The 72,089-nt window shown below is 34.8% G+C and overlaps 1 protein-coding gene and 1 long non-coding RNA gene across 6 annotated transcripts; both read left to right on the plus strand.

Annotated features, from left to right (window-relative positions):
- The first annotated feature begins 5,833 nt into the window (after positions 1–5,833).
- Positions 5,834–20,110, plus strand: fbxo15 (F-box protein 15). Of its 4 annotated transcripts, none has more exons than XM_087309374.1 (10): positions 5,834–6,200; positions 6,294–6,383; positions 6,496–6,600; positions 7,427–7,663; positions 14,792–14,992; positions 15,078–15,201; positions 16,500–16,579; positions 17,158–17,303; positions 19,233–19,357; positions 19,443–20,110. In XM_087309374.1, exons 1-10 carry the CDS (start codon positions 6,124–6,126, stop codon positions 19,710–19,712), a joined length of 1,455 nt encoding a protein of 484 aa, XP_087165500.1. In that variant the 5' UTR covers positions 5,834–6,123; the 3' UTR covers positions 19,713–20,110. The 4 variants fall into 4 exon arrangements, 2 of the variants coding, with proteins under 2 accessions (XP_087165500.1, XP_087165501.1); XM_087309375.1 differs by having other exon boundaries at positions 6,297–6,383; XR_015524857.1 differs by lacking the exon at positions 16,500–16,579.
- Positions 20,111–34,474: 14,364 nt separating this feature from the next.
- Positions 34,475–42,220, plus strand: LOC147838005 (uncharacterized). Of its 2 annotated transcripts, none has more exons than XR_015524859.1 (6): positions 34,475–34,511; positions 34,786–34,867; positions 34,981–35,081; positions 35,425–35,494; positions 35,987–36,088; positions 40,323–42,220. It is a non-coding gene; the product is annotated as an uncharacterized LOC147838005 (long non-coding RNA). The 2 variants fall into 2 exon arrangements; XR_015524860.1 differs by having other exon boundaries at positions 34,820–34,867.
- Positions 42,221–72,089: the final 29,869 nt, after the last annotated feature.

Consider the following 72,089-nt stretch of genomic DNA (forward strand, 5'->3'; position numbering starts at 1 on the left):
CATGCATATAGTTAAAGATTCTTTATGGAAGCACAGCATATGTGCCAAATAACAATCTTACAATAAGAGTGTATAGGTCAACCTTTTGTAGTAAAAGTTGGTTTGTATAGCTTAAAAATACAGGCAGAAATGAATTATTAGAAAGAAAAAAAAACTAAATGAAGTATAAAGGGTTAATTGTTGTCTTTAATTCAAAAGTGGTTTCAAAATTAAATCTGTGCCACTGTACTTTATCAGTCATTTTAATTTCATTAATGCTGAAGAAAATGTATAATTTAAAATCCTAAAAGCAAGTAAATAATAGAAATGGTATTGAAAAGTAAAACTTACAATAAAGAAGATGGTAAAATATGGCTTTATGCAAAAAAAAAAAAAAAAAAAGAATTTTGAATATGAAATTAGGTAAGTAAAAAAAGAGTAGTAAAGTTGTGGCGTAGCCAAGTATTTAATCCATCCAAGTGCACACCCACACACACACCCACCTACACACATACAGTGAACACACATCTGGAGCAGTGGGCAACCATTGAAGCAGTGCACAGGGAGCAGTTAGTGGATCTGTGCCTTGCTCAAGGGAAGTTGGAAGTGATCCGATCACAAGTTTCCGATTACAAATCCAACATAGGCCATTGGCACCCCATTTTCATAATTTAAATAAAATCATAAATATTTCAGACAGAACTAATATGGCAATTTAGGATCCATTTATTAACAAATGAAAATGTCTGGTTCGCAATGATGGTTTTTAATTAATGGCTTCATTTCTGGCACATATACTATTTATGATTTAACCCCCCTGTAACCATAGGCAAATACAGAAGATAAGGATTAAATTGGGTTGTATTATAAGACTTGGTGATAGACCCAATGACTTTGCTGTGGAGCATGTCTGTCCTTCTGCAATGAGTTTTGTAATGTTAAAACTTGAGGGCTTGGTAATTTGGAATGAGAGGAGATGACAGCCAGAAGCACAGGTATATTTTAACTTATAAAATACTTGAACTATGCAAGCAGTTTGAGTATACTTACCTATGCCTACGTGGCCTGACTAAACTATCGCTGCACTCTATATAAATTAAATTGGGCTGAAGAAATATGCAGGTCCCCTCTCTAACCATCAACAAACTGAGCACAATCCTGCAAAAACGAATTGCATATGCATATACATTACATGAAGAGTAGTTGGTATTGTTTCTACCTGAAACAAGTATGCTATATTCATCTTATTGGTATATAAATCAAGATTATTAGAGATAACATTTAAAAGACAATTTTAGAAACTTAATTTAGGCACGTATGTTCAGCTCAGATATACGTTTTTTTTTTTTTTTTTTGTCTATGATAAAATTTTTAGCATGTACTGTTAAATGGTTCACTTTAGTTTATGATACACAGTGAGGTCCATCTTATTTCACCAAGGTCTACTTACTTTAACATGTTTGCCCTTGCCTCTGCTAGACAGAAAGCAGTGCAATGCCTATACACATTATTTATTAGACATAACACAGAAGAAAGATTCAAATCGAAACTGTTAGTTCCCATCAAAGATACAGTCATATAATTAATTCATACTTTAGTTCATATATCACTTGGTCATTGAGGTTGTATATCTCTTGCTTCTGCCTGGGTTTTTTTTAACACAAAACAAAGCCTCTGGTTACTGAAACAGTAACATCAGAAAGTTTATGAGGTTTATTTTCAAACTAGTCATTATTTCATCCCCACTTGTAAGGTGAGCTTGACGTAAAAAAAAATAATAATAAAAAATGAAGGTTCCAATGATGATCAAATTGGTGTATTTTGTCATTTTTTGCAAAATAAGTTCAAAACATAAAAGTTCAGCTGGTATACTCCTTCTTACTACTATTTAATTGACTTAGATTTTCTACCACACTATCTGCAGTTTTTATGCAGATCATTTTAGAGAATTTTAACTGAGCTTTTTGAACTACTGCTAAGACAGACAAATAATAATGTTATAGAAAACTCTAAAATTTATGGGGGGGCGGGGGCTGGGGTCTGGATTATTACAATGCAAATAAACATAATATGGACAAATTTAAAAATTGAGTTAAATTTGGACCTATACTTTAATTAACAAAAAAATTAACCCAGCAACTGGTTTTGTCCAAAGTTTACCCACAATTGAGTTTATAACAGCATTTCCATGGTGTATGAAATGCAATACAACATGAACAAAAATGTTGTGATAAACTTCAGAGATTTGTTCAAACGTTCACATTGCTATTATCAGATGTTTTAGTTATGTCACTGCTGTAATTTTGAATTTTAGATATATGTGTATATATGTATGTGTGTGTGTGTGTGTGTGTGTGTGTGTGTGTGTGTGTGTGTGTAACATGAAGCACATTTAAATGTCGTTCACAGCGCATCAATAAGTAAGAACATTAAACCTCTCGCAATGCAAACATCTTTTTATCCCTAAATGAAGAACATAGAAATAACTTTGTTGTGAGTATTAGAGCCTTTAGTGTGAACCTCTGTTCTAGCTTTATAATGACAAATAATTATTTCTGTGCTTTTTATCTTATAAATTCATTTTGAAGAAGCTCTGGAATTTCTGTAAGAAAGCATAAAGTGTGATGCCGGGTTTGACAGGTCTTTTCAGTATGTGTTATGTCCACTGAACCCATCCTTAACCTCCCTAATTAATAGTTTTCCTCACTCTTCAAAGTTGCTAATTGGAAATATTATGTAAGCTATTCATGGCTGATGCCTTCTAAAGAGTGAAATGATGATACTGCATTAATTCATAATAGAATGAGTCAATGCCTTCATAATAGGCTTCATTCTTTGGGATACTTGGAAGACTTCTCTGCCACTTTAAAACAATCAATGCCCTCTCAAAACCCTTTTTAGGGCTGGATTGCTGTTAAAATACTTTAAATGCACTTCACCTGCAAGAGCTGAGCAGTTCATGTTGGTAAATGTATCTTATTAAATCATACAGTACACTTTCCTATTTTATAGTATGTTGGTAAACACTAGCACATCAAAATTCATAATATTCAAAAAACAGTATAAGATGTGTATCTAGATGATATACTGCTTCGGACATGATTCTGAAGTGCACATACAATTTACTATCATAGTACTACTATCCTGTTTACTATCACAGTTTATCAGGGTAGAATGTACTATATGGATGGAGATGACTAGAAAGTCATAGGTTATATCTAATTTTCAACACAATCTCATAGCTATTCACAACTTTTTGATTTAGTGGCTAATATTTGTAATCAGAGTAAATTACTTAAAAAAAATAATCAGGCTACTGTCACTTAATTATGCTTACACTTTATTTACACAGTGATAGTAAGATTCATTTTTCACAATTCACTGACTGTCCTGACTTTTTTTCTTTTTAAAACATATATTTTTTTCATAATTATTCTGCAGCTCAAACTGTATATGTTTATGATTTGTAATGTTTTCAATGTTCCTGTCGTTTGATGTTTTTCATTGATATTGTCATATGCACATATTTTTTATAAAAATTTGATCATATTGTGGTCATATTGCTGTGGATTATGGTACTATTGGTTTTGGTAATGTAATAAACATTACTTCAATACGTTATGTGACAAAATAACGGTTACAAAAGTAATCTAAATGTAATCTGACAGTAGTCAGATTATATTACCATCAATGTGTAATCTAAGAAATTTGAAACCACTATAAAATTGGACATAGTGAATGGTAAATATTTTTTGGCATCAACTAATAATGAACAATGCTTGCAGCATTTATTAATCATATTTCAGTCATAATCATTATGAATCCAACAATGTATTAAACTTTAATAAATTCTTTAATGGATGCATTGTTTAGTCATGTTAGAAAATACATTAGCTAATACTACCTGTCCCAGATTGTAAAAATGTTATCTTTTATATGATTGACTTTAAATGTTTTTCATGTATCTTGTAATTAGTAACTATTGCAATTATTCAGAGATTCACCCCTTGATTTCAAATTGCATACATATTGTGTTTCATTTGTGAAGTTAGTTTAAATTCTCTAGCTGTTGATGACTGTCTTGTTTCCTTTGTTTTACAATTTTTGTATGTTTCCATTTTTTGTACTTTGTACCATGTAATTTGTAAGAAAAAAAGGAATAAACAAAAAAGTACGGAAATCCAATTAACTCTAAGAAATATTTGCATACTCACACTTTCTTTATGTACTTTTTTTAACAAGTACGGTGGGTGTGGAGTGATGTGATCTGTGGAGGTTGACATGCAGTATCTGAGAGCTGCTGCTGACCTAAGGCCTGCAGAAGGATGGTGAGTAAAAAGCAAGAAAACATCAAATGTCAATCTGGATGGGCACTGGAACTGTGTGTCACGGGGCTTGAAGCTGTTCATGCCCGCAGAGAAGAGCTCTCCTCAACCACGCCAAACCATGTATTATTGTGAATCTTATGACTATTAAATCTGACAGGCAGCAGACCACCATCACTCGTCAGATCGCCAAGATCACCACACACCATTCCTTGTTTTTTGTAAGGAACAACTGTTGTTTTGTATGTTTTATTGTTAAGTCTTCAAACTTTTTTTTTGCAAGGACCTTTATTGTGATATGTCCATATTTGTGATAAATACAATATATATATATATATATATATATATATATATATATATATATATATATATATATATATATATATATATATATATATATATATATATATATATATATATATATATATATATATACGTATACAAATTTATTGTTTTTATACAAAATATTTGATTTATTTATTTGCATTTCATTTGCTGTAAAAAAAAAAAGTTCTCCCCCCCCCCCCCCAAAATAACTAAATAATTGTATTGCATAAGTAGTAAGTAGTTGTAACAAAAAGCATATGTAATGTTTTTTTTTTTTTTTTTTTTTTTTTTTTGTGTGTGTGTGTGTTGTTTCATAGCCCATTTTGTAGATTCTGTTTATTAGATCAGTGATACCCAACTATTTTATCACCCCGGACTGGTCAACCCTTGAAAATGGGTTGGGGGTCTGGTTTTATGTAGATTGCTAGGCGTTTTCTTAGAGGATATTACATTGCTGTGACTCTAATACAAGTTTTATTTATGGAGAAAATTAAAAAGCACTTTATATTTTTGGTGCTCTGTGTTTGACTGAAGTAGTCTACCAAACTGTGTATTCCATCAGTGCAGAGGAGGGCTTTGGGTGCTTGAGCACCTGCCCTTTTTTCTCTTGAAGCGAAAGTGCCCCCTCAAAATTAAAGTGCCTCTACCCCCAAGCTGGTACCGGTCCGCGGCCTGGGAGTTGGGAACCACTGCTTCAGATTAGGCCAAGAGTTGCAAAAGTTTGGTTGACTAACCTATATTGATCATGACGATAATGAATAAAGAAAGTTATTTAGCAAAAAAAAAAAAATCATTTTAGTAAGTTGTTGTGTAGATAAAAGAGCCGATGCCAATAACCACTTAACATATACTTTTTTGAATATCTGGATGTATGCGTGAATGTTTTTGCTTGATTATTACTCGTCAAGTTTTGTGGCACATCTTGTTCATTTGTTCATTCATCTTGTAATATATATTTTATTATTTTTTTAATGCCAACATAGCTTATATTTCACAACTATTAATATTTAAGAAAATTACGTTTTGTAATTGTTTTGCTTAATTAAAGTTATTATGTTTTACTGATTTAAATTATCGCAACTAAAAGAAAAAAACCTGTTCAAATTGCACCAAGCTACTACACTCGCATATAGATTTCAGGGTGTTTGTGTAACTTCTTTTCTGCTCCGGGTCTGCTGAGGGCAGTATTTCTCCAAATAGTTACTCACAACACCTGACGGTAGAAGAAAGTTGTAGCAACAGCGCTTTTGTTGTGTTTTCATTGGAATGGCATGCTATTATATAACTATATGCTGTACTGGACATTGCGCTGCTTAGTGTTACAGACTGTACTCATTAAAACAGAGCAGACGCGGTAAGATGTGTCGCGCGATTAAAGTGCCTGGCACCTCGGACACTCGCGCTCTTCACTGGTTACCTTGACAGCGAGAGCCAGACCGAACACATAACAAATTAAGAGGCACTTAAACACGTTTCACAAGAGATACAAATTATGTCCTCGCTATCCGTGAAGACCCGCAGGGAAGATGTTGGGAAGCCCTTAGTTATTAAACCAAAAGCCATGTCCAGGTTGTGTGTTTGCACATATGCTTCTGTAACGTTACAACAAAGCTAGCGAAAATGGTTTGAATGATGTCATGATCTTTTGATTTTTTTATTCAGCAGACACAGGCCTACGGCTTCACAACACTTTCCAGTCTACAAAAAGACATCTAAATGTACAGGAAAACATAATAGAAACTCCCTGGACAGGTGAATCTCCTGCTTGAATCATATTCATTTTGTTTTATTTATTATATATACATATTACTATCTGTCTATTTGTCTGTCTGTCTAATGTTTTATGTTATTTGACTTCAAATAGGATGCCACCAGAGATCATTCTCAAGATTCTGTTATACTTGGATGCTGGTTCTCTTTTCTGCATTAGTTTTGTCAACAAGCTCTTCCATGATCTATCCAACAGCAAGTGAGTTTACATTACATTTGGTAGATGCATTTTTTTTCACAGAGACTAACGAATGAGAACCATAGCAGTAATCAAACCAACAGAAAAACAAAATCTAAGTGAACATTTAGGCTACATTTACTCATTTGTCAGACGCTTTTATCCAAAGTGACTTACAAGTGAGGATAAAAGAAGCAATTCAAATCATCAGAGAGAAGCAGTATAAAGAAGCTATCATAAGTCTGCTAAATATATTTTAAAGCTTGTAAATAATTTCTTGTTAATCTAATGCTGAGTACAAATTGTCTATAGTTTTATAGCTAGACCATGTGATTGCTTTTTCAGGGAAACAAATAGAGTAGAAAATACTAGAGGGATATTTTGTCTCATTTATAAAGATCAAAGAAAATGATATATTATGGAAAAAAAAAGTTTTTTTAATTAAAATATATATTATGCAAAAAAAGATAAAATAAAGATAATGTTAGAGGACCAGAGGAAGTTTTAGAAAAGAGATTAGAACGTCTAGATTTGATGGTAAAATAAGTGTTAAAAAGAGAAAAAGTTTTTTTTATTTTTTTAATTGACACTATTTGGTAATGCATGAAGACTCAAGACAACAGAGATAAATTATCATAATCAACAAAATAGCAATAATATGTAAGTGGTAAAACTAGTTGATCTAGTCCATGAGATAAAAAAAACAACATTTATAGAATAGAACACAACATAATATACAAATAAACAGACAATGTTGATGTAAAAGCTGCATCTTCATGCTTTCTGTGTATTTCAAAGTTCATAGATCTTTCAAAACCACATTTAACTTGTCCTAATATCCCTGCAGTGCTCTGTGGTATCAGTTTTATACCCGTGAACTCATCAAAAAGAAGCAAGGCTGCCAAAAAGTCCAGGCGACACATGGTCGACATAGTGTTGAAGTTGTACAGGAGAAGCCAAAGGGATACTGGAGAAATGCTTTCTTCAAAGAAATCACAGGATTGAATACGAACAAGTGGAGCAAAAAACTTCAGCGCATCAACCCCTATTCAGGACTACCGTGTCATACAGAGGAAGTTCTAAGGTTTGAGATTTTTTTTTTTGGTTTTGTTTATTTGATGATTATTTACAAATGTTCATTTTAAATGATAGGACTTTAAAGAAACAATGATTTTAAGATGTATATTACATTATGGTGATCAATTTTATTTAATTTTAAGAAAACATAATGAAACTGAGACCTTTTTCTGAACCTTTTGTCATTGGCTCAATTTGTAGACTCAATGGCTATCACAGACTTTCTTTTTTTGCTTTGACAGAATTCACTTTATTAATTTTTTTCCACTATTTTTATTAAGTAGTTCTAAGATTGTCAAACAGTTGCAGAGAGATTCTCTGGAGTCAGAATATCAAAAATTAGTTGATGTTTTGACTCACAGTAGTGATGGGATGTGAAAAAGCTATAAGTGGGTGTTTACATATAATTTTTTTTTAGCAAAAGTGACCCACTCCATAATGTTTTGTATATTTAAAAAAAAAAAAAATGTCACACTCAAATTATGTAACTGACTTTGGGAGTGCTACAGCAAGACAGACAAACCACACACACAAAAACAAATAAACGTATTAATAAGAACATTAACATATCTTAAAAACATTGCTGCCATCAGTCAATGAAATTTGAACCTCTCTCTACAAAGTTGACGGGGTCAATTGGAACGAATATCTCAGTAGTTTTTTTTTTTTTTTATAATTTGAAAAAGCCATGCTCAGTCATTACAAACCTTGGTGCTTTTAAGTACACTTTAATATCAACTCAAACTTACAGCATTTATTATTTACCTTGAACCAAATTTCTGACATACTGAAATCTCTGTTATCATGGTCTGCTCATATCAAGAGCACAGTGCTGTGCAATTACAATGTAGTCTTTGCGATTAGATAATTACTCTAAACCATAAAATTCATATTGCATTCTCATGGATCCTTAGAACAATATAGCAGTTGTGTAACATTACAAATATTCAGATATTAGGGAAAATGTAATATATTTATATCTGAATATCGACACTCGTTGCTTGTTAGTCAGGGTTAAACTGCATAAGTGTTTGTATATTTCCATTTATTGATTCATTAGGATTAACCCCTTGGTGTTTTTAAGGGGTCCCACAATATATCACAATCGCATAGAATACACAAAATAAAACACAAATTATATAACTTCCATAAACCATCAACCAAACAAAACATTAACAGATTAGGAAGTAATATATACATAGTGCAAAAATGTACAGATCTGTGAGTCAAATCACCACGTAAACAACATCATCCTCAGGAAAAAACAAGTACAGTTCAAAGTCAAATATGACAGCAAAGTTTGCTTAAACACCTTAAATGATGCAATTGATCAAATGTTTGCAAGTATATTATTTTCCAATCTATTGGACCCTTAAACATAAGCTTATTTACCTATATATATATATATATATATATATATATATATATATATATATATATATATATATATATATATATATCTTTAAATAGGAACAAAAAATAAATCTGAACAGAATGTCTAACTTAATAATTTAAGGGGTAAAAATACAAAAATATTGTTGTAAATAATAAATATACTTAATAAATACATTTAAATATAAATTGTAGCCAGTGAATGTCATCACAAATATATTTCAGCTCCACATGTAAACACATCAACCTGCTTTCTGTCAGCCTATTTACATGTAACGTGTTCTCACTTTTAATACATTTCACATTTTATAATTTATAGGCCATGAATGGCAGATGATTTAGGTGACACATAGAAAAACCCTTAAAACAAATAGCCACTTATTAGTTGGTGTGGTATTAGAAGGAGTAATTTCCACAGTGTAATGTAATAATCTTAAGTAATACATCTTGAGTATTTTTAGAAGGGCTACTTTTTACTCATACTTTGAGTAGTATTTAGAACAAGAGGAATATCCAGCGTTATGGACGTGACGTTTGCAGAAAAACTCGAAATATAAATTTATATAGAAAAGTATATGTTAACATTATATTGAAACTTCTGTGCATATTTTCTAGAACAACTGACCACAGGTTCAGAAAAATATTAATCTTTAAACATGTTTTGTACTTTAAATGAGGAAAATAAACATACGCTATGGATGTGACCAAAACAGAAATTCTGTGAATTAAACTGCACAACCCAAGAGAAATATTAATAAACAAAAAGATGAGAGATTGCTAGAAGATGAGATAAGAGATATTTTTGCATTTATAAGGAAAAACTGTTGTTATAGATGTGATATCTCTTCGTTATGGATGTGACAGATGTGAAATTGCCACTGATAGGACTTTGGTAAATCAAATATAATAGTTTGCAAACATTGATAGATATGTTTTTAAGTATTTCTTAAGTACTGTAAAATACTTGATTACAGAAACTTAGAAATTAGTTCCATATTTTGGTGAAAACGTTGGTGATTTTTTTTTTTTCATGGCATGGTTGACATTTGCATGGAATTGCTCACAAATTATTTTGGTCTACTTGCACTGCATTCATTGTCAAGTAATGATACCTTTATTTAAGAATGCTTTTTTAGTTCTCTTTACATCACTGAACATTATTGACATTGTTTCATGTACTCGTCAGTCATGAAACCACCTTTCATTCTTATCTGGCACTTGGTTAACTGTAAATAAATGCTGGGTTTTACATAATTTATTTGTGTTGGGACAACATGAAGAAATTAAGTTAACTTTATTAGTTTTTAAAAAATAAAGTGAAATAAAAATAAAGCAACTATGTTGTCGCAAAATTTTGTTTGCTGATTTAAATAAGTAGTTTTGAATTTTTTTGATTGTATTATTTTGGGAATATGTGTCTTCATATAAACATGAGCAAACTACCATCTTTTTTTTCTCTCTCCTTTACTACACTCGTACATTCAGTAATGCACAAGAAGACTTTGTAGTCAAAATAACATCTTTGTTGTGACCCATTTGATCTGTTGAAGATGGCATATTCTCTGTCAAATATATGCCAGGGTGTGTTTTTCCCTCCTGCAGTGTCTAGGCTTATTAAAGGTGAGTGTGAGAGTCAGCGTCTTAGATTTGCTCTGTGCTCCTGGGCGATGAGATACGGAAACATGCTTGATGATCTGCAGGCCGCGGCGTGCTGTTGTCTTAACCTCTGATTAGAGCTGCCGGGCCACTCAATTTTTCGACTCAAAGAGCGTGTGGCATACAGGGCGAATGAAAATAATTGTGGTCCCCTCAGAAGGCTGGGTGAATTGTAGAAATAAATTGCTTGGCCCCTACCTCTTGCCCAGACAAATCCCCATAGGTTCCCCAGTTACAAAGACACCTGAGGATGAGATTTACTTCGGTAATAATCATCTCCACTGACTTTCAGACACAAACAACAGCTATTAATCTCTATGGGAGTCTGCTTGTAGCTCGGCTTACAGCTTTAATTGATATCATATGGTGCCACTGCCTGCACAAGATGCATCAAATTAGGTATTTCCCCATACTAATGCCCAGCTTCTTTCTGAATTAATTTGAACATAACCTTTATAGCTTGAGTCTTAGCAAAGCATGCACTTCACTGCTCTTAATCAGAGCAGTGGGGTTAATAACAGTAGCTGCACAGATAATAAATTATGAATTAATAAATTATTGTTCACTCTGTATTTTAGTACTGTTTAGGTATGAAACGGAGGGAAAAAAGGAAACCCTTTATTCTTCAACCTTTGTTAAATGCATTTGGTTTGTTTTCTAGTTAAACTGAACATACTAAATACAAGTTAAACTCACTCACTCACTCACTCACTCTTTTTCATTGGTCACACTGGTCTAACTATGTAAGGATGTTTTTATCTATTTATTATCTTGCATATTAAAGGGATTGGTCACTCGAAAATGAAATTTATGTCATCATTTACTCTGCATTTACTTGTTCCAAACCTGTGACTTTCTTTTGTTTATTGAACATATTAATATTTTGAAGAAAGCTGAAAACCTGTAACCATTGACCATCCTTAATTTTTTTTCCCCTACTATGGAATTTGATGGGTGTCAGGAACAGCATTCTTCAAAATATCTTATTTTGTGTTGAAAAGCAAATTAAACTTATAAAAGATTTGGAATCACTTGATGGTGAGTAAATGATAAGTTATTTTTCATTTTAGAGTCAGCAATCTCTTTAACTTTATTTCAAGCATTATATTACTCTAAGCTTAAAGCTTTAACAAAAAAATAAATAAATAATAAAAAAACTAAATAAATAAACTTTATTCAGAATTAAGTGTCTAAGAACAATGTTTTTTTTTTCCTGTCTGGATATTCCAGCATTTCATTGCAGCAATGTCCATGCATTTATTTTTTTGCAGGGTTATTATTTGAAGTTAATTCACATGAAAGTTAGGACTGTCATGGTAAGGAATTTTGTTGTGCGATATATTGTCACAGAAATTGTTGTGATAAGCGATATTATTGTCATTTTGAGATCATTTTATGCCACAAATTATGTAATGATTATATAACAGCATAATGATAAAAATAGCCACAAACACTTATCCTTCTTAAGGTTATTTAGATTCTATAATTTGATGTTAAAGAGTAAATGTCCTATTATATGTACTATTAAAAACCCTCTACTGCATGCATTATGATAGATCTATAAAAAATACCGTTTTTCTTTTCTTAGAATGGCTTAACTTGAAGTTCTGTAAAAGAAAAAGGTACTCTTTAAGGTACTTTATGAAATGTTGCCATATGGCAACAACATCCAATAGTGGAACTAACTTAGAAATTTAAAATGTGGAACTTTTCTTATAATGAATAATTTCGTTGTTTGTTTTGATTTAATTGGTGTTGCAGTATAACCTTTAACACATAACTTATAAATGACACCTTATTTATTCTTTCCAGCAACTGATCAATGTTTCCTCTAGAATTTTTTTCCAGCTGCGGCGTCAGGTCTTTTACACAAATCTACCAGCTACCTATGGCGTTATTTCAATGACAAATGGAGAAATGTCGTGAGTACAGTATTACAAGTCGAGATCGCATTTATATAATCAAGCACACAAATATCTTTGCTTGTGTGCCATTTTCGTCTGCTCGTGCACAAAACATTTTGCACGCAATCAAATATACGCTGCTCAAGCGCAGATCTTCTTGTGCGCTCTCAAATAAACACTGCAGAAGTGGGATTTAATGCGTTTATGTAACAAGTATGTCTCCAACATTTATAAGATTTGCTAGGAATATTTATGAATTTCTCCAATAGACCTACCGAGCGGCATTAATGCGTCCTGAAGTAAAGTGAAACGGCAATAATCTCCAAGATAGAGTAATTGTATGCAGAACCACAGACCTTTATCTATAAATAAATTATAATTATGTAAACTGTGTTCATCTTAACTGAAAGCTACGTCGTGTTAGCTGGCCTCACGCATCACACACCAGTCAGTCAGTATGTCACCTTAAAGGATTAAACAAATAACGCACAGCACTACTACGTTTACAGAAAAGTTTGTGCAGTTATAATGCACTTACTTTTTAATGCATTTTGATGCGATTTTAACCTGCTATAAAAAAATAATAATAAAAAAATTAATAAAAAAATGACTGAATGTTGAATGAGAGGCTGTAATGTAGCTGTGGCAAGATGAATTTTGGTGTGGCGCCTCGCCATGGCAAAATGAATGTAACCACTTTCATTTATTCCATTCTTTTTTGCTGAAAATTATTGAAAACAAGCATAGTATTGTATTATCATGTAAATAACAGACAGTGAATAATAATATATTTTCCCAGTAAATATTATAACAAATAAATAACAAGTCTAGTATTTCCAGATTCATCAGAATAATGTAGCTCCTAGCTAATAATGTTTATATATTATATTATATACGCCTGTCTTACAGTATACGCCTCTCAGCTAACTTGAACTGTCACCATCACTGCTCTTATCAAATGTCCAATCTGCATCATTCTCATGGTCACTAAATCTCATCTCATCCTCACTTTCATCTGCAAGAAGAGCCAGTTCTGTCCTTTTCTTTTTTACTTAGCATAGAACATGGTGGTGCTCGCTAATACTCTGTTCCCTGTATTCTTATCTATTCAGAAGTAGTATCGCCATTAAAATTTGATTTTATCCATAATTCAAATGCCATTAACATACAAGTAATCAACATTATATTACTATCATTCATGTTGCTATTGTTACAACTTAAAACATCACAGCTGACTTTGCTAGCTGGCTAACCCATTGCAGTGCTGCACGTTCCACAATTCCACAGTGTTGCCATTTGGCAACACACACAATTAATTGAATTACAAAAAATAAATTGCTAAAAAAAATAAATAAATTGTGAATATGTCATCATAACTTATTGGAGGTGATGTTTCAGATTTTTTTTGTGGATCTGACATAAGTTGATCCTTTGTTTTTACTGACATTTTATTTTGCATTTAGCAACTACTCACAATAAACGGCAGCCTATCAGAATTCACACCATAAAAACATGTCATGTCATGTGACTTAACCAAAGCACATCATTGGCTACACTAAGGTTTTTTCTTTCCAACAAAAAAGCTGGATGTTGGTCTTAAAGAAACAGTGGCAGGGAAATGAACATAAATATCATGTTGTCAGTCATATGGCAACACCATGTGGTAGAGGGTTACATGTCCTATTTGGAAAATGTCCAATTATAAACTGTGACACCAGTGAGGTAGAACATAAATGTCATTGTAAAATGGCTTTAACTTGTAAATTAATATTGCAATGGCAAAAATCATTGAGGTCATCTACAAATATTGCACGATAAGTCGATATATTGATGACAGGCCTATTTAAAGTATATTTCTTTACAAGATAATCAAATATAATTGATAATAAATTAGTTAAAAGGGCATATAGTAAAAAAAAATATTTTGATTTGATTGATTCATTAATTGATTGATTGATTCATTCTTGTTTACAGAATCTACATCATAAAGGTATCATTGCAAAATATTACTATATAATTCAAACATTACTCCCACTTGCCTAAACTCTTATCTTATTCATTTTTGTACGTTGACGTTTTATCATCGCGCTCCCCACTTGGTCTTTCTCCTCAAAAAGGCTCTGGCCTTAACTAATCTGAATGTGGAGGTGTCAGATGGGCTTTGTGTCATGTGTGTCTGGCAGGAGTCTGTGCGTTTCATGGCAGATCACAGTGACTGATGGGAGAGGACGGCGCAGCACCTTTGAGCAGTCTCATGCCTCCTTCAGCAGCACGGCTGGGTTTGTGTTTTGGGGCGCTGTCAACTGGCCTCCCTTCAACCACATCACCTCTGTTGAGCTTCACGGTGTGGCGCTGGTGCCCCTCGATTGTCCTGCTGCCTACAGGTGTGTGGTAGTTGCCTGCTTTAAAACTTTACTTCTGCCTTCATGAGTTGGTCTGATGTAATTGATTCAGTTTTATGTCTTTCAGGCCGGGATGGAAATCTGTTATGGCCATGGTAAAGGTTCAAGGTGAATGCAGTGAGCTGTTTGTTTCGGACAAGGTTATCAAGATGGTGTATGTTGGACAAGGCATAACTTTTGGACTCTGGAAGGTATTAAAAAAAAAAAAAACAGCATTTGTTTGATTTTGTTTTTTGGGAAAAAATTTTATGTGATATTTTATGTTTATTTATAAACTAACTTCACAGGGTTATGGTTGATAACGGCTTTTCCCACATTAGTTGTCACATGATTTACCAATCAGAAAAATCCAAACACATAATAAATAGCCAGAATTTCTTACCTTAGTCATCTTTGTCTTGAAGAATCCTCCAATCTATCCCTACTTCTCCACTCTTTTCTAGATTAATCCAGGATAGGATGGCACGTGGCTTAGTGGTTAGCCCCGTTGTACTTAGACATGCGTTATAAATGAATTGAATAAACCAAAGGCTAAGGGAATTTCAGTACTAGGCATTCAATGGCAGTTTATTCCTCCATGGCAACTCCTATAATCAAGGAATAAGACGAATGCATGAATTTGTGGGTTCTCTCGAGACCCACCTGAGCTCAGATTCCCCCCTCTCCCGGCGAAATGATAGTGAGTCCCGAGCTCAAGGAACTTCTGAACTCAGGGCTCTCTCCTGGGATAGCATGTCAAACATGCTTGTTTTCAATCATCAGCTAAGTGTGAACTACTGAATATGTATTTGTTTTATTTGTTGCAGTATGTCTTATTTACCTTTTTGGTGGCGTTTTTGTGTGTGTGTGTGTGTGTGTGTGTGTGTGTGTGTGTGTGTGTGTGTGTGTGTGTGTGTGTGTGTGTGTGTGTGTGTGTGTGTGTGTGTGTGTGTGTGTGTGTGTGTGTGTGTGTGTGTGTGTTTTATTTATGTCTGTTTTGATTATGCGTGACTAAAATACTTTAAAAAGCAAAACAAATATATATTTTTTTCTACTTCAAATATACACAATTGTAAACGTTTTTCATAAAATATTTTCCCCAAAAATATCTGTATAAACATGCAGTATGCATATTTCTGTATTGGTAGTGCAATGAAGTGAAGATAGATAAATAAATACATTTTATATAGAATTTTTCCCTATTTTACTTCAATTTACTTATTTGTTATTTATAATTTATATGAATTGAGAATATCAAACTTTTGTTTAAATATAACCACTAATATGCACATTTTATATAAAGGTTGTAATATATAAAGCATTTCAGATTTATTAAGCTTGTTTATATTTTAAAACTTTTTGCCAATATTTATAAAGTATTTCAATTGATATGATTTGCTTTTATTTTGTCAAGACATAGTTTCATTGTGTGATTTGATTTTTGAAATTAACTTTGATTTTGAGTTATGATATAATAACTATAATAACAGTTCCTTGTGTTTCTGTACAGGACCAATTGCAAATTGCTTTTGTCATTGTGAACTTGCACAATCACTTACTTGTGCAAAGAAGTCTTCACTCATCCATTAGGTATTCTTATATTTTCTCTTGTCTTGTATGTCCTCTAGTATATATATATATATATATATATATATATATAAAAAAAAAAATTAAGACAATTTTTTTCTTTAGCCATATTTAAAAGGTTTGGTAACCCTGAAATTAATATTAGAAAAGAAAAATTTACTCACCCTTCACTTGTTCCAAATCTGCCAGGGTTATTTCTTCTGTTGAACACAACATAATATATTTTGAACCTCTTTCTTCCCATATGAATGTCAAAAGCATAAACAATTTATAATTTATTTTATAGTTTTTTTTTTTGTTTTTTTTTTTAACAACTGCGGTTCACCTTATCTGTTCTTTCTCTCTGTATTTATTTATTTTTTTTTTATGTAACTCAGAGCCTAAATGTCAGATAAGCAGTGCTGTCAGTGTAATTTTATGGTCTAATAACTCCATCTTCTGGTACAGTTGAAAACTGTGCCAAGCTCTGACTCATCAGCTGTTAAGCTGTCTTTTTTGCTGCCATACTTCACTATGCTTCTTGGTGTCAAATAAGTAAATTGACTGATTTGTAGTCAACAATCTCTTTCTCTGCTTTACAGTTCACATAGAGAAGCCAGAGTCAGGGCTTTGTTTGATGACGTGGATTCAGAGTTTGGTCTTCATGGATACACTGCTTACATTGAACTACACAACACAGCCAGAGTCCTCATGTCTGACCGCTTTTCACAACTCTTCTGCAGGAGAGGTAAATACAGGATTAGATTTATAGGAAATCTTATATAAACACATGCTTAAACCATAGGCCATAGCTACATTATTATTATTATTATTTTTTTTTTGCTAAGATACCTTAACAGCCGATGGTGCTTGATACTCAACAGTAGATGGCACTAGATTCTCAAAAATGCATCATTAGTGTCTTCAAGTTAGCAAAATTCAGCTGTTTATACCCTTGAAGTGTAGTTACATGTATTGGCATCTGAATGTAAAATGGTATTATTTAAATTTTATTAAATGTATGAAAGCACTGTGGTATCATTAGTGATCTGAATGTGGTCTCATCAAATACCCCCCACATTAATACATTTCTTAGAATAAATGTATTAGTTTTATCTTATTTACTCACCCTCAAGTGGTTCTATTTATTTTTGAATCTATTGACAATCATAGTAAAAAAGAAAATATGGATGTCAGTGGTTACTGATTTCCAACATTCTATTAAAATATATATTTTTTGTATTCAAAAAAGAAAGAAGCTGAAACAAGTCTGTGACCAATAAAGGGTGACTTAATGTTAAAAAAAATGTTTACTTTGAAATATCTCTTTAAATAATCAAATAATTTAAAATTAAGCATAAAGTAAACATAAAAAATAATCAGAAATGTTTTTGATCAACCAACTGTCATCACAGGAATGTATGAACAAATAAGTAAATATTATCATTTTTTTTTTAATATTTCTAAAATAGAAAGCAATCATTTCAAATTGCATTGATATTTTATATATTTTCAGTATTACCAAATAATTTACTATTTTATAATAATATATAATAAAAGTACAAACATAGTAATACTTAAATTTAAATGGCCAATAAAACACAAACTAATATAAACCAGGTATAAATTTGTTTTTAGGTAATGTGCTATTGGATGGATTAAAAATGGACAATTTAGAAACCGCCAGTAGTTAATCTGCATTAATCACCATTTTAATCAGGCTTGCTTGTCTAGTTGGGCAAGTAAAATCACTTGCCTGCTTGTTCCAAACAACTATTATTTTGAAGCCCTGAATTCACTGTACAGTATATGTACAATGCTGAGAATATATGAGTACAACCCTCACAGATTCATCCTTTCATTTTCTTTTCGGCTTAGTCCCTTTATTTATGTGGGGTCGCCACAGTAGAATAAACCACCAATTTATCCAACATGTTTTACGCAGTGGATGCTCTTCCAGCTGCAACCTATCACAGGGAAACATCCATACACTCTCATTCACACACATACACTACTACAATTTAGCTTGCCCAATTCACCTATACCACATGTTTTTGGACTTGTGGGGGAAACGTGAGCACCTGCAGGAAACCCACGTGAACACCATCTGACCCAGCTGGGGCTCGAACCTTTGTGACCTTCTTGTTGGTGATTGTGCTACCCACTGCACCACCGTGCTGCCCTCCTCTTTACAGATCTCTCTTTTTAATTATTGTTTTCTATAAGAGGCTATAAAATATTATATTTATGCATATATTTTAGTTTAGTTAGTAGCGAGCCAAATCTGAAGCTTATCTAACAAAATAATTTAAAATAATTGTCCAAAAAGTAAGTACATCCAAATTTTTATTTTAGAAAAAAAAAATATTAAATGGAAATTTACGACAAATAAAGACAATCAAGAAATATATCAAATTTAGTTTAAATCAGCAATACTTCACTTGAATTTAAATGTATTATCTTTCTATTTCTAAAGATGTTTGGTGAATAAATATTTTTAAGACAAATACATCTGTTTAATAAATCTGTTTTTTTCGAACGCACCAACATATATTACTTTTATTCACTGAGAAATGGATAAAAACATTCCTTTTTGAAATGGCCGTACTCAGTTATCTCTCTAATATTTTTGGTAATTTTTCGGTATTTTCATAATACCTCCTTGTTTTCTGTCCAGACCATATTTCTGGTGGTTTTCTTCCATTGAAACTGATTGGTGAAAATAACAGATGCCCAAGTGCTCATCTGCTTAGTGATGTCAGCTTGCCTTGGAAAACTGAGGCTTTACATGGATTTATCAAGGTACATCACAACTCTTTGATGACTTTATTTCACCACTTAGGTAAATTTTTTTATTAATATTTGATCGACTATTTCTCATCTCCAGGACTGCTGCATGATCAGCCTCACTGTATGGGACGAAGCCAAACAGCCTTTTTGGTGTGTCAGCGCTCCTGTTGTCATTACGAAAGTCAATCAGGACACGGTATCATATGGTTTTGATGGTGCAAGTTTTTCCATCCTCTACCAAGACTCAGAGGGGAGGGTGGAGATGAGGCTGAAGCAGATGGAGTATAAGGAACAGTATTTTGTGGTTAATCTAGTGATTTACATTTCTGTTGCCAAAGTGAATAAGCACTTTGGGAGAGATTACTGAAGACTTTTTAATGTATTAGACACTTAAATCCACATTTTCACATAGCATTATGTTTTAATCACAGGTCAATCTGTCACAGAGATGAGGGATTGCCATGTCCCAATTTACTTATAAGTTGTATATAACAAAAAATAAAGTCAGGTTTTCCCACTCTTAGCCAAAAGTCCAATTTCCGGACTTTTCCTTGATAAAAAGCTGAATTTCTATAACCTATTATGAGCAATGGACAGACAAACAGCATAATATTTTATTTATTTATTTTTTTTATCGCAAGTTGTCATGTCGTCTTAAGCATAAAACAAAGCTGGACTAAAAGTTAGATTGAATTGTTTCATCTAATTTGATGGCCAGGTTGATCTATCCAGTCTATAACATTAATAAAACATTAATGATTTTGAGATGTTAGAAGTAATATATGACTTAATACCTGTTGTGGAGGCTAAAACTATTTTTGACTCGGTACATATTTAGCTATTTTAAATTTTGTTCAGTTATTATGATACCTATTCTACCTATTCTAGGATATATATATATAAATATATGTGTGTGTGTGTGTGTGTGTGTGTGTGTGTGTGTGTGTGTGTGTGTGTGTGTGTGTGTGTGTGTGTGTGTGTGTATGTATTGTAATAAGCTTGGTAACTTTTTAGCAACAGTTTATACCAGGTTTTGTTCTGATAATCATTGTAAGCATCAGAACTCAGTAAGCTTCAGGGACCACAAGATTATAGGCAAAACACATGGAACATAGTGCTAAAAAGGTTAAAGAGAATGTATAGTACATTTTCATAAATTAAATGAAATGGCAAAAAAATAAAAATAAATAAATAAATAAATAAAAAATTCTCTGATATTCCATGACTTAAACAACAATTCTCTGACTTTCAATGTCTGTAATATACCTTTTAAAATTCTGTGATATTTCAGAAATTCCTTGAATTTTGGGAACCCTTTAAAGTTGACCTGACATGATCTGTATTTCTACAGCTGTAGAACCTTCAGTAAAATAAATAAGTAATTGAATATGTAATAAGATCAAACAAGATGGGCATGGATGGTCATTTAAGATAAATAGGCTGTAAACTCCCTCCCTAATCTGCTTGACTAAACATGGATCCAAAAAATTAGATGTTTACTAACTAATTAATTACTATTGTATACAGGATAGTTTCATATAAAATCACTTTTGTTGAGTTAATTTAATGTGGACACCAAATGGAACACCTTGTTTTTAAACAGCATAGTTTAGCAGCAGTTTCAAGCTAAAAGGCCTCTAATCTGCTTGTCGAAATCCATCAACAAAATAACAAGGAGCCCGTTTTTTGTTTTGAAAATTAGTGGATAAAGGGATACCAAAAACCAACAATGGATGCCTGATAAAGATATTTTTTATTATCATTATTATTATTAAAATTATTATTTTTACAGGAGTAATGTCCCTGAGTATTTGATATGTTTGACATTTTTAATATTTTGCATACGCGGACAATTCTGTATCGGTTCAGTAATAATCATAACTGGTTATTATGTACTGACGTCATTTATCTCCTATGCGCTCTGTCGCGAGAGAGGTGATCGCGAGTATTTACAACACTCAGGCAACTCAGGGCCGGCCCGTGGCATAGGCACCATAGGCATATGCTAAGGGCGCTGTACATCCAGGGGGGCGCCAGAAAGGTTCAGTTGGTTTTGTTTTCGATTTTCCTGACACACATTCAGTTATAGACGGCATTAACTCAAAAAACTCTTACCCTAAAAAGATCTAAAGTGTGTTTCCTACAAAAAGACAAAGCTGGTTATGTTTCACAGCTGTCTTTCTTTTTTTTTCGCTCGACATTATGATGACCACTGCTCCGTTTAAGCTCTCGCAATATGTGTTTAGCTGGGAGAGCTCGCGCTGAGAGGAGTGTGTGTGTGTGTGTGTGTTTGTTTGTTTGGTGCTGTCTGTGTTTGTGTATGTGTTTGAATGAGAGACAGTGTGGTGCTGTGTGTCTGTGTGTTTATACAGACAGCTTGTTATAGCCTCCCCCTAAAATATAACACTGTATATAGAAAGTATCGTCAATGCACCGTGATGCACCGAGATATCAAATTGAAGCGAATCGAAGGCATGATAATCGTAACCGAACCGTGAGACCAGTATAGGTTCACACCTCTAATGATTGCGATTATGATTACGATTTTTTTATGATTACGACTTTAACTACACTATGACTATGATTTGATCATGATGTTTATTTAGTGTAGTGTTGTCGATAATATAGCCCTGTAAATATCTTCAGTGAAGAACAAAAGCTGTTGGCATCATACTGCCAATCTTTTTATATAGAAATTGCAGTCAAATGGATGTAGCAGAATGTTTTTGCTTTAAAAAAAAAAAGTAGGCTGAAACATATTTTTTCATTGAGCCATAACTGATCCCCTGCTTGACTTAACTGTCCTTGTCATTTAGTCTGAAGTGAATGCATAGGATTTTTTTAAATTGATATATTAAATGTCATAGAATATAGTGACGTCAGTCCATGTTTATTGATAGTTTTTCATTTTGGATTCGCGATCATGTCAACAACAAAGTCACCAAATCAATTTAATTTGGATGTTTCTCCAGCAACTGTACATTTTCTCCCCATTATACTTATTTCTAAATGAAATGATTTGCATAATGGATAGTTTTGGCCGTTCTTGCATTACTCATCTGGTTTCTCATCGCTAAACATGACAGAATTCTTGATTTTGCTTTATTATTCATAGGCAATAGACATTTATCTGCCCTAGAGCTAGATTAAGTTCTTTTGTCACAGCATTAAGTTACACTTTAAATCTCCAAGGCATTGGTTTATGCAAATTAAATAGTCCATAAAATTTCAGTTCAAGTGCTTGACTTGAAGATGCATCACGTCATAACACCGAGGGCATTAAGAGCATGTAATGGATTTTTAGCGTGTGACTCCGTGAACAATATTTTGACATCATAAAATGAAAACATGCTGTGACTTATACAGCTTAGCGATGTTCATTTGGCACCAAAACTATCTGGAAATGATTATATACAGCACAATGTTGTCATTACGCAGCTTCAGCATTTCTAGCGCGAGACAATTGCATTCGAGAGAGGCGTATAATCATGACATTGCTCTTTATTGCAGGCATTTTGACACAACTCCAAAAGTGAAATAACGTTTCGCTTAGGTCAGTAATCAGCGATGCCGATGTTATATGGTTGGCAGAAGAGACTGACATAAAAAAAAGCTGGATAGTGGTGTAATAAGATTGCCTAGCACTCTCTTCCCCCCCATACCCCCCACCCCCTCAGAGGTCAAGCTAACCTTGAAAACTGCTTTTTTCAACACATTCTGTCGTGACTCTGATCCAAATCCATTGCCTCTGTAGGCTCAAATGAATTGGCTTTTTGTCATGACTGAGGCTGTTTTTAAAGGTTTGCCTGAAGGTTAATACCCCTTATGTTGCCCCAATATTTCAGTGGTTTATTGTGTTGCGGTAGATGAACAACTGTGAGGCGCAGCTATTTTAAGACCACCCTGAGGCGTACTTTAGTGTAGTAAAATCACTTTATGCATCCGGTAATATAGTCTTTGGAAGTAGTAAAACACCAATCTGGTTAACCATAAATGAGGTGTAGTAATGACAAGTGGGTGATGTTTTGTAGAAACGGGGTGAAATGGAGAGAACAGAATCGGTAATATCGGTTAAATGAATGTTTGGTTGCTAAATGTGAGCAGGTTTACAGGGAGAAGTTGTGCTGTGTGATTATTTTCTGTTTAGAAATGTAGTTAGAGTTTATTATACATTTGCACCAATAGAGAGAAAGAAAAGTGCTGTTTATTTAATTTTTTGGATATTATCTCTGTTTTACAGACATTTCTATTACCTCAAAAACAAAAAGCAAATTTTAAAACACAGGAAAAACAACAGTAAAAAATGAAGAAAAGTTAGATTAGGACAGTCCTGTTTTACAGATTTCATTAATTTTTTTTTTAATGTGTGGTATTTTTTTTTTCTACATAAAAAGATAGTCAACAAACATTTCTGTGCAATATTATGCATAATAAATTCTTGATCAGCCATGTTATACCACACTATACAGAATAAGGTCAAATGCTAAATAAACCTTTATTATTTAAAATAACCTTATTTTATTTTAAATCATAACAGGACATTTGCAATTACTTTAAAAGTTATTTTAGGAAATGATTAATAATATGTGAATACAATGCTAATAATAATGCTAATAATAATGCTAATAATAATGCTAATAATAATAATAATGCTAATAATAATAATAATAGCAATTAAAATAACGATAGTAATAATAATGATAATAATAATTACGATTCATTTGCATAATGTGCACACAATTAACATTTTAATTAAATTAATTCCAAAGAGTCTCACTTCAACCTAAGGCCAACAGCTTTGCATTTTTCCAGTAGATGGCAGACTAGTGAAATAAATTTTTGTTCTCATTCCATAGACACTGAACCCTAACCACATTCATTAACAAGTCAAATTTGTACATATCGGTCAGCTGAGAGCGGAAGTTATTAATTATAAATTAGACACTCAAAAGACACTTATCAAAAGACTGGTATACAATTAATTTGTCTGAAATGCAATACTAGTACTGTTTTAATGTGGTAAATCTAAATCTGGTCCTCCAGAAGCCATTTATAACTGTTTAAAAATGATGTACACACAATCATTTCTGTACTCTATGAACTTTCTGTAATCCTTAAAAAACACTGCTATTTTTAGCATCTAATGGTGTGTCTCCTGACTAGCTGGGAACTGGATGAAATTAGCCTCTAAGAGTCTTTCACTACAGTGGCTGAAAGAAAACCGAATGGTCCTAAAAAAACCAAAATAAATAAATAGCTTTGCTTGAATGAATTAGTGCAGCCTTTTTAGCCCACACAGTGTGATTTTAATCACATCATTTTATTAACATGCAGCTGAAAACTCCCTGTGGCATTTTGCAGCAACTTGGCGGCGTTTTCGCCCCCCTGATTAACATTTAACTTGGATCTGGCGGGACCTTGTTGCTACAATTAATTCTCTGTCATCCCAAAGCGGGGTCACATGCTAACGAGGCCACAGCCTTCACAGTGACACTGCTTTGCACTGCCATTTAAACCAAGCCATATCTCTATACAGCACAGTTAGTAACTTGAACACATTAAATAAAAAATAAAAAAACAATCCTTATAAGTCGCATACTGCCAGGGCATATAATATGACATATTTCAACTACCAAAAAAAAATTAAAGTGATCGTTCACCCCAAAATTAAAGTAAGATCTTAATCTGCTCACCCTAAGGGTTTTCCTAGATGCTTATTTACTGTATAAGGTTAAAATGATAGTTAATCCAAATCCCAAATTGTATTAACCATTTAGCCACCCTAAATTGGTTCCAAACATTTCAGCTGATTTTAAAGAATATTGGAATACGGTAGCCTCTGACTTCCACAGTATTCAAGTTTATTTGTATAGCACTTTTTATAGGGGGGATAAATAGAATGGCTACTTGTTTCCTACATCTTTCAGACTATTATCATTTTGTGTTTAACAGAAGCTCAGAAAAATAAATCGGGTCTGGAGGCTGAGCAAATGTAAATGACAGGATTTAAAGACTTCCTGTTGCTTAAATAGTAGAACTGTGCTAGCAATGCCATGGCTTGATTAATAGGTAGTGCAAGAACTGATAAAATGGCTTTCTTTAAAGAACACATGAAGAGTTCAGATGCAAAAACCTCTAAATGCCATCTAAAATTTCCTTCTAAAATTAGCATTTTTCTCAGACTCTTGTGTGTAGGTTCAATAATTTTACATATATGTTGAATAATAGGGTATTTCTACTGCTTCTAAAGTGAAAATAAAACTGAACATAAACATAGGAGGTTGAAAAAAATTGCTTGTGTTTGAAAGAAATGTCAGATGGCGTTTAGAAGTTTTTGTATCTTGGCTCTTCATATGTTTTAGCCGATTTTTTTTTATTTATAAATGCAACTTAATGCTTTGGTGACTGAAACACAGTGTACACAGCTAAAACAAAATGAATATATGTGTTTCCTGGTGATACACTGAGGCTTTATGAAGCAAAACAATCATTAAATTACATGAAACTGAATGCTTTTAGGAACATTATTACTTATATTTTTTGAATGTTTCTAAAATTACTTAATAGTTTGTTTATGGTATGCAAGCAGCGCAGTGCATTTCAGACTGCAGCTCTGACCAGAGTTTGTACCTTGACATGCACACACAGTATTATCTCATGTTTTGTTCTATCCTGCTCTCAAGACAATATGGATTGGTTTGATTTTTGCTGAATACATTGTAATATGCTGAAATGACTGGTATGAATCCAAATGTATATTTTGAGCAGAATGGTAGATTATACAATCAGGGCTTATTATAAAATAAAATAAAAAGATGTCTTTCATGGGGCAGTTATATTGGGTTCAAGGTGTTATATTGTTCTTTAAGAATTGAGATTACATTTCTATGACTTTTTGAAAAAAGTGCCTTGTGCTTTCACATTTAATCTAACAAAAACAAACTGTAAAAGTAATATTTTTAAATGGATTATTATAAATAGTTGTTGATTTATGATTTTGACACAAAGCTGAATTTTAGCCTCACGTGTCTTGTAGTCCTTCAGAAATCATTTTAATATGCTGATTCAGTTCAGTGTTGCCAATGTTGAAAAGTGCTTGATATTCTTTGGAAACCATGATTAATTCTTTGAATCTTTTGTGGCAATTCTGAACATTTTTACTGTCACTTTTAATTAATTTAATGCATTCTTTTTTAAATAGAAGTATTCATTTATTTGAAAAGGCCAATTGGTCTTTAGAGCCTAAATTTGCAGAAGCTAACTTAATATGAACATTACCTTTGTTTAAAGAGCCCCTAATATGCAATAAAAAGGGTCATATTTGGGTTTGGGGGGTCTCCACCAACAGGCTGGGTCAAAAAACCCTTTCATTGTCTTATAATATGCATTTTTTTTTACCTAATTATCCCAACGGTTACCATATGATTCATTCAGCGATTAATTTGTTCCCAACTCTTCCTTAGCATGATGCTTATCTGTGCTGATTGGTCCGATGACCCAGTCTGCTGTGATTGGTCAACTGTGTTCAGCTCAAGACAGAGAGAAATGTCCTCGACGGCTTATGAACGTTGTTGAAGTAGTCAGAGCACAGAGCATGTGTGTGAGCCCAAATGCAGGAGTGCATTAAAGCAATGCAGTTAAACACCAACATACAGGGCTCTATTTTGACGGTCCATTCACAAAACTGAAAGCGCAGGGCTCAAACACATTTAGGGCGTGTGAGAATCCATATTTTATGGTCTAAAAGGGTTGAGTTTCTTTTCTTTTATTTTCTTCCTAAAGTAAGTGTAAGTGGGAAAACTGAGCATTTCACAAGCAAACAGTTAACAGTTTTTTTTTTTTTTTTTTTTTTTTGAAACAGTTAAACAAACCATCCACTGCTCAAGAATGAGAGATAAATGATCTACTTTCACTTTCGCTCTTGTGGATAGGGAAACCTTTATGCACAAACATAAATTAGCCTATAAATAATTTATTTTGTTTGTTAAGCGCAAATATTTGTTTCAAAACTATTTCTAAATTAAGTTCTAATTTCCAGCAAACGAATAAATGAACAATAATAACGGAGTCTGTTCAAAAACCTGAGTAATATCCTAATACACATGCTGTGCCCCAGGTGTCTAAAACCTGCAGGTGGGCAAATCTAAGGTTGTTTTTAATAAAACAAATATAAATATGGATATATTAAATAATACTGCTAATAATAATAACATTATACAAAAGCAAATTGTTATGAATGAACTGAAAAAGCCCCCGAGATAAAGAAGGCATAAAAGCAGTGGTTTTTCATATTTATGTAGGCTAGAAAATAATATCTTTTGTAATATGTTAATCCTTTATATCTATATCCTATTTATATTCTAAATATATATATCCTTAATATTTGAATTTTTTCATATGTAAAGATATTTGCCTAATGCTCTCTTGTGCGTATTAAGCAGTGCGTAAGCGAGGGGCAACTCTGCGCTGGAGTTTAGACCGGGTTTGTTTTGGTCTAATGAGAAATCTATTATAGTTTCTCGAAATAGCAACACGCCAGCAATGCACCTTAGAATGCCTTCCTTTTTAGACCAGAACGCCTATGGGCGCACATATGAGTGCAGATGCATTTGCTATTTAAAGAGAGTGGCGCAACACCTCAAAATGACTCTTGCGCCAAGCTGAAACTAGCAAACAAGTATTGGATCGCGCCTTGCGCCACATTGCGCCGGGTGTATGATAGGGCCCACAGTATTGCTGTATTCTTAAGCATAAGTAAAAACAGTGACACACAGTGGCAAAAGCGGACCAATTTTAAACTTGACCGCAGCATGTGTGTAGGAACAGCTGACGGTGGCCATAGCATTGACAAACAGCAATGGATTGTTAAAAAAGCAACATGCGTCTTGTTTTCAGTGTGGCTTTAGACACGATATGTGAATACAAAGAGTTAACCAGATACAGTACAAGCGGTTACAAGTATCAAAACACAATCCAACACATAATTTGCAGAAAACAAGGAGGCAACCATTTCAATCACACTTACACTTTTAAAATAGAGGGAGGAAACTAATCCATGAACTGTGTACTGTAAAGTTCCTGTCAAGCTCTGACAAAGTCCCATACATCAATAGCCTGTTCTAATCCTTCCTTTTACAAACGGCCAATGAATGCACCATTGTAAGCGTTTAGTTTGCTGAAGCACTCGATAGAAAAATAATGGGAACACAGCACAAGGCTGGGGCTATAATGCTCAGGTTATTTTAAAATAAACTTCAACCACTGACTCTTCACAGCCTCATCTTTAGGTAGGGAAAATAACACTAATTTTTCCTCACACTTCAGAGCAGTGTCTTTGCGAGATGTGTTTTCTTTTTTTTTTTTTGTACTGTGTTTGTGGGCAGGGCCGGGGGTTTAAATTTTCCCAGGTCTGTGTGCGCAACAAATGGGCGAGGCCTGAGTTCCGTATTGACATCATTCTGACATGGCTAAAGACTCGTTACAGTAGTGATTCATTTGAACCATCATGAGTCTTCTCTTTTATAAATGAATCAATAGTTTTAAACACGGTGCACTTTCAGATTTAAGCCTTAGCTAGATATTTCACTTCACTTAGAGTTGTGTTACATTCTGCTTTGAAGGTCATTTTCAAAACCCCATAATAGGGGCTCTTTAATGTACAAAAGATTCTAAACAGCGTTTTAATTCAATACATCTAACAAGAAATTAATTTTGTCGATGATGATAAAAGACCTTGAGTGCACTTTGACATTTGGAGTGGACCTTTGACATAAAACATTACTGTGCTGTACTTGGTTCCTGATTTAAATATGGGTCTGAATGTGCATGGATATATGGATGATTTTTTCTGACATTATTATTTTTTTAAAGGTTCTTGTAATATTAATAATTGGCTGATTTAATTGCTTTTGTAATTGAGGCCAGCTAGTGTACTGACATTGTCTTTGACAAGTCTTTGACATAATATTACAGCTATGATTTTTAGCAACTATGTTGGAAATGCTGGATTTGAGCAGTGTGAGCTGGATGTCATTATATTGGTGTCATAACCTGAATGGAGGTGAGCTTTGTTTCTATTGCCTACCTCTCAGGTTGGAGCCAGTGCAATTGTCAGTTTGTATCTGGGTTGTCTGGCAAGCCTTCTAAGGGAGTCTTCTTTTCAATGATGACATGATTGTAAGTGTTGTCTGTATGTTTCCCTTTTGAGTAGAACCATTGGTGTGACATTGGTGCCATCTCTTTATTTCTATAGTGTTTTTTTATGTAGATTGTGTCTCCCTGATGTGATAGAGGTTGCATTTTTTAGTCATCTCTCTTGGGAGTAGAGCCAGAGTTAACATTAGTCCCCTGACCCGGAGTGAGGTTTGGGGGATGAGCATAACAGGGGCCAGCATGAAAGAGCTGTGTGGGTAAACCTCACTCAGCTGGCCTTGAGAGGTGCACTAACAACTGAAGCTACCTTTAAAGTACCTATCTTGAAGATATTGGTTCAAATCCAAGTCAGAGCAGTGCAAGCAGAGCTGGAGGGCATTGCATTAGAGCTGTAAGCCATGAATGGATTAGGGTTTAAAGGGCTGAGTTGCCAAATAGTTAGAGTTGTGCAGGTAATCCTCACTCTCTTGGCCTGCTAGATGTGTGGTCTTTAGCATCCTTGTTAATGTGAACATTTACAAAAGTGAACCGGACTTAACTGTGACGTGAACCTTATCTCTGATTCTGATTTAGTGATCCTCTTCCATGTCAGATGTTGGTTTGACTGCTTCTCGGAGCAGTGTGAGTAGAGATGGAAGTCATTACATTAGTACAGAGACCCAAATGGGAGTGAGGTTTAGGGGGGGTGAGTGTAAAGAATGTGACACAACTTTCCTCCACACAGCCAGAAGAAATAATCATAATGAAGTTTATCATAAACTGGTTGTAACATTTTGATTTGATTCAATTTGTCAGTTTAAAAAATATATAAATCATCAGATTCCTTGTAATCAACCTAAATCTTTTAAAATTGAATACTTTTAGATTTAATCAGTTAAAAAATATAAATATAGTGTAAATATACCTAGTTGTAGAAAAAAGCCAGATCTAATTTGTTAAATTACATGAGATTTATTTACTTCATATTTGGGGCAAAATCAGTACATTTCCTTACACTACACAGCTTATTAAATCCAATTTGATTTAAATTAAAAAGAAAAACACATTTGATTTATGGATATTATTACATACATCTTTTTTATTTACATTTAACTAACAAAAATCAGTCACTTAAAGCTTATTAGTTCAGTTATGTTAAAAGTATTATCCAAATGGTTAAAAAAAAAAGAACATAATTAGAATACATAAATCTTATTAAGGCCTGAACATTTATTTTGAATGCATCCTGTCTGCGTGAGAGTTTGTGTCTGGCTGCATTTTTACTGCAGATCTTGATGATCAAGTCTGATTTTTTTTACTGTATCCGATTGTTTTTTTTTTTTTTTTATGACCAGCTTACATCATCTTTTTAAAGTGACTCGTATCCGATTGTCTGTATTTACACAGCACACAGAAAAGATGCAATGATCAGGAAAAAAAGAGCGGGCTCAAACTGACAGCTGATAATTAAAGAGCGCGATTTTCTTCATTCCTGTATTTAACGTGTTTGCAGGGTTTCATTTTTAAAATTCTTTTTGACAAGTTTTTTTTCTTATAGTTTGTGACAGAAAAGTTCTCATTTGTCCATCTTCTTTTAATCTAGGCCATTTTAAGATAAGGCATCTTAATGTAATGTCCATGGCGTGATTTATGCGTGTGATGTATGCACTAGTTTTATATTAGTTTATATTGTTACTTGGCAGATATTGCGCTCTCTCTCAGGTTGATCATGCTTAAATACTCTTGCTACAAGTCAATATAAAAACTTCTTTTGTTCCTAGAGATTTAAGGTTTGGGCTGAAATCTATTCTGAAATGAAAGCATGAGTTGACATAATTTGATATGGTTTGTTAATGACGCGCGACTCGCATTGACAGGTGAAAACCTGATCTACCTGCTTACACTGCATACACGAGGGCACAGATCTAAGTTATTGTATAATGATAGTTTGTTCTGTAGCCAATCGGAAAAAAAAATAAAATAAATTATAATCATAGCTTAAAGGGTCTAATAATTGTGACCTTAAAACAGTTGATTAAAAAAATATATATTAACTGCTTTTATTCTAGCTGAAATAAAACAAATAATTCTTTCTCCAAAAGAAAAAAAATATTAGACATACTGTGAAAATTTCCTTGCTCTATTAAACATCATTTGGCAAATATTTAAAAAAGAATAATTGTGACTTCAACTGTATATATGCCAAAAAAATTTAGTCACTTGAACCTTGCAGTGTAAATGCAGCCTCTGTGCACTTACGGGGGACAATAGTCTGTTTTCTTATTTCAGAAAGGGAAACCAGAACTTGTGATGTGCACGTATAGTTCATAAACAATGCAGTGTTTGGTATCATTTTCACAGTACTTATCACAAGGGACAGACGGAATCTGCGGACATTTTTTTGCTATTTCTTTTGAGAAAAATCTGCAGATTTCTGCTGAATTATTTTGGTAGTATCCAGTGGAGTATCATAACTAAAACCTTAATATATTAAATAAAAATTAATAAATTACTGAATAAAAACTTAATAAATTCAGATTTACACATTTACTCAAGTAAATAAACAGAATTAATAAAGGGCTAAAAATTAAAAAATAAAAGATTTTCCGCAGATTTCCACAGACTTCCGCAGATTTTTAGCCCATCATTCTGTTCATTTATTTGACTAAATTTGTGTACATCTATATTTATTCTGTTTTAAATGAATTACAGTAATATTATTGACTAATATGAAAATGTTTATCTGATTTATGTACAATGCAATTTGTAAAGTAATATATTCTGTCTTTTGGTGGATATATGAGAGAATTGCTTTGTTTATTAAATAATGTGAATCTAATTGGATTTGCATTTTAAACATTAAATAAAAGTTAAAAAGATATATATATATATATATATATATATATACATATATATATATATATATATATATATTATTATTATTTTTTTTTTTTTTATTTTTTTTTTTTCACATATTAAGGTTTTAGTTATGATGGATTTGCTTGTGTGAGATGTGTTTGTGACTAAAAATATTTTAGAAATACAACTAAATTACAGCCGGCACTTGCTGTTACTTCTGGACTTGAAATATTTGTGTGGTTTCAACTCTTTGGTTTTTGTTTTTGTGCTTTTGAGTCGCTTCTGAACAAGTAATCAGAGCGCTCTCTTTCCCTGATGGCTGGCACCAGTGTTGAATTGGGCAAATGATGGGCTGATGCTGGCCAATTATTTTCTTTTATTTAACATTATCAAACCTTCCAATTTTGTTAGTAAAAAATCTGCATGGGAAAATATCATCAACAACAAACAAAGGCACAGTCTGATGATGCTGTGACTGAGTGTGGAATCTTGGAAGTTGTCATCTTCATAACATCCTATGAGACTACGGCAGAATTCATGTTTATAAATGAGCTGAAGTATTCAAGACCTATTGTCATGGTAGTATGGAGCAGAAAGCCTTTGAAGTGAAACTAGCATGCTAAAGCTATTGCTGATAAGAGACGAGCATGACGCTGCATTAAGTTCTTCCGGTCAACATATTAAATTATTTAATCATTCATTTTCCTTTAGCTTAATCTCTATTTCAGCGGAATAAACCACCAACTATTACGGGATATATTTTATGCAGTGGATGCCCTTCCAGCCGCAATCCATTACTGGGACACACCATCACACTCTCATTCACACACACACTCACACATTACGACCAATTTAGTTTATTCAATTTACCTATAGCGTATGTCTTTAGATTGTGGGCGACACCAGAGCACTCTGAGGAAACTCTCGCTAACACAGGAAGAACATTCAAACTCACACAGAAATGCCGGTCGACTTGAACCACCGACCATCTTGCTGTGAGACGACAGTGCTAAATACTGAGCCACCATGCCACCTTAAATCATACACTGTCACTAAAATATATAACACTGCTCCAATGATTGGACATTTTAATGAAACAGTCCTACATAGTGTGCCTTTAAATGTGCACTAGTGTACAAGTACACCCGTCTGCAGCCCGCAGATCGGGGCGGGGCTGAATACGGGGCGGAGCTGAATGTGCAGCCCCGCCCATAAATGGGCGGGACTAAACATGTCACTCCGCCTACAAGTCTTTCATTGGTTCACGGAAACAGACGTTGATGTAATGTATGCTTTCGATTCCGGTTTTCATCTCTGCATGGTAAGTACACATCTTCTGTCATGTAAATGGTCAAGTACACCTCACGTATTATGTATCATTTATTTAATTAAAGGCCTTTAAGAAGATATGAAGTTTTAAAGCCTTAAAAAAAAGTTTTCTGTGTTAGGGTTGGCGTTTTCCAGGTTGATCGTACAGTTGGTGGTTTTATTCACTTAGAAGAATAATGTAAACTTTAAAGAGTTTCGAGCAACACAGTCCATCACATGAAGTTTATTAATATCAAAGATAACAAAATATATTTTTCTTTGTGGCATGTTCTCTAATTTATATACTCTGGTAATGTTAATGCTAAATATGTACAATATAAAACTTGATTCTTAACTTACTGATCTATACTACATTCTGTTTGCAGATCATTGGCATTGATATATAGTCATCACTATGATTCCTTAGGAGCATATTCTCTGTTTTATTTTATTTGACCTCAGTTCTTTCTCTCTTTTTGTTTTAATAGATTTGTGCATTTAATAATTTTTATTTTTATTTACACTTCATGTTCTCTTTTTTTTGTTTACTTTATAACCCATGCATGAAACTTATGCAGAGGGGAATGTGAGGAGGGGGCATGCCTAGTACAAACATATTTAATTCTTTGAGTTTAACTTTAATATACTGTACACTGTAAAAAATTCCTGTAAATTTACGTTGAAAATAAACAGCAAAATGCTGTTTTAATGTAAAAACAGCAAGTTGCCGTTTTTTACAATGCATCATGGGAAGACTTGCTCACTTCAGTTTGAGTGGTTGAGCAACAACAGTAAGGGCACTGTAATTTAACGGTTTTATACCATATTTCTGTGTACACAAGACGCCATTTTGGATTATCTACATGAGGTAAGTTTGCAGCTCCATATGTGACTAACTATCTGTAAAGTACCTGTTAGTTTTTAATATCACATGTTAACATCCAATAAACACACAACTGCAACAATGATTTGACTGTGTGAATTTGAAAAGCAAGATTAGCATAAGGACTCGGTAACGTTAGTCCTCACATCTCCTGGAGCCTGGATGGATATTTTACCTGAACTTTTAGGAACAGTGCAAATGTTGAACGTTGTAATTTGTGGTTACATGAACTGGTACATTGCCCTGCATTTTATGACAGATTTGAACTGCGTGCCTCTGTTTGAAACTCCAAGGTACTTAACAAGAAAGGATAATTGGATAATTTGGATATTTTCGACGAGGTAAGAAGCTATATCTGTAAACGTACTATCTTTAAATTACTTATTAAATTTAAATATCATGCCATAAACATCCAATCAACACATAACCAAAGCACCTGTTTATTTAATTGCAGGATCTGACCGTGTGAATGTCTTGAGAAGAGAAAGGGGGTAACTTTAGCCTAATTTAGCAAGCTAACGATAGCTGGAGGACTCATTTTCACATCACACACAGGTAAGAATGTTAAACCTAGATTTTACACGAACTTTGAGTGAAGATTGTACAGAATCTTTTTTTTTTATGTGGTTACATGTGTAACTTGCATATTTGGTCCATTTTATTACAGATACACCTTTTCATTTGCAACTCCGGTGCTTCTAAAAATAACATTTTAAGATCGAGTGAGACCTTTGTTATTTTTACGTTATTGCAGTTGGTTTATATAGAAATTGACTAGAGTTACGATCAGATTTTATGCTTGGTAACGTTACCCAAAGTGGCAGAGCTTTTAATGTTTTTTGTAAGGAGTAACTGCTATTATAATGAAAATTCTTTACAATTCATTTTTGACCAATAGATGTCTGCCACCACTGCTAATCTTGAAAAGATGGGTAACCTGCCTGTGACTCCTCATTTGATTCTGCCTGGTAAGTATTTTGTGATTAAGATAGGGAAAAAATCTAATTTGTGTCCCGCTATAGACTTTGCTGGTTTGTATTTGACGAAATAGATTCATTCATTTTTAATTCATTAAAGCAAAGTCTCATTTAGTTAGAAATGTATGTATTTGTTTTGATCTGATACCCAAAGAAATAAACTTGCCTTTTAGAAGCCTAGTTATCCTTTAGTATTACTATTGACATACTATTGTCAATGTTTTAACACATGGTTAAGACATTCTGTCACTTTTCATTATCTTTGAATCTCAGATTACCTGGTTTGATTTCATGTAGTTGCTTATTATAGTTATTTAAATATTTATTTTAATTTTGAAAAATGATATTGTATGGCTTTATCACGTCTTGCATAATTTAATCATGGCCCTTTCTACACCAAGCCTTTCAAAACAAATGATAAATCACAGAATTAATCTCCAGAATAATTTCTAAATAATACTTTAATCCATCAATGTATTAAAGGTTCAGATGATACTTTGGGCCAGTGGATAAAACAATGGATGATCAGCATGAAAGGCACAGTAATCTGTGAGGGTGAGCATGCACACTGGAATTCCTTCAAAGGTAATATGTTTGCACTTACATATTTTGTGTTTAATTTAGCATGAGGACTTCATGGAATAGAATATTGTTATGTCCAACTTGTCACATGTGTGTTTGTGTGTATACACTACAAGTGAAAAGTTTGGAATCAGAAATATATATATTATATTTCGTATAATAAGCTTCTTGTGCTCACAAAGGCTAAACAATACTGTAATAGAAACAAGGAAAAATACAGCAAAAACTGTGATATAGTGAAATGTCAGTTAAATAGTATATATTTATCATAAACTAATTAAATCATGTACTGGTATTTTATTGTATTTAGTTTAAAATGTGATTCTTGTATTTTAAAGTTAAATTTTGATCATCATTAAAAATACTAGTCCTCAGTGTCACATAATTCTCATGGTGCTTAATATAACCATCTGCTAAGAATAAACATTTATTGTTGTTGTCATAACTTTGTGAAACAATACAATACACATTATTCATTCATTTTCTTTTCGGCTTAGTCCCTTTATTAATCCAGGGTTGCCACAGCTTAATGAACCGCCAACTTATCCAGCACATGTTTTATGCAGTGGATGCCCTTCCAGCTGCAACCCATCTCTGGGAAACATCCATACACACCCATTCACACACATACACTACGAACAATATAGCCTACCCAATTCACCTGTACCACATCTTTAGACTTGTGGGGGAAACCAGAGCACCAGGAAGAAACCCACGCGAACACAGGGAGAACATGCAAACTCCGCACAGAAACATCAACTGACCTAGCCAAGTCTCGAACCAGTGATCTTCTTGCTGTGAGGTGACAGCACTACCTACTGCGCCACCACGTCAGTACACATTATACAATACTATTTCAAAGTACCATTGAAAATTAATTACTATTACTCATCCAACTAAATTGTTCAAGCATGAAAGTAAATTAGACAACGCGGTGGCTCAGTAGGTAGTGCTGTCACCTCACATCAAGAAGGTTGCTTGTTCAAGCCTCGACTGGGTCAGCATTTCCGTGTGGAGTTTGCATGTTCTCCTTGTGTTCACGTGGGTTTCCTCCGGGTGCTCCGGTTTTCCCCACAGTCCAAAGACATGCGATACAGGTGAATTGGGTAAGCTAAAATTGTCTGTAGTGTATGAGTGTGAATGAGAGTGTATGGGTGTTTCCCAGTGATGGGTTGCAGCTGGAAGGGCATCCGCTGCGTAAGACATATGATGGATAAGTTGGTGGTTCATTCCGCTGTGGCGACCCCAGATTAATAAAGGGAAAAAGCCAAAAAGAAAATGAATGAAGGAATGAATAAAAGTAAATTAATTTTTTATAATGCAAAAAAAGATTTTTAAAAAAATATGCACTTATTTTTTTTCGTCAAACAATCGTAAAAGAATGCATCAGTTTCCAAAATACTTTGAAGCTTTTTTTTTAGCACTGATCATTATAAGAATCAATATTAGTGGTTTTGTACCAATAATATAATGATTTCTTAAGGATCATGTGACACTAAATTAAATGTGAAACTAAGTTCAATAAGAAAAAAAATAAAAATTGAAAAATTGAATTATTTAAATTGTGTAGAAACTAGGGATGTAACAAAATTGTAAATACCGTCATACCGCAATAGTAATTTTTTTCAATATTACCGTAGGCGCATGACTCAATAAAACTATATTTCTGAGAAAAGTTTGCTTAGGCGAATGAAGCGAACGGGAGGTAGCGGGAACTACAATTCCCATCAGCCCAGGCGTGGCCATCATCCTTTGCGGTCTGTTGTCGCTACAGATCCAGTAATGCGGAAATGGAGTGTGCTGCTAGTAGCGGGGAAAAAAAAGAGCTGGAAATGATTGAACCTAAAGCGGGTTTTAAATCGGATGTGTGAAAGCATTTCGGTTTCTCTCTAAAAAGATACAAGAAAGGAGAAAAGGTGACAGACAAAGAAAAAAACAGTATGCAGGCACTGCCAGACTGTTGTGAAATATAAGTCGGGGAATACGACTCAGAACAGTCATGGGGACTGCAGAACACAACACACTTGTTAGATTGATGCAGACATTGACTTGTACCGCAAAGAGACCTCTATCTCACTCATGGTTTGTCCTCTCAAGTGGTGGAAAGACAATGCAGTAATTGCATAGTAATATGATCATTGATAGTAATATGATCATTTTGCTTAAAAAACCCATCTCTATCTAAGTGAGTGCGTGATTAAATGTTGAATGTGATGAGTTTTCAACAATACTAAATTGAAACTTTATTTATTTTTATATGGTTTAATAGTTTTTTGTTATTAAAATTTAAAAATTGAAGTTCCTGTTTCGAAACTTACAGATAGATGGCTAATTTGTATGTCATTGATATGTTCAGTGCTAAGGTAAAAAAAAACACTTTTGGCACTTTTTTCGAGTCTTTTCATTAGTTTTGTTTTTCCTGTAAATTATTCAATAAGTATGCCATTCATACCGAGGTATTATCAAACAGTGAAATTCTGATACTGTTACATCCTTAGTAGTAACACTTTAAAATTCAACATTTTTACTTAATTTTTGATCAAATAAATGCAGCCTTTGTAAGCAGAATAGCCTTTTTAAACATGACCTCTAAAAAATCTGTCCTTCAGATTAATATTTTGAATAGAATGCTTTACAATTACATATTTGTGCATAAACATTAGATTAGTCAAAGCCAAAATTGGAGCTAATAAACTTAGTACACGCCAGTGAATATTTTGAATATTTTGATGAAAAAAAAAAAAAAACAACTTTAATAATAAACAGGAAAAAAATATTACTCTGTTTAATAAAACTGTTTTGTTTAAATGCACCAATATATATTTGTCTATATTCACTGAGGAATTTATACAAATATAAATTTTTTAAAGGGGCTGTTCATTTATGCTGAACACTATGTGGTGTGTGTGTGTGTGCGTGCGTGCGTGCGTGTGTGCGCGGTCAAAATTATTAGCCTCCTTGATTTTTTTTTCTTTTTTCAATATTTACATATTTATGTTTAACAGAGCAAAGAATATTTCACAGAATTTCTGATAATATTATTTCTTCTGGAGAAATTTTTTCTGATTTTTAGCTAGAATAAAAGTAGTTTTTAATTTTTTTTAAAACATATTAAGGTCAATATTATTAGTCCCCTAAAGCAATACATATTTTTTTATTGTTTACAGAACAAACCATCGTTATACAATGACTTTAATCAACCTAATTAACCTAGTTAGGCCTTTATATGTCACCTTAAGCTAAACACTAGTATTTTAAGAAAATATAGGCAATTATTATCTGCTGTCATCATGGGAAAGATAAAAGAAATCAGTTATTAGTTTTTACAAATTAGTTATTAAAACTAGTATGTTCAGAAATGTTGAACAAATCTTCTCTTTGTTAAACAGAAATTGGGGAAAAAATTATATATTATATTAAATACAGTTGAAGTCTGAATTATTTGCCCCCTGTTTATTTTTTTCCCCTATTTCTGTTTAACGGAGAGAACTTCCTCAACACATTTCTAAACATAATAGTTTTAATAACTCATCTCTAATAACTGATTTATTTTCTCTTTGTCATGATGACAGTAAATAATATTTGACGAGATATACTTCAAGACACTTCTATACAGCTTAAAGTGACATTTAAAGGCTTAACTGGGTTATTTAGGTTAACTAGGCTGACTAGGGTAATCAGGCAAGTCATTATATAGCAATGGTTTGTTCTGTAGACTATCTTAACATTATAAAGCTTAAAGGGGCTAGTAATTTTGACCTTAAAAATCAATATTTAAAAAAAAATAAACCTATTTTTATTCTAGTCAAAATAAAACAAGACTTTTTCCTGAAAAAAAAATATTATCAGATACTGTGAGCATTTCCTTGCTCTGTTAAACATCATTAGGAAAATAATGAAAATAAATAATTCAAAAAAAGGGGCTGATAATTCTGACTTCAACTGTACATATATAATAGCAAATAGGGACTTTAACTATGTACACACACGTCACTGGTGTTGTTAAAAAATCAAACATTTTAACATTTGAATGCCCTTTTTATGTCTTTAATCTTCATCATATAATAATAACCTTTTTTCAGGGAAAACCATTTTAGTGCTGCAAAAATGCATGTGCTTTTCACTAAAATTTTCTTTCAGCACAGAAAATCACTTTTGCAGATAGTTTATTTATTTTTGTAAGTCATACAGTTTTAAATACCTTGTTCACAGAAAATCTTTTATTCTTATTATTCAGATGCTTTGCTGGCATAAATCCAGAGAGGGGAACCAAGGCTGTGAGAGGAAATGTGACGTCAAAAAAAACTGGCAAGACAGTTCAGCAGAAGACCATGACTGTAAACCCCAAGGTTTCAAACCTTTTAAAGAAACTAATGGACTTTGAATGGGACTTTATTTAAAATGCAGCTAGCTTGCACCCCCCTACTTTTGCAACACAGAGGCCTTTTTTTCTTTATTTGCTGAAGCTCATTTTGGGGCGATATATTTTTATATTTTATATCCAAGACTAAATTGTAAAGTGGCTATTTATTAATTTTTTCTATGGCATTCGGTAAGTTGCTTCTTGTTGTACAATGCTGAATACAATCTTAACATTTCTGGAGAACTTACAATTTTTGCCTGTTCTTTGGCTTAATATTTTCACAAACACAATGCAGATTTTATTTTGTGTTGTTTGAAAATAAAAATGTGAAATATAACTTGGATTTATTTCTCTTTTTGAATCATTTTAATCTGAAATAATATGGTTAAATATGGATTGTAATTTAACAGCTTTATGCTTCTAAATAACAGATGCATGCTGTAGATAAAATGTAAAAAAGGTAGGGCACTGTATTTTTACATTAGAATAACAGTGGTATGCTGTATCTTACAAAACAGTATCATGCTGTTAATTTAAAATGGTAGGGCACTGTATTTTTACAGTTCCATAACAGTAGATTACTGTGGCTAAAAAAACAGTATCACGCTGTTAATTTAAAACGGTAGGGCACTGTATTTTTACAGTTCCACAACAGTAGAATACTGTTGCTAACAAAAACAGTATCATGCTGGTAATTTAAAAAACGGTAGGGCACCATATTTTTACAGTATGATAATGGCAACCACAGCTGCCAGTAGATTACCGTTTTTTTACAGGGAAATTTTTTACAGTGTATGTTAAGCGACATGTTGATGATTGTTGGTTATTACAGATGCCGCCTGAGATCTTGCAGTGGATCCTACTGAGAGTTGTCACACAGGATGGTGATGGGACATTTCTGCAACTCTCACTGACATCCAGGACCTTCTGAGCCATTGTCATTCATTCATTCATTTTCTTGTCGGTTTTGTCCCTTTATTAATCCAGAGTCACAACAGCGGAATGGACTGCCAACTTATCCAGCAGGTTTTTACGCAGCGGATGCCCTTCCAGCCGCAACCCATCTCTGGGAAATATCCACACACACATTCACACACACACTCATACACTACAGACAATTAAGCCTACCCAATTCACCTGTACCGCATGTCTTTGGACTGTGGGGGAAACCGGAGCACCTGGAGAAAACCCACGCGAAGGCAGGGAGAACATGCAAACTCCACACAGAAACGCCAACTGAGCCGAGGTTCGAATCAGCGACCCAGCAACGTTCTTGCTGTGAGGTGACAGCACTACCTACTGCGCCACTGCCTCGCCGAGCCATTGTCAGTAATCCAAAATTCAAGAAGCAGGGTGTGTGTGTGTGTGTGTGTGGGTGTGTGTGTGTGTACACATGATAAAGAGTACAGAATATGCCAAGCACTTTTTACTGCAGATTGTTACTTTAATGCTGTGGTGGAATTTCCCTGTAAAAATATATATAATTGTTTTTATGTTTATTAAAGATAATAATCACAAACTGCTGTATCTTCAATTATTATTAATATTTTCTATAAATTGTCAGTCTTCCTTTTGTACGTGTGCATGTGCTTACACAGATGTTCTGTAGGTGAGACATCTGACATCTAAAAAACACAGATCTGACAGATTTTTACTTGAACCGAGAAAGAGGGACTTTCAACTGACTGTATTGCTTTGTGTTGGTGTTTTTACTGAAGATGAAGTTGGTATTTATTTATCAGGATTTGTCAAATAAAAAAATCAGAAGTTTACACGAGTGCTGCACTTATTAATGTCAAATTTATTTTCATTAATTTGTGTCCTGATAGATAAGTAATAAATAAAACTGGCCGTTTGTGCCACACTATTAATATAATATTAAGTGTATTTAATATTCTAATTAAATGAAATAGAATAACAATGTTGTATGTGACTCTTAATAACCAAACAAAATCATTATAAAAAATATTTTTAAAGATCTACAGTGCAGAAATGGATCCAGAAGGATTGTTAGAAAGTGGTATTAAAGTATTTACCCTGTATTTACAAATAATACAAAAATAAAACCAAGAAGACTGCATTTTAATTCAGTAGTATTAGATTATAAAATTATTAGTAACTTATTAATTAAATTGTAGAACAGATATTAAAACCACCCAGTAGGTGGCAGCAGAGCACTGTCTTCATTCAAATGGAGAAACTAAACAAAACTTTAATGGATTAGTAAATAATAAATAATGAAATTGATTGCATCCATAGATGACACATCATGTAATATGAAAAAAATTAATAAAAAAATTTACTCATGCTGGAACATTTACATATAACAGATAATATACGTTTATATTCATAGCAGCGTCAAAGTAAAAATAAATCCATTATATGATGAAATAATCTGATTTAATAAGTAAAAAGGTTACAAACATATACTTCCCTTAATAAATAATAGCTTATCCCTGCTCTTAATAAAACTCAAAGCAGTGCAGTATTGAAAGAGAAACAATTGGACACATGCCCAATATTTTTAATAGTATAAGTTTACTATTTTTAATTGTAAATTTTCCAGAGAACTCTCCCATTCAAAGGGAAAAAATTAAACTGAACTAAAAGCACTGCATTTTTATTTATTTATTTTTTCAGACTCCACCTTTATTTGCTGTAAATATGCAATATGCATTTGCATTTTGAAGCAAAATAATAAACCATTAAAATATCAGAACTAAAATCACTGCGTTTCTGAAGTGACACCATTGTGAAGAGTCTTTTGAGTCTTTTGTAATATTTTTTAGCAGGAAAAATACCATTATGAAATTCACATAACTGTTAACATAATTAACATATAAAACACTCATCAAGAATGCCCACTTTTGTGCATTTTTGTGTTTATTAACAATAAAAACAATATTTAAGAAATTGTACATGCATTTCCTGTTTACTGACACCACGTAGTGGGCATTCACTCTATTGCGTTTCCACTAACCAATGAAATTACAGGTGGGCGTGGCTGAACATGCAGCCCCGCCCCACATTCATCCCCGCCCAGATCTGCGGGCTGCAGACAGGGGCTTCTCCTAGTGTAAGCACAAGCGCTAAAACGCTGGATGCAGTTCACTTAACAGCCACAGGTGTCACTGATAACAAGGGTTTTTGAATTCTTCACACACTGTAGCTTCTTTTAATGTGAACTCCCATTTTTGTCTCTTGTAGTTTTACTGTCGTATTTAGGGATTTCTTTTATGTTTGTTTCTTAAATTCACTTGGCCTCCTGTTGTTGCTCCCTGGAGTCTTCATAAATATGATGAGGGTTTCTTTGCTCTTGGCAAATTGTGAAAGTCTGTTTCTGAGCTGACTGAAAAGACTTCATGCTTGCTGCTCCACTCAGCCCTAGAGATGCAGATACGGTGACTCTGTAATATGTGTTTTTTGGATTATAATAGTGAAACCCTTTGTACTTTTCTTAATACACACTGTTTAAAAAACCTTTAAACTCCACAAGCTAAAGGAAACTGGAAAGGCAATTCATGCAGGTTGGGTTTTTAGATTTCATAAACAATATAATTGGGGTTTAAACGATTGCAATAGATATAGTATTTTGCTTATGTTCTCCAAAGAATGTGTAAATGTTAAAATAATAAAATAATGTTTTTTAGTATAGTGTTAAATATTTTTCAATATATTTTAGCTTAAAATCCTTACATTTTTATTTATTAATTTGATGTTATACAAATGTGTACTACATGCAGTTTTTAATCATTTTCATATCTCTTATCTACTGTTATTTATTTATGTGCATCCCCAGGCTGCTGCTACAGTGATTAGATTGTTTGTATAAGCACATATATTTTTTTTTTATTGTTTTATTAATATATCCCATCTGTTCGTATGTTTTTCTGTTCTTGTGTTCGTTCTTGCCTTCGTTCGTATGTTCATCCTTCTGTCCGTCCATCCGTTCATCTGTCAGTTCATTCTTCTGTTCATCTGTCAGTTTGTTCTTCCTTTCGTCCTTCCGTTCATCCATCCGTTCGTTCTTCCGTTCGTCCTTTCATTCATTCATCTGTTCGTTCTTCCATTCATCCGTCAGTTTGTTCTTACATTCGTCCTTCTGTTCATCCATCCGTTCATTCTTCTGTTTATTCATCCGTTCATTCTTCTGTCCATTCATCCTTTCGTTCGTCTTTCCGTTCATCCATCCATTCGTTCTTCCCTTCATATGTCAGTTTGTTCTTCCATTCGTCCTTCCGTTCATCCATCCGTTCATTCTTCCATTTGTTTTTCCTTTCATCCTTCCGTTTGTCCTTCCGTTCATTCGTCTGTCCGTTCTGTCTTCCATTTGTTTGTTTTTCCTTTCGTTCTTCCATCCATCTGTTCTTCCATTCAACCTTCGTCCTTCCATTTGTCTTTCCATTCAACAGTCCATTCGTTCATCTATTCTTCTTCCGTTTTTCCATCCATTCATTCTTCTGTTCGTCTGTCCGTTTATTCGTTCTACCATCCGTTCTCTAATCGTTCGTTCATCCGTCTCTCTGTATTTATTAATTAATTCATTCATGAGCTGCTTTACATGTATGTACTGTATGTATGTATTTATTTATTTGTTTGTTTGTTTGTTTAAATCCATTGTCTGGTGTTAACTGTTAGTTAGTTTCTTGTTTGTTTACAAATACAAATGGCACAAGCAAAATGCAAGAATGCCTGTGAGAAAGGCCACCTTAGATTTTCAGTACAAACTGTGTTTATAGACACAGAAATATACTATTTTATTTGAAATAGAGCCCGGCGTTTTAGACATTGACTTAGCATTATTTTAAATATTTTATTTCAGTTGTTGTCTGCGGTATTAAAGATGAAATTAGGATTTGGCAGTTTTTCATTTTCGTTCTGAAGAAAGCTTCACCCGAAAGCAACTTGTCACAGGAGTTTACAGAACAATCATTGTGTTTTTGCTTTTTCCTGTTGTTTTGGTGCAAAGGTTTGTGCCTGCGGCGAGCGCTCATTGATCTGTGTGAGTGCAGGGATGCACAGCACATCCCGACTCCAGCCAGAGTCTATGCCCTTGTTATGTGAGCTCGAGCTGCCGTACATTTTATTTTTTTCCCCTCTGCTGCCAATGAGGAGTTTAATGGAAGTGTTGGTGGGCACATCAGATTTATTGACGCGGTGGTCAGCTGGAACGCTCAGAAATACTCCTGTTGTGTCTTTATTCGCTTCATTATTCAGGGCCGTGCCTTGATGGCTAGCTTTGTGGTTTGGTGGCCTGCTATGAACACACTATTCCCTGTGCTCAGATTGCGGTGTTTACTAGTGTTATGTGTGAGTTTTATGGTTTAGAGTTGATTTGTGAGCGCTGGCTGAGCAAGTGTCCCAGCACTACAGTTTTATGGGTCAGGTTTTTTTTGTTTGTTTGTTTGTTTTGCTGCACCAGGCCTGAGAGACATCAATATCACATGGCGAATAAACAAATCATGTTTGCGGATTAGCTTTTGTACAGAGATTTGATGCTCAAATAAGCAGTGTTATGGGGGAAGAGTCTACTCAGTGTTCACATTTTAAATTTAAATCTAATTGTTAAAGTTTCTCTTAAATCTAAATGTAATATATTTTAAGATTAATTTGTTAGAATCAATCTGCTATAATCTTAAGACCCATATGCTTCAAATATAAACCCTTCCATGTACCCTGATGAAGATCTTGACATTAGGGGTGGGTTAAGAATCTAAAATGTTTGCTCAAGTAAAAGTAACAATCTTAAAAGTTACTCGGGTAAGAGTAAAAAAGTATAATAAATATTTTTTCTAAGTCTGAAATTAATGTTTTACTGTACTATTTTAAATGGCTTACAATGTGAATGAATAATATATGCTAGCCTAATCTATTTTTACTTTTAACAGCAGTTCTCTTAAAAAAATAATTTATTCTTGCGTATATTAAGTACATGTAATCTTAGGAATAAAATGCAGACCTGGTTTTATGTATATTATAAACTTGAACAGCATATGTATGTGTTTATGCTGTTCAATTTATTTCATTTTGTGAAAAACTGTTATAAAAATGTTTAGAAATAACCTTTGTTAATAAGTGCTAGTAGGGCTGTTAGGTTCACAAGATGTTTGCCTGCTTGCACAAGAGCATATAAAGGAAAAATACTTGGACCTGTGAATTCTGGTATGAGATTTGGTAAAAAGCGGCCATAGTTATCAAATTACCATTAATAGGTTTCAAACAGGAATAATTTCGACAGTTATCAGGTTGGAGTAGGAGTTCATGTATATGCTGTAATATCAGTTTCATCTACTGCGTGGATTTTATTATAAACTAGATAAACAGACTGAACTCTAAAAATGTACTCTAAGACTAAAAGTACACATCTTTAAGTGGAAATTTTATTAACTTACTGCAATGTAGGCACACCTGGACAAGTGAGTTGCTCTCTATTTGTACATGCACATGTATAACAAATTTCAGAGATATGAGACATGAATGAAAAAAAAGACGTGCTCTGTAGTACCTGAATCTTCGAACTCCCTGCAATATGCAGAATTGTTTGGTTTTCTTATTCACATGTAGCCAAGCATTTAAGCGGTTCACCTAAACACTCACATATATACCAAATGGTAAATGACAGTGTTAATCTGAACTTATCCAAGTTCATTAAACACAATGCGGTGATGAACATCAATGAGCCAAATTGCTGAAACAGTTTGCAAATGAACCCCCAGTGGGAAAATTCCTTCTGAACGCACACATATAGGGTTCTATTTTAACGATCTAGGCGCAAAGTCTTAAACGCATGGCGCAGAGCATTAAAGCCATGCCCAAATCCAATTTTGCTATTTTAAGGATGGAAAATAGTGCTTTGCACCCTGGCACATGGTCTAACAGGGTTGTGCTTATTATCTTAATGAGTTATGGGTGTTTTAGAGTATAACGTGAATTAAACCAAGAGTCTCATCTCCTATTCCCTTTAAGAGTCAATTGCATAACGCCATGGGATTTTTAAGTGGAATGCTTCACTGAATGCATTGGGAGGATAAAGAACGAACCTCCTCCATTCGGCCTCTTTATTTTCTCTTGCTCTTAACTTTTTCTCTTTACTTCTTTACTTTAGTGGATAAGAAAATGGTGTTGTACAAAATAGCCTACATAATTAATTCAGATTGTTTCAAAGCGCAAAGATTTTTTTTTAAAACTATTTCTGAATTCAGGTCTAATTTTCTGCAAATTAGTAAATGAACAATAATAATGAATTGTGGTCAAAAAACTGAGTTAAATCCAAACACACCTAAGGCCCACATTCAAAACCCAACAAGTGGACAAATCTAAACTTCTAAACAAATATAATAAATAATAATAATAATAATGACTTTAAACAAATGCACATTTTCATTAATAAATTAAAAAAGCTCCCTGAGATGAGGCATGGAGGCAGTGGTTTTCATATTTATGTTGAAAATACAGTAATATATTGTCCGTAGTGTATGAGTGTGTGTGTGTGTGTGTGTGTGTGTGTGTGTGTGTGTGTGTGTGTGTGTGTGTGTGTGTGTGTGTGTGTGTGTGAGTGTGTGTGTGTGTGTGTGTGTGTGTGTGTGTGTGTGTGTGTGTGTGTGTGTGTGTGTGTGGATGGATGAGAGATGGGTTGCAGCTTGAAGGGCATCCACTGCCTAAAAACATGCTGCTCTCGGTTGTAATTATGCAAAGCGTAAAAAATAGCTGTGCTGCTCATGTGTTGTGAAACCGATGTAACAGTTGTTTATGCGGAGGTGTCGACACACTGAGTTTTGCAAGGCGACAAAGCAAAGTTGAAATAATATGATGGTGATCTTGTTTAGACTAAGTGTGGCTGATGATATAATTTTTGTATGAAGCAAAAAGGAGGGATGATAAACCCTAAAGTTCTAAAGACAACACACAACAGATAATTCCATAAAACATTTTTTATTTTTTTTTTTTGGATTTTATTGAATTGACTATAGAATTTCATTCTAAAAAAATTGATATTCATGCAACAGATTTCTTTAATTATCTTAGCATCACTCCAGATGTGTCTTTATATTGTTTTCCAGTTAGAATAAGGATTCATTTCTATTATTCTGTTATTTTGATTTTGATTTATTTTGTTACCTAACATACAGATAAAAATGTAATTCAATTTCACAGGACCTTTCAAAAAAGGGGGAGGGGTAGTAGATATGCCCCACCCTGTCTTCATGTTTTAATTGAAATTACATCACACATCAAACAAAGCTCCACATTTCAAGTAACTTTAGGTTACCTTTGAAAATGGTTGTTTTGCTGTTATTTGACATGCATTTAGCCTGTCTGGTGAAACGCAAGAACATACACATGTAAATAGAACTTAGCATTCAGAGAGAGATGCACAAACAGCACAACAGCATTGAGCTCTCGACTGCGTCTTGTGCCTGATCTTTAAACGGATAAAACCTGAAATGCAAATCAACTGTGAAATGAGCTGCTGTAACCTCTAGATAAATGGAAAAAGTGAGACTATGGCGGCACTGACTAGATTCTGGTCTGCCGTAGCACATTATTAAATGCTTCAACCAGGCTGAATGAGAGTGTGGTGGAAAAGCGATATAGTTCCCTTTCAAATATTTCTGTATTGATATGTATCAAAAATATTGATACTACAGTCTTGGTTGCTGCTTTATGGGTCAGATTTCTATTTATTTATTTTGCTGTACCAGAGAGATCATCAGAGACATCAGCATCATACAGTGAATAAAACAAATCATGTTTGTGGAAGTCTTGCTCCTTTAATGCAGGGATTTAATGCTGAAATAAGCAGTTTATGGAAGAAGATTATTTCTGCTCGATACGCCTGATCTGTTTGTTCGGAGTTTGATGGTTAACAGAGGAGAAAATGGCTTTAGCGAAGGCTTTTTATTAACCCGTTTCTTATAGTTCAGTATTTAGAAGCTGTTCTGTGACCAAACAAGCAATGGCTGTTGTCATGGTGATGGTCCTCGCTGCTGTGTCATGTAATTCTATCATTACAGTGGAGGAGACTCCTCAACAGTCAATGTATACAAACTAGGCTTATTAATCAGGGTTTAGCATCCTTTTTATCTTAGAAATGTTGTTAGATTGTGTGCTATGAATTTTTATGTTTCTGAGATGTTTTGTGTATCCAAATCTTCTCTTGACAAGCTGTAGAATATGCAACAATATGCTTCTATGATTTTAACCAAAGACTACAGACAAAGACTTTAGAAACAAAGTCCCTTTATGGTGTATTCTATCATCTTTGTATAAAATACACAAGACATGTCACTTGTATAGTTTTGAACGGGGAAAAATGTAACGGTCAATATGGCGAATAAAGCATCGCCTTCTAGTTGAGGAGTTTCTGCAGATTTTGTGTGATTTTTAAAGTTTAGAAAGGAAACTAAACAGTCAATTGTTGTTTAGTTTTATTGGTGATTCCTAATATGAAATGTAAGCTTGGCAGGCAGTTTTAAAGACTTTGATGTTTCCCTATTCCCTATGCCTGAGCATTCTGCCCGAGAGGTGTTTCAAAGATGGCTGCTGAGTAAAATAACTAGCTTTTAACTGAGCAGATCATGCAATTATCATGCTACCCATATTTTGAAATCTCTGCATCAGCCCCTGATTTGGATCTGTGTCTACTAATTTTGGTGGTAATGGAGTTTGTTTTCTATGCTTGTGCAATGTGGAGTTCTCTTCCTCTTGACCTTGGGAAAGCTATTTTTGTCTTATGATCTTGAAATATTTATTTATTTATTTGTTTGTTTGTTTATATATTTATTTGTTTGTTTGTTTATTTGTTTCAATTCATTTTAAATAATGTATATGTTATTTGTCTATGCATTTATGTATCAATGTATGTATTGAATTTATTGTTGTTGTTGTTGTTATTATTATTATTATTATTATTATTATTATTATTATTATTATTATTATTATTATTATTTAATAATAATAATAATAATAATAATATTGCATGTATTTGTCTTTTTTATTTAATATAGATTGATTGATTTATTTTTTATGTATTATCTATCCACCTATTTATTTATTTTATTTTCCATTATATTTAAATAATGTATAATTTATCTATTCATTTATTCACCAATCTATTTATTAATAGATTGATTTTAATACAATTTTAGTTTTAGTTTAATTTTTTATTTTCAATAAATTTTGAATAATGTATTATTTATCTATTAATTTATTTATCAACCTATTTTTATTTATTTATTTATTTATTTATTTATTTATTTATTTATTTATTTATTTATTTATTTATTGTCTTGCTTTTTCCTCATACAGCATCTGAAGAATCTGCTTTTGAAGACGAATTTGTATTATTATTATTATTATTCATAAATATAATAATTTTTAGAAACTAATAAATAATGTAGTTAATATATTTTTCATTGTTTGTTCATGTTAATAAATGAGTTAACATTAACCAATGGACCATTAGTGTTGTGTAATTTGTATATCTAAAATATAGGATAATAATAGTATTATTATAATTATTATAATTGTTATTATTATTATTATTATTATTATTATTATTATTGTAGTTTATAAAAGAAAGATATAAAACTATTATTATTATCACTGTATTATTTAATAAATTATGGCAAATCCATATTTTAAGCATGTTCTTTCAACAAACAAACTTAATTGATCATGCAGAGTGCTGCTAATCTCTCTCTGATGGTTCTCCTGGCGTTACAGATTGTAATAATCTTAAACACATTTTGATTTATGTTATGCCTTTCTTCTCTAAAAAAGCATGAAGGTCTGGATCAGGTTGTAATATGTAGAAAATTGTCAGTTTCTCTGATCTTTCCAACAATGCATGTGAGTACAGGTCTCTGGTTTAAATAGTTTGGTCCTGCATAAATATGACAGATCAATTTCAGCTGGAATATATGAATGTTGTGGTACTTGTGAGCTGTTATTTTTTAAATGCCTGGTGGTGTTTAATGAGGAAACGTGTAAATGTGATGGTGATTGATTGGATCAGACTCGGAGTCTCGGCCTCGTCTCCACGCTCCATGATCACTGAGCTTTTATATTAGCATGATGAATGAGTCACAGTTATGCACCTTGAGAGGTAATGTTCTTTTAACCTCGCTCAAGAGTTGTGCTGAACAGATAACAGCCACCATATACTGTGATTTAACGACTGTCACTGCCAATGTGGCCAACATTTTAATAAGGAAACAAGGTCACAACAAAACCCAGTAGGTAAAGTCTTTGCGTGGAATATTATGAGATCATATTTTTTTTTCTTCTTGTTTTAGATGAGTAAAAGTATTGTTATTATTATCAATAGTAGTAGTATTATGTTGTTGTTATATGGATTGTTTTTGTTTTTCTCTTTTATTATATTTTATATTAATAAAATCAACTTTTGTTAAAATAGAATTATACTAACAATAATATATGAATAATATAATATTAATGAATAAGAATAAGCGGCACAGTAGGTAGCGTTGTTGCCTCACAGCAAGAAGGTCGCTAGAGCCTTGGCTGGGTCAGTTGGCATTTCTGTGTGAAGTTTGCATTTGCATTTGCATCTCCCCGTGTTGGCGTGGGTTTCCTCCGGGTGTTCCGGTTTCCCTCACAGTCCAAAGACATGTGCTATAGGTGAATTGGGTAAGCTAAATTGGCCGTAGTGTATGAGTGTGAACGAGAGTGTATGGGTGTTTCCTAGTGATGGGTTGCAGTAGGAAGGCCATTCGCTGCGTAAAACATATGCTGGATAAGTTGGCGGTTCATTCCGCTGTGGTGACCCCTGATTAATAAAGGCACATAAATAAATGAATGAACTTAAATAATAATAACAATAATAATAATGTTTAAAATATTAATTAACAGTAAATAATGAGTATATAAATAAAAATCTAAGACAATTTATTTAATAAATATAATTATTTTTATTTGTTGTTAATAAAATTCACTTTGATAACTAGAATCATGTATATAATATAAGCATAGAAATTTGTAATCAAATGAATTAGTATAATACTATAATAATATTTATGAAGTACTTATTAATGTGTGTGTGTGTGTGTGTGTGTGTGTGTGTGTGTGTGTGTGTGTGTGTGTGTGTGTGTGTGTGTGTGTGTGTGCGCGCGCGCGCAGTTAAACTACTTTCTCTGGACTCTGGAGTACAAATTGATTGTGAGGCCTAAATTTGCCTTTAAATTGAAATGGATTTTTGAGCCATTTCTAACGAAAAAAGTAAGACTGCCTCAGCTAAAAGCCTTTTACTGGAACAAGAACAAGAAGTTTAGCTGATCAATTTACCAAATACATTATGATAGAATATTAACTTTAAACAATATTGTTAGGGGCCTTTTCTTTTTAGAGTATTTTTTCTTTTATTTGGCTATTCGCAGCATTTTCATAATCATGGGGTGATAAAAAAAATCCCCAAATCCCCTCTGTAAAAACCTTAGACTGTAATATAAATGGGTTAAGAAATTAAATTAGTTGAGAAATTAAATAAATCCAATGTTAAACCTGACCATGCATTGTTGAGATTTTAGTGCTAGAAATGTATGCAAATTAGCATACATATCAAATAAAACAATGCCTCATTTGCATATTTAAAGATAACACAAAAATGTGATTCTTAATGTATTCAATAAACTGGCTTATAATGGCCATAATTATTAGTTTGTACACTATTCATCTGCAATGTCTTGCCTTAATGTTGTAACATTATGCTTTATATTTGGAGAACACGCTGACATTGAGCCATAGGTTAGCTGGAGTCCAGAAAGCGTGAGGCAGCAGATCTGCAGCCGGAGGGAGATGATTCCTCACTGGCCTTGAGTCTCGCAACACGTCATCACTTTTGTGAACCACCTTGTGTGGTGAAATACAAAGAGCGTGTCATTAGCCATTACTGTTGCCTTAGACGTGCAGGACAACATTCATCAATGCCACCATCGTTTCTGCTGACTCAGTGTTTCAGAAGTTACTGTAAACCCATCTCTACCGCATCTGTGTTACTGTACTGATCCAATGGCCCTGTGTAGCTTAACTAGAAGTAACTGTTTCCTATAGTTTTTCCTCTGAACTTTACTTGAAAAAATGGGTAGTGGCTTAATGAGCATGGGAAAATGTGGGTCCCAAGGCCAAACCAGTTGAGAACCACTAAGTCTTAAATATGTCAGATGGTTAAATAGATTAATATATATATTTTTAATGTTATAATTAAAGTAATAATAAATGTATAAGCTTAATATAAGCAATAATAAACTAATGAGCTTTTTGTCAATGTTTAGTTTGTTGGGATAATATTGAGAAAATTGCCTTTAAAGTGGTCCAAATTAAGTAAATAGCAATGCATTATTTGCAGTTTTGACATAAAACGCCTCACAGCAAGAAGGTTGCTTGTTCGAGCCCCGGCTGGGTCAGTTGGCATTTCTGTGTGGAGTTTGCATGTTCTCCCTGTCTTAGCGTGGGTTTCCTCTGGGTGCTCAGTTTTCCCCCACAATCCAAAGACATGTGGTGTAGGTGAATTGAATAAACTAAATTGGTCGTAGTGCATGTGTGTGAATGCAAGAGAGTATGGGTGTTTCCCAGAGTTGATTTGGAGCTGGAAGGGTATCTGCCGCGTCAAACATATGCAATTTGGCAGTTCATTCCGTTGTGGCGACCCCTGATTAATAAAAGGACTAAGCCAGAAAGAATATGAATAAATTAATAAACTAATGATATATTTACAGTAAGAACTTTACAGAACATCTTTGACATAATCTTAACTTAATATTGTAATGATTTTTTGGTGTAAAAGAAAAATCAATTTGGACCCATACAATATATTTTTGGCTTTTTGCCACTTCACAGACCACCGTTTTAAGTTCTTATAAGTAGGGATGTAACAGTATCAGAATTTCACAGAATGGTAATACCTTGGTATGAATGGCACGGTACGGTATTTATTGAATCATTTACAGCTAAAACAAAACTAATGAAAATACTCCAAAAAAGTGCCAAAAGTGTCAATGACATACAAATTAGCCATCTATCTGTAAGCTTTGAAACAGGAACTTCAATTTTTCAATTTTAATAACAAAAAATTATTAAACCATATAAAAAAAGTTTCAATTTAGTATTGTTGAAAACTCATCACATTCAACATTTAATCACTCACTCACTTAGATAGAGATGGGTTTTAAGGAAAATTATCATATAACTATAATCTGGCAAAAGCTGGTATCTCTGGGCATTTACAATGTCCCCTGCAACAGAAAAAAACCCCTCTCATTTGGGACTGAGGTTTCTGGGACAGAGATATGACTTGGCCCAGGTTGACAGCAGTGGGTAACGTTGTGCATTGTCTTTCCCCCACTTGAGAGGACAAACCATGAGTGAGATAGAGGTCTCTTTGCGGTTCAAGTCAATGTCTGCATCAATCTGAACAGTGTGCTGTATTCTGCAGTCACCATGACTGTTATTAGTCGTATTCCCCAACTTGTATTTCACCACAGTCTGGCAGTGCCTGCATACCAGTTTTTTTTTTTTGTCTGTCACCTTTTCTCCTTTCTCGTATCTTTTTAAAGAGAATCCGAAATGCTTCCACACAACTGATATAAAACCCGCTTTAGGTTCGATCATTTCCAGCTCTTTTTCATCCCCGCTACTAGCAGCACACTCCATTTCCGCATTACTGGATCTGTATCGACAACAGACAGCAAAGGATGATGGCCACGCCTGGGCTGATGGGAATTGTAGCTTCCGCTACCTCCCGTTCACTTCATTCGCCTGAGCAAATTTTCTCAGAGGACCTATAGTTTTATCGAGTCATGCGACTAGGGTAATATTGAAAAAAATTGCTATAGCGGTATGACGGTATTTACAATTCCGTTACATCCCTACTTATTGGTACTGGATTGGACCTCTTTTATCTTCAGAACTGCCCTAATCTTTCTTGGCATAGATTCATCAAGGTACTGGAAATATTCCTCAGAGATTTTGGTTCATATTGACATGATAGCATCCTGCAGTTGCTGCAGATCTGTGGGCAGCACATCCATGATGCGAATGTCCTGTTCCATCACATCCCAAAGCTGCTCTTTTGGATTGATATCTGGTGACTCTGGAGGCCATTTAAGTACAGTGAATTAATTGTCATGTTCAAGAAACCAGTCTGAGATGATTTACATTTTATGACATGGCGCAATTTCCTGGTAGCCATCAGCTTATGGCTATACTGTGGTCATAAAGGGATTGACATGGTCAGCAACAATACTCGATGCTCGGTGCTGACACGATGCTCAATTGGTGCTGGGCTCACAGTGTGCCAAGAAAATAATCCCCTAGAGCTGCACGATTCTGTCTAAAATGAGAATCGCAATTTTTTTGCTTAAAATAAAGATCACGATTTTCTCACGATTCTGTATATGTAAAATATAGGTATGGTAAGAACAAACATAAGGCACAACATCGATAATAATATTATGTGTATGTCTACTGGTTTCTATATATAATTCTATTCTACTTATAATAATTCTGATGTTGAATTATTATGTTTGAGATATATGCTTGCAATATGTTAGACAAATTTATTCACTGGTAAAATCAGACATTTGCCATTATCAGATTATATTCAACGATATATAGGCTAGAGTAGTTATACTGACATTGTAAACATTTATTTTCATGCACTACTGTGGGTTCGCTATAAAAGAAAAAACATATCAAATGCAAATCATAACTCTAAAATTATGATGTGCACACTTTCGGTTTAATTTTTGACTGCTAAGTGCTTGTTCATACTTTGCGCGCGGCTACCAAACGATCACTCTGTGCCACAAAATGAATATTACTTACAACTGTATTACCTGTTACTTGCAACATTTGCAGGTTCTGTTTACTAAAGTAGACGCGCGTGCGTCTATCATTAAATAGAATGCGCGCGCCCTCTCTTTGAAAACAGCTCACGTCACGTGTGATTTCCCGACCGCAAAACATCATTAAATGAAGAGAAAAATGATATTTTTAGGTGAATTATACCCCGTAAATACAGTATGTGACTCATTCAACATCATTTGGAGGTGTCAATGTCACTGAGCAAAGTGTGTGAAACAATGAAATGACTCGTGCGGCCGCCTTTTCTTCTCTCCTGAACTTGAAAACATAATTGACAGGATCGTAAAAATGCTGTATTAAGATTGTCTAAGGGGTCGAATCGAGATCGCGATCTTTTAACCATTAATTGTGCAGCTCTACAATCCCCACACCATTGCACTACCACCACCACCAGCCGCATGAACCCTTGATACAAGGCAGTATGTATCCATGCTTTTATGTTGTTGACATCAAATTCTGACCCTACCATCAGAATGTCGCAGCACAAATTGAGAATCATTAAACCAGTTAACGTTTTTCCAATCATTTACTTTTCATTTTTGGAGGCATGTATGAATTGTAGCCTCAGTTTCCTGTTCTCAGGTGTCAGAAGTGACACCCGGTGTGGTCTTCTGCTGCTGTAGCCCAACCTCCCTAAGGTTGGATGTGTTGTGCTTTCAGAGATGCCCTTCTGCAGACCTCGATTGTAATGAGTAGTTATTTGAGTTACTGTTGACTTTTTATCAGCTCGAACCAATCTGGCCATTCCTCTCCGACCTTTGGCATCAACAAGACATTTGCACCCAAAGAACTGCCGCTTACTAGATACTGTCTCTCTTTCGGACCATTCTCTATAAAGCCTAGAGATGGTTGTATGTGAAAATCCCAGTACATCAGCAGTTTCTAAAATACTCAGACCAGCCCGTCGGGCATTAACAACCAAGCCACTTTCTTTCTTCTCCTATCTGAAGCTTGGTTTAAACTGCAGCATGTCTGCATGCCATGTGCATTTTCTTTTATATTATTTTCTTGTGTTTTAATTATATTTACCAGTTTATTCTGCCACTTTATGAATTATAGCAACAATCTGCCCAGTGTCTTCTTTAAAATGAGACATATATAGTGTCAATATAACATTCTGAAGTAAAAATACTGAAATAATTTTGTCTTGCATACAGTATATACATGCAGTCCAATAATATTTGGTTTATTTTTACAATGTGTTCATTTTCAATGATAGTCGTTAGAGCGGCATGAACAAATGCCTTGATTATGTGCTGTGAAATGACATATGCATTAATTTTGGTTGAATTGTTGTCAAATTGCAGGCTCATTAAGGCGGTATCGTTTGTTTAGTTTCTTTTACTGTGTTCGTAATGATTCTTTACAGATGTCCAATATGCACAACATGGAGAGCATTACAGCTGTCCTTTGAGAAACAGCTACGAACACAAACCTTCATAACAAAACTCCTGAGGAAAACTGTCCAGATGTTTTTTTTAAGCCGCTGATAGCACAAAACCAACAATATCTTAACATTCGACCATATTTAAAATGAATATATGTCCTCAACAACCTGCAAATTAGATGATGTTGTTTCTAGAATTAATTAAGGTTTGTAACAAATCATTAAATTTCCCAGACAGCACTGCAATACTGTAAAGGTGTGAAATCTTCGCAGTGAAGGCATGGATAAAAGACCCCCCCAAAAAATGTGTTGTGTGCATGATAAAGAGAGAGAGAACATGAGTATGACTAAAATATTCAAGACAGCCTCCCAGCCAATGCAAATGAGTTCAAAAGAGTTTCATGGCCAGGCCTTTAGAAGCACATGAAAAGATGCTGGAGGAAAACAGTGGAGAACAAATTACACCACAGTCATAGTGATCCTGCTTCAAAAGCTGAGTAAATGGGCTAAACATAATGTTCCTGCGTGAGTAGCAGAAGGTCTTCGTTTAAAAATAAATCTCAGATCCTTCTTCTGTTTGGTTACATGGAAAATGTTGATTTGTGTGTGTGTGTGTGTGTGTGTGTGTGTGTGTGTGTGTATAGGTAAATGAAGAAGGGTATTTTTAAGAAAAATATTCACATTTCTTTCTGTCCATATAGTGCAACTTAAAGAAATAAGCACATGCTTCTTTTTACTTTTATAACTGTACTTGTTATGGACTTGAAAGGCTTTAAAATTATACGCTAACTAAATATAAAGTTCTTGATGCTTAATTGAATGATGATTGCAAAAAAATGAGAATACATTATAGTTTAGATTTGTTAAAAGCAGGTGGCTGATTGTAAAGGGTTTTCATCCATTTAATTAAAACATAATTATGTAATTAGTTTTAATACAGTTGGAGTATGTGTGTGATTGATGTAGAGTGTTGTTTTTGTTACTTTAAATGAAATAAACATTACTTGAAATAATGTATATTTTAGCTACATCTGGAAGTATGTGGTAAAATATGTAAAAAGAAAATAGCTTTATTAATGAGGAATAATACTCTAATGGTAAACCTGGAAATAAAATGTAAACTTTTTATAAAAAACATAGAAAAATATTTAAATGATACAGAAGCAACACGAACATGCACTGATGCACATTTATGGAATGAAAAACCTGAATATGCATGTCATGGTTTTAAATTAATTTGTAATTACACTTTTGTAATGAAGCTGCAATTAAGTACATAACTTCAAATGTATTATTGAATAATTCATATTGTTCATAAATTTTAATCAAGTAATTTGCTAATCAACATAAAGTTCAATTTAAAGAGAAAGTGTCTATGGAGCGATTGTTTACAAGTGTGGAGTCCCGTGAATGAGCTCCGGATGGAAAGTTTTGTTTTGTGTTTACCTCATAGTTAAAGTCCTTGCACGTCCTGCCTTAAAATGAGCGAGTTTGAGCCACTTGTACATCCAGGAAGTGTTCAGAAAAAGCAAAACTGCAGCGAAGAAACTCGACACAGAGGAACATTAACACCTCACTGCCAACTAGCATTTCGGAAGTGTTAATGCAGACCAACAGAGACAGCGTGCAGAAGTATAAATGCATAGCAGTGCGTTGCATACAGTACGCCATGGGTTACGCCGGTCACTTGACGCAGAAGTATAAACCAGGCTTTAGCTGTATGCTAACTCCTGAAAATGTAGCATTACATCTGTATGCTAACTACTAAAAATGAAGCTCTACAGCTGTATAACTCCTGAACATACAGTACAGATTTGCTGTCTCATATATGCTAATGTAGGTGATTATAAGGGGGTAAGATAGTTGGATATTTAGTCTTTATAAACAATGCTGCAATGCTTGTTTTGATGTGTTTTGTTGCAGCGGCTCTAAGAGTATAGACCAAAGCGGCTCATGGATGTGTCAGGCAGACGGGCATCATCTGTGACAAGAGCACTGTAGCGAAACAATCAGCAGTCGTGTCACCACAGCTCAGACTGTGGAACCTGCTTCTCAAAAGCTCCCAGTGTGCTGTCAGCTTCTCACTAACAATACTTCAATACGCAAGCTGTTTGCTAATACACAAGGGCCTTACTAGCCCTCCTCATCTCTCTGAACTACTGACAGAAATAATTCTCCTATTTCACAAAATCTCACCAGAAAAAAAATAGTACTATGCTTGACTATAAACAACCAACGCTTTGTTTGGCATCTATGATTAGGCTGACATGTACTTTTTTATTGATCATAGTATGCTTCTTGTGTGTATCAACCTTTTTAGAGAATTTTAGAGCCTGTTCACAGCAAGGATGATACTATAAGGAATTTTTTTTCCTTTTACAATAAAAACATTAAAAGTGCATTAATCCATCCTGCTAACAAGTTCAAGCATTTTAAATGCTTGATGAAAAAAAAAAACAAATGCAGCACGCACTTAGAATAATTGGATCTTGAGTATTAATATGGACAGTGGCAGTTCTAGACCAGAGTAATTGGGGTGGGCCAGACAGGGGCCATTTGTACTTTTAGAGGGCACACTTAAAAATACATCACAAACTACTAAATGGAATATTTTAAATAATTTTTTCATAAGCTAATGAAATAACTGTAATAACTCACTTTGTATTGTAGTGGATAACACATTTTTAACATTCAAGTACGTCAAAGCACATTTTCGCACCTGTAAACTTGTTAACAAATTTGCCTTCCTGTTAATTTAAAATAATATTTCCCAAGTGATCTTTAACAAACCAAGGAAATTTTCACAGTATTTCTTATAAACAAAAACAATATGTCTTATTTCTTAAATTATATATGTATGGGTGGATAAGATCAGTCATTGCTCATGCTGACTTTAACCACTTTCTTTAAAATATGAATGTGTCGTAAGCATTTTTATCTTGACAGACTGGCAAAAATCTGCCTGTGTATACTCTCATTTTAAAAATCATGCATCACGGCCTGGCATGCGGCCAGCATCTCCGTTCTTACCACAAGTTTCTGAGTTCTCTCATCCTTCTGACCCAATTCATTCTTTCGAGATAATATGGGAACACGGTCAGTGCTTTGAACTGCTTGTAAAGCCTGCCCTGGCTCATTGAAAATGCTTGATTAAATGAATTTAATTGACCGGCACAGTGGATGATATTTTTATTAACTGTGAAAACAGTTTAGTATAGGCTTTCCTGAAACTAAATATTTCAGTATTATTTATTTATTTTTTTTTAAGATTATTATATTTTATTTAACAAATTGTGTTTTGGCGCTGAAGCATGTAGCGGACTTGTACACTTCACCTCAAATGTTATTCATTCTTTTTCTTTATTATGTATATAACTGACCCCCCAAAAATATTCAATCATTAAAATTAAGATACAAGATATACCAAAGAAATTTGTTTAAAAAAGTGAAGTGTATATTTTTGTTCTTGCCAATGGGTGGATATTTTGTTTCGTCTGTGGAAAAATAAGCATTTAATTAATGCTCCACTGCAATTGTTATATCACAAACCTGTCATATATTTGCTAAATTTTCAATTTGTCAATATTTTAAAGATTATGTCTTGAGCATCTGATTTTTCCTCAGTGCTGATGAGCTTTCATTCTCTCCATCACACTCGCAGTGAGTTCAATTTAATTTGTCTGCATCAAACTGGCAGGAAAATATACATTTAGAATACATTAATTACAAAGGCTGGTTATTTTGCTGCCAATGAGGGACACTATTTCAGATTTCAAAGGAAATATTATAATAATATTTATAATAATATTATAATAATATAATATTATTTATTATTTTAGAAAGAAACATAAGTTTGACAACAACAGATCCTATCAGTGTCATAACAAATGCCCTTAAATAATGTAGCTTATAGTTGAAAGCAAGCATCAAGTGTTTATTGGGATTGTGTCTGTCATATATGGTCTGTTCTTTATGAAGCTTTAAACAGAAGTGCGTGCATTTACTGCAGTGATGTTCACCTCTGATGAGCCATCTTTATTTAGTCTGTAGCCTACTACTGTATATAGATATATTACATATCATTCATTCATCGTTCATTGCTTAAAATTTCTTTCAAAAGTTCACACTTAGATATTGCTTGACAACTGTAAGCAGGTTTGGCATGCTGTCCCGGGAGAGAACCCTGAGCTCGGAGATAGTTGAGCCCAGGGCTCCCGCCAGGTCCATAGAGCATGTGAGGAGAGTACGAGATCAGGTGGTTCTCGAGAGCTCCCCCTTTTTTTTTTTTTTTTTTTTTTGTAAAGGAGAAAAGGAGGAGAAAGGGGGTGGATGGGGGGTTTCTTCGGAAAACGAAGATAAGGGAGTAATATCTAGCTAGGCTACTTATAGTGAGTTAGGATAGATCTGATTGGCTAACTAATGAGTGTAGATAGGTGGCAAGCTGCAGTCAGTTATATCACGTGCTCCTCTCGAAATTAGTTTAAAAACTTCACTTAAAATGTATATGTTTATATATAAACCGAGCGCTTAGCTTGTTTTGCTCTAAGCATTATGCAAAAATTATATTGCATATTCAGTTTATTCTTTGGTAGCCTAGATAAATAATGAATTTTATAAACAAATTGTTTATGGACTTAACTATTAATAACTAAATCTCTGAATGGAATACATGACTGAAGTTGAACTTTTTTATTACATGTGTCAGTTTGGGGTTTAACTTCTGACAAAGGTGGAAAACTCTGATAAATGCGGCACAGCGCTGTCACTGACACAAGCAAAAGCAGAGAGAGCCCGCATGCATGCACAAGAGGAGTCATTTCCATACTTTCTAACTCAAATGGGTGATCTCGCTTCGAATTTTAGTCATGGCACCACTTTTCTTGCCACTGTTATCACAGAACAAATTTTGCAATGCAGCCAAAATTGTGGGTGCAATACGCGTCTAAATTTAGGGGGGCTAACCCCACCCCCACACATGCCCCACATTTTAAAATCATATTTTTTACTAACTAATGCTTACTAGACAATTAAAAATACCAATTTCTTAATAGAGGCTAACAATATTGACCCTAAATAAAAAACAATATTTTTAAAAGGCTTTTATTTTAACTAAAAGAAATACAACTTTATAATTATAATATAAAAATTTTAATTAAGAATGAAAATTTGTATATATTACAATATTTCAACTACAACTGTATATATATATATATATATATATATATATATATATATATATATATATATATATATATATATATATATATATTACCAGTGTCAAACCTTTTGTTATTGTAGATTTTTGCTAATTTCCCAAATCCCAAATTGAATCTGCATTTAATGACATTAAATCAATATTTTGGAGGCCTGCTTAATGCCAACACTTCAATGACAGTCAGTGTGATTAATTTAATGATTCAGTCTTGCACAGAAAAAACGATCTTCTTGTCAACCATTGCTTTTATGTTTCTATGATTTGACAACATGCGTATGTCTCCAGGGCTGTGTAGCATGCAGACAGCATGTCTGTCTAGTTTGGTTTTGACACGGATCATCTACATGTCAGATTAATGTTCCTTTCCATGATATCAACGCTAAATCATTGTGTTTTATGCTGCACATCAATCTCTTGACAGGAAAACGTAACTTTTAACAATGCAGGTATCCCATTCTCCTTCTCTGCATTATGTTAGCAGTGCATATATTTGTATTGGACTAGTCAATGCAGTCATGCACATTTAGAGGTAGGTAGTGAACACTTCAGCTCATTAGGGAATTGGGATCATACAGCTGCTACTTCGGAAAGTGTTTGCAAAAAGGCCCCAGAGGAGCCAATTCAGCTTATTCCTGTATAATTACCTCAGATGGGAAATGGAAATCGATGGCATGTCTGTCGCTTCAGCTTGGTACGCTGAGCTTTTGTAATGAAAGTTCACATACCTGTCCAGGGCCGAGCAGGATGGCTGTTTGTTGAACACTTTGACATGCCACGTCAACGCTTTTGCTTGTAACACACTAAAGGGGGGAACAGAGATGCATAATTAGCCAAAAGCGATGTGCTGTTTGTTGCACTTATAATGCTGGAGTTTATCCTAGGCGTAATGCAGGCTGGGCTTTTAAGTGAGGAGTTTGTTTTAGTGGCGTTTGCATTGTTTTCAATACTCTTTGCATATCTTAAGGGTTGCTTATATACTTTTTGATTTGTTTATTGCATTGTTTTCACAATTTTTTTTTTTTGTGCTCTTTGAATTTAGCATTTCTGTGTTGGTATATTTGCACATCTACTCATTATATATATGTGTGTGTGTGTGTGTGTGTGTGTGTGGGTGTGTGTGTGTGTGTGTGTGTGTGTTTATTACGTACTCCTGAATATTGCATAGTTCTAATGAGATACAATTAGGCTGTTTTTTTGCATTGTTTTTGTTGTTTTGTTGTATGTTTGTGTCATGTGTCTTGGTTTGTGTGTAGGTTTTGGTGTTTTTTTTCTTTCCTTTTTTGGAGCACTTTTTACTTTTAAATGTCAGTTGAGGCAGAAAAATTATGCCCTTGCAAACAATGCAACTTGGGAGATTTTTGTGTTTGTTTTTTTGTTTGTTTGTTTTTGAATACTTCTAATTACAAGTAAATCTCAAGTTTAGCTAATATTGTTAACTTCCTCTTTTGTTTGTTTTGTTTTCTTTTCATCTGTTGAGAAGTATTCAACTTAGTTGCCAGTTTAAAGGTGATGATCACTGTGGTGCATCAGTTAGAATGCATAAATCTGGTTTAGTTAAATTTAGTTGCTTTAATCCACACCGTGGCTACACTCTGACTCTATTGTTCTCTGATGTGCTCGTGTTCATGTCTTAAAAGGCATATATGATTAGTAGTCTGTTAGCGGCCTCTACAGGACAGGTTTGTGTGATGCTTTGTAACAGACACCCCCAAATTTGTTGCTCGAATTTGCAGTCACTCTAGCAGCACTTTTTTTCTAATCGTCTGATACAATGGGAAGGCGGATCAGTCTGCTAGTCTGCCTAACGCAGGATTGATCCTTCACCTGAACCTCTGCTGTACGGATTCGCTCATCATCTCCTGGGAACACCTTGATGACTTCCAATTTGCCATACTGCTCTGTTTAGTTGAGGGTCCATGATGAGAACCACTGTATCTGGTTGTAGAGGGTTTGTGTCTGTTTGCCATTTTTCTCGAGTTGACCAGAATCGGTCAACAAGGACTTGACAGGATCTCCAGCGTCGTCGACTGAGTGCTGCTGAGTCATGGTAAACTATTTGTGGCAAAGAAACATGCTGTCCCCCCATTAGGAGGATATTTGGGGTTACTGGATATGGGTCAGCCACATCAGAAGAGATGTAACCTAACGGCTTGGAATTTAGTATTCCTTCAATTTCAATCAAGAGGGTGTTATGCCTCTCTTCTGTCAAAGACTGGACATTGAGACTGGCGTATAACGCTGTCTTTATGGATCGGATTTCCCTTTCCCAGGAACCTCCAAAATGCTGGGCACTAGGGGGGTTAAATAAAAACTTCATCTGATGCTCTGCCAGGAGCATTTGCAGGGAAGTGTGCATGTCTCTGAAGGAATCACTGAGTTCTCGCTCACCCCCTTTGAAATTAGTCCCTTGGTCAGACAGTAATTCAGCAGGCTTGCCTCTGCAAGAAATTAACCTTCTCAAAGACTTGAGGAATGATTCTGTGTCGAAACTGGTTAAGACTTCGATGTGCACTGCCCTTTTCGTCAAACAATTAAATAGGATCCCCCATCTCTTTTCATTACGGCGGCCTATTTTTTTTACAAGAAAGGGGCCAAAGCAGTAAATTCCACTTGAACAGAATAGGAGACTGTGGAGGCACAGGGTTGCAGAAGGCAAGTCTGCCGTTCGAGGAGCATTTTTGACATTCCACACAACCATGTTGCTCCTTTCGAACTACCACGCGGCCACACAGTATCCAGTAATTGCGTCTTAACTCCCCAGTCTTTCCTAGCCAGGGTGCTTTAGGTTACTGTCAACATGTCTGATGAGCATCTTAGTCACAGGTGCTTTGGATCTAATACAACTGGATGAGCAATCTCTAGTTCCAACTGGTTGCATCTGCGCAGTCTGCCACTGACGCAAATGATGTTCATCTTTTCATCAGGTTCAGGTGCTAACATAGATAGACGACTTGATGGTGGCACTGGTTTACCAGCAGTAAGAAACTGGGTCTTTTCTGCGAAACTCTTTCTCAGGGCAGCTCTGAGAATCTCTAATTCTGCCATCTGGTAAGTTTATGCGGTAGGGCCTGAAGAGTCAGATGGGGCCGCCCCATGTACTGTAGATGCTGTGCAGTTGCTTTCAACAAGTCTTTAAAGCAGTGAAAATCTTTGGGGTCAGGATGGCCAGGGTTAGGGGTGTTTGTAACAATATTTAAGCAGGAAGCAGGTTTACGTAACTCTTCTGAATCATCCTCTCTGGGGCCAACTGGGATATTTGGCCAGTATTTAGGTGAAAGCCACAGAAAGGGAGGTCCCTTGACCCCTCGATTCTCACCTGCCAGCTCCAACAGAGTTTTCCCCCTTGTGATGTCATCAGCTGGGTTATTTAGTGAGTCAACATAGCGCCAGTTTGTACTATCAGTTAGATCCTGAATCTCGGTGACTCTTGTCCCAACGAACACCTTGAACCGGCAGGAATCAGAGTGAATCCAAGTAAGGACTGTGGTTGAGTCCGTCTATAGCGTGACTCGATCAATTTTTACAGTCAGTTCTATTTGTAGAAAATGTGCAAGTTGGGCGCCAGTGAGGGTGGCACAGTTTCAGCCTTGGCACTGATAGCTGCTTCTTAGGAGCTACTCGTGATCTTGAAGTAACTTGGCCATGTTGATCCTTAGTGCGCAGGTATCCAACACACCCATAAGCCCATTCTGATGCATCACAGAAGATATGCACTTCTCTTGTACAACTGGGGTGGTCTAGGTGAGGTGTTGTGTAACATCGGGGCAAGTTCAGTTTCTCCAGTTGAGGCAGTTCACTCTCCCATGCTAACCAAGCTTCCACTATGTAACTAGGAAGTAACGGATTGGGTCATATTGGCTGGCCAACACTCTGTAAATGTTCCTCATGGTTGTGGGGCTTGCTTCCCTCAAGTGGGATTTGTATATTAGTGTGTCAGATTTACACCTCCAACGTAGTCCCAAAGCAGATAACAAAGCCATTGCTCACTATCCTGGGAGAGTATTGCTGGAGGAAGGTGTTTTATGACCTCTTGAACATTGCTTGTCCATTACCTTAACTCAAAGCCGCCACCATTGAGTAGTTCTCTCAATTTGTTAACCAATGCTTGGGCTTTTTCAAGAGAAGAGAAGCTTTGGAGCCAATTGTCCACATAAAAGTGTCTCTCATCTGCATCACGAACCTCATCACCTTCCTGACTGTGGTCAGTAATGTGACTTTGAAGTGCATAAGTGGCACAGCATGAGGAACAGGTTGTCCCAAAGGGCAGTACCTGCCATTCATACACGCTAGATGGGCTGTCTCTGCTCAGGTCACGCCATTGGAACACCTGATGGAACATTCCTTTTATGTTGCTGCTGATGGCTGTGGTATGTTCCCCAAATCTCAACAAGACACCTAATAATGAAGAGCTCAGATTGGGGCCAGGCAGCAGCAGTTCATTCAGAGTATGTCCTTGATGTGTAAAGGAACAATTGAACACATTTCTAGCCTTCTCATTGTGGATCACCATGTGGTGTGATATGAACCATGACTCACTAGAGGACTCCCACACGTCTTGGCTCACTCTTTTAACATTTCCTGAGTTTTCAAGTTTCACAATTTCTGCATTGTATGCTGTGGCATGATCTGGGTCTTTGAGCAGGCGCTTCTCTGTATTGTGAAGATTGGCAAGGACAGATGTTGGTGGGGCAAACAAAGCTGGCATGGATTGCACTCTTAGCAAGGGTGTGCCATATCTCTGTACTCCATCTATGTTCCCTCTAACAGTCTTGGTCTGCAGGACATCCATAGCTGCCTTATCTTGCCGAGACCTTGTAACTAGCTTCTCATTTCTGTATGGCAAGACATCGTGCTTTCAAAGATATTCTACATGATTATGCAACTCGGCTGATGGTGAGAGTGTGGATGTGAACAGACAGGATTGGGATCCATTCTGTAAAGGTAAGTACTTAGTCGGGCCTTGAAGTGTCCAGCCAAGTAATGTCTTAACAGCAATTGGTCCCCCTGGAGGTCCCAATCTAACTGGTTGTATTGGAGTTATCAGATGTGGGAAATCTGAACCAATAAGAAGGAGAGGTTTGGCATCTTTAATGTCTGGTAGGGGCAACTTTTGCAGGTGTCTATATTTACACTGCAGTCATTCAATCAGGTATGTGTGCTCTGCCAGACCTAATTGATCAGCAGTGAAGGCCCTTGTTATTTTATTGACTCTCTCAGGTTGGCTGGCTGGTGAGATAGTGAAGGAAACAGATGAGCCTTGTATCACCCGGAGGTCTTGTCGTACTGTTCTAAGGGTAAGGCTCTCAGATGGACCTTGTAATTTCAGCTTCTGTGCTGCCTCTTGGAGGAGGATGGTTCGTTCTGATCTATCATCTAAGATGCCGTATGTTTCCAGTGTATGACTGCCAGGAGCACTTTGCTGACTTTAAGGAGTACTTGACTGCACCCAGCTTTCCTATCGAGATACAGAATATCAGTGGAAGAGTTAACCAGTTCGCAAGTCGTCTGATCCCTGAGTTTCTTCTCCTTACACTGTTCTCCTGGTTTGGTATTTATTTCATGAAGAGCAGTCAGATGCTTGCCTTTACAGTTACTGCATTGTGCTTTCAGACGACACTGGGCTGCTTGGTGATTCCGACCGCATCTCCAGCAAGCTGGTTATTTATGACCCATTGCTTTTGCTGCTGTCTGGTGAGCTGAGAGAAGTTGGAACAATCATCTAGATTGTGCAGGTTATTATACCAGTAAGGACAGTATACTCTGACCTTTTCAGGCCATTGTAAAACTTTGTTGCAGAAGGTGCTTCAATAAGGGTAGTTTGTGTATAGCCTAATACAACATTCATTGACTTGCCCCGTGTTTTACTAACTCTCTTTGACTCTCTTTGCCTTTTAGCAGCCTCTCTGCCAGTCTCTATGAGGTCAAGCATGTCACCGACTTCTTGAATCTGTAGCTCATACTCCAACCACTCTAAGAAGAGAGGGAACTCATTTCTTTTAGAGGTGAAAATATCGTCTAAAGTTGGCCCTAAACTCCTGTGGTAATTTGCTGCTTAGCTTGGCAACATGCGACCCACAATGAAGTTCAACACGTCCTTTCTGCTCAAGTTGTTCAAGCATTGCAACCAGAGCTCTAACCCTCAGTGCAAATTTACAAAATCCCACAAAGTCTCCTGAGTGGATAGTTGGCCCATCCATTAGCTCTGCAATTCTCCTCAGCGCAAGTTGGTGGGGTTGACCATGGTGCTGAATGAGTGAGGCCATAGTATTGGAGTAGGGGAACAAGGAGTTACTATATGCGTCAGCTATTAGAAGTAATTCTTCAAATTTGAGATGGTCCACCAGAATGTGGTATTTGAATCTCTCTGTAGCATCAGGTGGGAGAATGTTCTCCAAGGATATCCGAAGCCTAGCAAATTCTCTGAGATTTTTACAAGTCGAGAATGGAAGGTTTGGGACCCCTACATGATCGCTCTTGTCTACGGGGTTGTAAATCAGTTAATTTATAGTCTCTTGGGTGTGGGCAAATGGGGAGCTGCTGTATTACCATAGTCTGACCAAGACTCTGACTCATATGGGTCATTGTTTGGCTGGTAATAGCTGGGTGTAGATGGGGAGATGACCATTTTAGTTCTAGTTTATGAATGTGTTCCTTCAGGTCTTCCATTAAATCTGAGACATCTAGATTGGGCTGTTTTGAACAATTGTGTAATGTCACTGGGGGAGGGGGTGGTTGCCATTCCTCTTAAGTTTCCTCAATAGCAGACTGCTGGCTAAGCCTTTATGCTAAATTGTTTGGAGTCTTTATCATGGCACTGTGAGCAGGCTCTGCTACTGACTGTGGAAGAGGATGAGGTAGCGAAACAGGTGACAAAACAGCTTTCTGATTCATACGCTGCTACATTTCTGACATGGTCATGTGTGACTTTCTATTATCCTCCTGCAACTGCTGAATAACTTCTACCACTCATATAGTATAATGTGATGGTGCAGGAGTGCTCTCATAAAGGGGAACATGAGACTTGAGACCAAATTCCTTTCTTCCATCCCTCCTGCGCTCCAGTTACGGGTAGTGGGATACTTTGGGAGAGGTGTCATCTTGGCAGATCTCTCCATATAACTCCCTGTCCATCATACTAGCAGAATGTTGCCTTGGCTGTTCACGTTCTATTAGTCTTGGAAGGTCAACTTCATACTCTTCATACTTTGCCGGCAGCTAGCTCTCTGCAACTCTCACATGGTCACCCACTGAAGCTAAGCAGGGCGGCGCCCGGTCAGTACCTGGATGAAAGACCACATGGGAAAGCTAGGTTGCTGCCGGAAGTGGTATTAGTGAGGCCAGCAGGGGGCGCCCAACCTGTGGTCTGTATGGGTCCTAATGCACCAGTATAGTGACGGGGATGCTATACTGCTCAGTGAGTGCCGTCTTTCGGATGAGACGTTAAACCGAGGTCCCGACTCTCTGTGGTCGTTAAAAATCCCAGGATGTCCTTCGAAAAGAGTAGGGGTTTAACCCCGGCATCCTGGCCCAGAGTGCCCAGAAAAGTGCTATATAAAATTTAAGGAGTTATTATTATTAATTATTATTAATTATACTGCTCTAACCAGACTGAAGGACGTCTGGAGCGGCGTGAGCGAATGTCATTTGGTCTAATGGCTCTGTCTGATGGAGCATGGGCCATATTATCCACAGTAATTCCGGCTCGAAGGACCAATTTTTTGAGAAGTATTTAAGCTTTATTCCACACTGGTAAATAGAGATGTGGTTTGTTTGTAACACGCACAAATCCACCAAACAACTATAGCTAGCAACACACAACTTCTTTGCCCGTGGCTTCACTCCGACTGCATTGTTCTCTCATGTGCTCGCGTGCACGTCTTGAAAGGCATATAGGATTAGTATTCTGTTAGTGACCTCTACAGGATGGGTTTTTGTGATGCTTTGTAACAGCATCCCTATTTATTTATTAGAATTATGCAGGATGAGTAAGCTCTCAAAGTGACATTAAAACAGCAGATTACAAAGAACAATTATAAAGATACACAAGTCGTGAGCAGAGAGAGCTCAATGCACTGCAGTTTAAAACAGCACATGCAAATAGAAAAATAAAAACATGAAAGCATATTTTGCAAATACACTTAACGTAAACACACATAAAAAGTGTGCTGCAAATCCTCACAACATGTGCATATTTTGATTTGTCCTTATTTTTTAAAATATTTTATTTATTTTAACCTTGCTTTAACAATTAATGAAGCATTCATATTTATTTTCATTTCATTACCCTTAAATTGAATTGGAAATGTGTAATCAGTGTTTAAAATAGACCAAAAAAAAAAAAAACTCACTGTTCAGTTCACAAATTCACAAACCAATCACTACACTAAGCAAATCCCAGCTGTGGCCATCACTTTTTTTATTTCATCACTGAAAGAGAAGGGCAGCACTTCTCACAACTTGAGGTTTCACTTTCGGTTGCCGAAAAAAAAAATGAACAGTGTCCTGAAGCTAGCCACAAAAAAAGGAGCTCAGGGCCTCATCTATAGATGCTTTTCACAAGAAGATTATTGCATTGATGCCATTTTCTCACTGGTTGTCTGACCTATTGTGTATTGTTCCCTGTTTTGTCAAGCCCAGCAGACTGCAAGTACAGATGCTGGCAAAATATGCACAAACTCAGTGACTGTGAAAGTCATGCAAAACAGTATGCGTTTTAGGCTGTATGGTGTGAATGAATAGTTTTTTTCATTATAAAATGGCAATTTAAAATTAAAGGACTTAAAACACACTAGTGTAAACACAGTCTTAAGTTTTGTTTGTTGATTTTTTTTTTCTTGGATTGCATTTTTTGGATTGTTGCTGTTGTGCAGGAAGGTGTTAAACACAATTATTTATTTTTTTATAGTAACAGTAATGTGTTGAAGGCCCAGCTCAACAGTGGTATTCTGCTTAACTGGCTTACATTAACATGCTGTTTGTCACACATTTGCTGCTGAAGTTCCCCTTTGGATGGGGAACTCCAATGCTATTAGTGGATTTTAATCATAATCCACTGAATGGGAGATTTCGTTTCAGAAAGCCAATTGTCTGAAAGAGTATACAACGGGCCAATGAAATGCCAATGAATTAACAGCGTAAGCTTGCGCACGTGTGCCTT

The sequence above is a fragment of the Danio rerio genome, chromosome 24 (assembly GCF_052040795.2).
Source record: "Danio rerio strain M-AB ecotype USA chromosome 24, GRCz13ab, whole genome shotgun sequence".
Lineage (NCBI taxonomy): Eukaryota > Metazoa > Chordata > Actinopteri > Cypriniformes > Danionidae > Danio > Danio rerio.

Coding starts and splice junctions, on each gene's coding strand:
- fbxo15 (XM_087309374.1), top strand. CDS start 6,124: ATGTCCTCGCTATCCGTGAAGACCCGCAGGGAAGATGTTGGGAAGCCC. Junction 15,202..16,499: donor TAACTTTTGGACTCTGGAAG/GTATTAAAAAAA, acceptor GTTTCTGTACAG/GACCAATTGCAAATTGCTTT. Junction 16,580..17,157: donor AGTCTTCACTCATCCATTAG/GTATTCTTATAT, acceptor TCTGCTTTACAG/TTCACATAGAGAAGCCAGAG.